Below are 51,201 nucleotides of genomic sequence, written 5' to 3' on the forward strand. Positions count from 1 at the left end.
GGAGGGGGAGGGGGGCAGGGGCACTGCACGTTCTCGAAAGAGAACAGGTGAGATCTGCCCTTGAAGAGATGACAACCTGCTCAGATACCTATCTGGGAGCACGCGGCAGTGTTATTATTTTTTGATTGCCCGGTGCAGACGTGCATGGCAGATAACAGCCCTCTGCCCCACAGTGACCTCCGGGGGGGGGGAGTGGATCTGAGAGCAGAAGCTCTGCAGAGATCCTCGGAGGGGGGGGGGAGTGGATCTGAGAGCAGAAGCTCTGCAGAGATCCTCGGAGGGCTGCTTAGAGCGATATCCCCCTATGGGGGTCAGCCCTATGAGGTATGGACAGATATATTGGCTTTAAGAACCAGATTTTTGTGTGGGGGAGGGGCTTCACTAGAGGGGTTTGTGGCTCTTTTAACCTGGAGGCTTGTACAGTTCTGTTTGCTTGTGCAAGGGCACATAGAAAACACGCAGAGTTCAAATCTCCGGTGCTGTCACTGACTCTCGTTGTGTGACCTCTGGGGAATCAGTCTGTCTCCCCGTGCTATAGTTCTAATCCCCGGCTCTGTCACTGACCCTCAGTGTATGACTTCTGGGGAGTCACTCTCTCTCCCTGTGCTGTGGTTCTAATCCCCGGGTCTGACCCTCAGTGTATGACCTCTAGGGAGTCACTCTCCCTGTACTGTAGTTCTAATCCCCGGCTCTGACACTGACCCTCAGTGTATGACCTCTGGGGAGTCACTCTCCCTGTACTGTAGTTCTAATCCCCGGCTCTGACACTGACCCTCAGTGTATGACCTCTGGGGAGTCACTCTCCCTGTGCTGTGGTTCTAATCCCCGGCTCTGACACTGACCCTCAGTGTATGACCTCTGGGGAGTCACTCTCCCTGTGCTGTAGTTCTAATCCCCGGCTCTGACACTGACCCTCAGTGTATGACCTCTGGGGAGTCACTCTTTCTCTCCCTGTGCTGTAGTTCTAATCCCGGGATTTGTCAGTCTGTAAGGCTGGGTAAATCATCCATCTGTAATCACGTCCTAATAATACTAAGAAGGTAATAGTTCTCCCTCCCCTTGGGAGCAGGAGGTAACTGCAGGCCCTGATTCAAAAGAGTTGAATTGCATCCGATTGTGGATGCCAGGGGGCCATCCAGCTCTTGTCCTTTATTGGGGGGGGGGGGGGGGGGGGGAGTTGGAGGAGGGGTTAAATTAGGGCAAATGCAAGTTTTAAAAATACAATGAAGAGATGGGCGGAGTCTCGTTGCCTCCTCATCCAGTGGGCGGGGCCTGCGCGGAGAGGCAGCAGGTGGGCGTGGCCTGCGGGGTAGCTGAGGATATAAAAATGATGTTGGCCGACGCAGGCGAGGAGCACCGCTCACCTCTGCAGCCTCCCTCCTCCATCCCTCCTTCTTCCCTTCCTCCCTCCCTCCCTTCATCTCTCCAGCCCTCGGGGCCAGGAGGCGATCCCGCCGCCCCCGTCGAGATGGCAGCCCTGAAGCAGAAGAGGACCTGCGGGCAACTGATGCAGGAATGGAAAGAGTTCATCTGGAACCCCCGCACCCACGAGTTCATGGGCAGGACTGGCAGCAGCTGGGGTAGGACACCCGGGGGCAACTGGGGGGGGGGGGGCAGAAGTTGGGGGCAAAAGGTGCCCGGGGCAGGCAGCTTGGGGCAACTGGGGACAAAGCGTGCCGGGAGAGGCAACGATCTCAGGGTAACTGGGGGCTAAGGGTACCAAGGGGAGCAGAAAGCGCGGGGGTAGTTGGGGGGGAGGGGAGGGCAACAAGCCGCTGCCTGCAAGTTGCGGGGGGTGGAGGGGAGCCCCACACGTTTAACCGCTGGGCGAACTCGTGGGTTCGAACTGTGCCGGAACTCCAGTCCCCGTGGCCGGGGGGGGGGGGGGGGGGGCAGGACACGGGGGAGCCGGGGCAGGGGCCCCATGGGGCTGGGCCAAGTCTCCCCTTGTTTGCTCCTTGCTAAATCTCTCACTGTGAGTGCTGGCTTAGATCGGAGGTGTTACATTATCGGGGTGCCCTGCTCAGTCTCTGTGGGGGCAGGGTTACATTATCGGGGTGCCCTGCTCAGTCTCTGTGGGGGCAGGGTTACATTATCGGGGTGCCCTGCTCAGTCTCTATGGGGGCTGGGTTACATTATCGGGGTGCCCTGCTCAGTCTCTGGGGGGGCTGGGTTACATTATCGGGGTGCCCTGCTCAGTCTCTATGGGGGCAGGGTTACATTATCGGGGTGCCCTGCTCAGTCTCTATGGGGGCAGGGTTACATTATCGGGGTGCCCTGCTCAGTCTCTATGGGGGCTGGGTTACATTATCGGGGTGCCCTGCTCAGTCTCTATGGGGGCAGGGTTACATTATCGGGGTGCCCTGCTCAGTCTCTGTGGGGGTTGGGTTACATTATCGGGGTGCCCTGCTCAGTCTCTATGGGGGCAGGGTTAGATTATCGGGGTGCCCTGCTCAGTCTCGGGGGGGGCTGGGTTAGATTATCGGGGTGCCCTGCTCAGTCTCTATGGGGGCAGGGTTACATTATCGGGGTGCCCTGCTCAGTCTCGGGGGGGGCTGGGTTAGATTATCGGGGTGCCCTGCTCAGTCTCTATGGGGGCAGGGTTACATTATCGGGGTGCCCTGCTCAGTCTCTGTGGGGGCAGGGTTACATTATCGGGGTGCCCTGCTCAGTCTCTGTGGGGGCAGGGTTACATTATCGGGGTGCCCTGCTCAGTCTCTGTGGGGGCTGGGTTACATTATCGGGGTGCCCTGCTCAGTCTCTGTGGGGGTTGGGTTACATTATCGGGGTGCCCTGCTCAGTCTCTGTGGGGGCTGGGTTACATTATCGGGGTGCCCTGCTCAGTCTCTGTGGGGGTTGGGTTACATTATCGGGGTGCCCTGCTCAGTCTCTATGGGGGCAGGGTTAGATTATCGGGGTGCCCTGCTCAGTCTCGGGGGGGGCTGGGTTAGATTATCGGGGTGCCCTGCTCAGTCTCTATGGGGGCAGGGTTACATTATCGGGGTGCCCTGCTCAGTCTCGGGGGGGGCTGGGTTAGATTATCGGGGTGCCCTGCTCAGTCTCTATGGGGGCAGGGTTACATTATCGGGGTGCCCTGCTCAGTCTCTGTGGGGGCAGGGTTAGATTATCGGGGTGCCCTGCTCAGTCTCTGTGGGGGCTGGGTTAGATTATCGGGGTGCCCTGCTCAGTCTCTGTGGGGGCAGGGTTAGATTATCGGGGTGCCCTGCTCAGTCTCTGTGGGAGCTGGGTTAGATTATCGGGGTGCCCTGCTCAGTCTCTGTGGGGGCAGGGTTAGATTATCGGGGTGCCCTGCTCAGTCTCTGTGGGAGCTGGGTTAGATTATCGGGGTGCCCTGCTCAGTCTCTGTGGGGATTGGGTTAGTTTATCGGGGTGCCTTGCTCAGTCTCTAGGTGCTGGGTTAGATTATCGGGGTGCCCTGCTCAGTCTCTGTGGGGGCTGGGTTAGATTATCGGGGTGCCTTGCTCAGTCTCTGTGGGAGCTCGGTTAGATTATCGGGGTGCCCTGCTCAGTCTCTGTGGGGGTTGGGTTAGTTTATCGGGGTGCCTTGCTCAGTCTCTAGGTGCTGGGTTAGATTTTCGGGGTGCCCTGCTCAGTCTCTGTGGGGGCTGGGTTACCCTTTCAAGTCTTCGTCTCCCGGAGGGACCACTGCAGGAATTGTAGGGGGCTGGAGCACAAGTGAGGCGGAATCATCTTTAGATGCCGAGCAAAATATTTTTTTTTGGAGAGTGGGGGGGGGGGGGTTGAGTGGGATGAAGGCGGCAGTCACCTGGGAGTGCTCCTGGGGCAGATTTGGGGGTATCTGGTTATTAACTGACTGGTGGGGTATCGGGCTGGGTTTTGAGGGTGCTCTGCTTCTACTCTGAGATAAATCGAGTGGGGCTGCTTTGCACGGGGCTCCTGTGGAATAGGATCAACCCCCCCCTCCCCCCGCTGCCTCAGCTTCCCCCGACCCCTTTACCTCCCACTCATCTCCTTCCCCACTCGACCTGTTCCTTGGCCTCCCTCTCTGTCCCTGTCCTCTCCCCTGTCTGCCCGGCTCTCTCCTTCTCCCCTTGTTACGCTGCTATTTTGCATTTTCTCTCTCTCTGGCACCTCAGGGATGGAGCTGGTCCCCTTCCCTCCTTGTCTCTGCTCCACTCTCTTGCTCCTCTTCTCTCCCTCTCTGCCCCCTCCTCTCCCTCCCCACCACTTCTGATTGACATTCTCTCCCTGTAACTCCAAGGGTGAGAGGTGGGGGTAAGGGGTGTTCCAGCTCCTTACAGGATATTTATAGGACACAATTCAGATGTGTGTGGGTTTTGTTTTTTTTTTTTGTTTTGTTTTTTTTTTTTGGGGGGGGGTTCTTTGCATAGCCTGGAAATGAGCAGGGAGGGAATACCTGATGTGTATTGGTGAGTTGGGGGCAGAGGGGAGGGAGGAGGTCTCACCCCCCTCCTCCTGTCCTGACTATTTATATCAGCAATTTCTCCCCCTTCTCTGCCCAGCAGGTTCAGGCCAAGGGATTTGACTGAATTAATTAATGGCTCTTTCCGCTTAGTGTAAAATCCCCCCACCACCCCAGAGCCTCTCTCTCCCTCCACTGCTGCACCAGGGAGATGGAGATGGGGAAGGGGGAGAGCACAGCTCTGTTTGCCAGGTCCCAGTTCTTTTTTTAAGTTTGTTTTTTTTTTTGGCTGAGGGTGAATGAAATCGCTGGCAGCTCTCCTTCTGTCACCCCCCCCCCCCCCCGACCCAGAGGACCAGGCAGAATGAGGCCTGCATGCAGAAACAGACACCCCCGTCCCCCGTCCCCACTCCCTCACCATGCAGGGCCAGTCCCTCCTTAATGCCCTGCCTAGGGGGATTAATAGAATTAGTGCAGGGGAGGGGGGGGGCGATTAAAAGAGTACAAGCCATCGGGGACCAGGTTCAGCTTGCTGCCTTAACCTCTCAGCCCACCCACAAGGGAGAATGCTTTCAAGTAGATAATATTTCTGGAGGATAAGACATTTAGAGTCAGGCAAATGAATCTGGCTTTTGTACTGGGAGGGGGGAGCTGACCCCCCCAGTGCCGGCTCTGCTGGTGGGAATGGGAGGCAGGATGCAGGATCCCGTCCCTCCGGTTCAGGCGTCTGTCAGGTCCGCATTCCATTCAGCAGAGAGAGAGAGAGAGAGGCAGCTCCCCCCTATCTCCCCCCGGCGGGCAGAGCTGAGGGAGCCGGTTTTACAGGGCTCCTGCCTCCAGCTCCGGTCTGCCTCGGTTGGTTTCAGCAGGTTTGAGGAGGGGATGGAGCTGAGTGCACCTGCTGTTGGGGTGGATCCCTTCTCAGAGACCTGAATGCCTCACCTGAACTGTTACCTCTCCGGTGTCTCTTCTCCTCTTACACTCCCCCCCCCCCCCCAGCTCCTCCTCCTCTCTCTCCTTTCACCTCTCCTGCTTTCTTCACCCCCCCCCCTCCCCGCTATCCCTCCCTGCCATCCCCACTCCTCCTCCTCCTGCCACTGACTTTGATGACATTAAGTGACCCTCCCGCTGCTGAAAAGCAGTCTCTGGCCAGGAGAATCAAGTTGTACCCTAGAAATAACACAGATAATATCTGCTTTCCCTGACACCCCCTCCTCTTATTTTCCTCTGTCTCTACATATTTCCTTCCCCACTCTATCTCCCTGTTTTCAGATGTCTGCAAGGGACCCACCTGCCAGTCCTCAGCTAAGAGACACAGACTGGGGCCCATTGAGAGCAGGGAGGGGACGATGCCTGATAATGCAAATAATTATTATTAATATTAAGCCTGGGTGCGGCTAATGATTCTATAAAACCCAGGATTTCAGCAGCCTGCACATGGGATCTGAGATGGGAACTCAGGTGTTTGTTTGTCAGAATTCTAAAGCTTTCTTCTGGAATGCATTTCAATCTGATCTCATCCAATCCAAATGGGTGCTTATGCTTTGCTTTTACCCAGGTTGTCCGAGGTCAAGGCAGATTGCAACATAACAAATACAATAAAACAGAATGCAATCATTCCAATCCAGCAAAAAACCAAAAAAATATGAAAGCACAAAAGTCAAAAACTCAAGTTTCCAAATCTGGATCTAAAATTGACCCCAGTCATTAAAAAATAATAATACATGAGTGTATTTTTTATATTAAAGATAAAACCCCTGCTCCCCTCACTGTCCCACATACACAAGTTACACTGTATCACTTTATATTAAGGATAAAACCCCCGCTCCCCTCACTGTCCCACATACACAAGTTACACCGTATCACTTTATATTAAGGATGAAACCCCTGCTCCCCTCACTGTCCCACTTACATGAGTTACACTGTATCACTTTATATTAAGGATAAAACGCCTGCTCTGTCCCACATACACTGTATCAAGTTTTATTAAAGGTAAAACTCCCTGCTCCCCTCTCTGTCCCCCATATAGGTTACACTGTATAATTTTATATTTAAGTTTTTATTTCTTTAAAATTTCTTAATTTCTTCCCCAATTCCAAAGATTTGCCCGAGGTGGTGATAAAACACCCACGCGTCCCTTGTTATTCATACATGAGTTTTGCCACATAACTCTATATTTAGAATTAATTGCCTGTTCCCCTCACCGTCCTTTATACACAAGTTATGTTTCATTCTGTTTTCACTGAGTATAATTTAAAACTGGGTTTTAAGATAACTATTTTCAGATCACCAGTGGTGATTAAATAATTGAAGGTTTTGCTGGTGAACAAAACGGGTGACCTTGGATCACCCTTCCAAAGAGGCGAGGATTGGAGGCGCGGTGGCATCTCTCATTGCTTTCTGCTCTTGCCTACTTAACTAAGCTGGACCCGTGCCACCTCCCTTGCCAGGCCAGATGGAAATCTTCTGCCACAGAGGAGAAAAGGTCCTTAGAGCCGCAGCAGCGGATCATCCGCTGATTCTGGGAAGCTAGGGTTGGTGGTCTCTCGCCCGTTGCCCGCTCCCATCTGCAGGGGCAGTGTCTGACCGCCTTCTCCCCCCCCCCCCCCCTGTCTCGTTGCAGCCCTGATTGTGTTTTTCTATGTGGTCTTCTATGGCTTCCTCACCGCTCTCTTTTCCCTCACCATGTGGGTGATGTTGCAGACGATCGATGAATACGTCCCAACCTACTCGGACAGGCTGGTCAATCCTGGTAAGTACCCACCTTCATTTTGTATTCCCTGCAGGGTGTGATACGTCCATAGGACATAGCAACTTGGCTACAGCTTGTGTATTTAGCTCATGCCTTTTCATTGTAGCTCAAAGTGGATTATATTCAGGTATCGAGTTGTCCCTGTCCTCAGTTTGTACCTGGAGCAATGGAGAGCAAGGTGACTTGTATAAGGTCACAAGAAGCAGAAGTGATATTTGAACTCTAGCTTGCCTTGATCTCAGCCCCACTGCTCCAACCACTAGGCTACTCCTGCTCTCCAGACTGAGGTGGCAATGAGTTGTTCTCTTTCACTGGGGACAGGATGAATAGTAGGGTTAAAAGGCAGCCGGGGAGACCAAGGAGAGACATTAGGAAGAGTTTTCTAACTCTGAGGGTGAAGGAGTTCCCTGGGGATGGGCGAAGGAGAGGAGGGGAAGTGCATTCATTGAAGGATTTTAAAGGCAGGTCTGCCACACATCACTGCAGGCAGGGGATGGATTAAATGACTTCCTGAGGTTCCTTGAAGCCCCATCTTTCTATGACTAGATGACCTCCTGAGGATTGCTCCAGCCCCATCTTTATCTGATTTTAGATGACCTCCTGAAGCTCCATCCAGCCCCATCTTTATATGATTTTAGATGATCTCCTGAAGCTCCATCCAGCCCCATCTTTATATGATTTTAGATGACCTCCTGAAGCTCCATCCAGCCCCATCTTTCTTTGATTCTAAATGACCTCCTGAAGTCCCTCCCAACTTTCTATGATTTTATGTTTTCTTCTTTTATGGGGGAAATTTCATTCTTTGTGCTAGGATGCCCCATGATCCAAGACATTGCCTAGGCTGGGAATTGACAGGTTGTGGCATCCGTCATGATACTCAAGCTGTAACCCCATTCCCCGGCAGGTTTAATGATTCGTCCAAAGTCAGACAACCTGGACATTGTGTTTAACTCTAGCAGTGCAGACAATACCACCTGGAAGAGCTACGTGGACAAACTCAATGATTTTCTGCTAGGTAAGTCTTAACCAAGATCAACCTCCTTCTCCAGAAAAGCTCTCTACCTAGGTCTATACCATGAAGAGGAGGTCATCATCTCACAAGTCAGGAGAGCTCCTGGTCCTTGTGAGCTGAAATCCTGTCTCTAGCAATGATTCTCAGAGAATCACTCTGGGTAGGCGCTAATTTCTGAAAGTAAAATGTGCGGCTTGGCTGCACATTTTACTTTCTGTATCGCGCAGGAATACCTAATAGGGCCATCAACATGCATTTGCATGTTGCGGGCACTATTAGGTTCGGGGGGGGGGGGGGGTGGACGTGCGTTTTGGACGCGCTATTACCCCTTACTAAATAAGGGGTAAAGCTAGCGCGTCCAAAACGCGCATCCAATCGCGGGTTAACAGTGCGCTCCGCTGTTCCTAATTCACATTACTATGTCTATCTTAACAATAAAATATAGATAATACTCTAAGAAATGGACACTTTTTGTCCTGAACCAAGAAAAGAATCAGATCAGCATACAGACATCATCCTTCTGAAGCTCCAATTGAAATGATTAATTTTGTGAACTCCCTTACCCATTTCTTCTTGTTCTCAGCCTACAATGACATAAACCAGACCTCAAAAAATGAGAACTGCACCCCAGGCATTTATTTTGAAGAGAAAGACGCTGGAGACGTACGTAACCATCCCAAGAGGGCGTGCCAGTTCAAGCGCAGCGTCCTGGGGAGCTGCTCGGGCCTGGAGGATGCCACCTATGGGTATGCAACGGGGAAGCCCTGTGTCCTCATCAAGATGAACCGGGTGAGTGCCCGTGGGCGGGGGTGGGGGAGGCTTGAGAAAGAACATTGAGTCCTTTGCAAATTGGTCAATGGGGGGCACCAGATGGGTTGGGAGCAGTCCCAACTCAAGAACCTTCTTCAAACTGCTCAGTATTTGTCTAATTATTGATGTCTGGTGTGCTGGGGGTGAAGACTAGAGCCTCCTTAGAACTTCAGCTAGAACTTTTATCTCACAAGGAAACTAATAATAATACTTCTTGACTCTCCAGAGGAGATTGGAGCAAATCTTTGGATCTGCACCTATCAATTAGAAACTCGAGAAGTGTAACTAGCCAGTAATACCAGTAACCATGTGAAAATGGTTGGCTTGACTAGCGGGAGCTGGCTCTGAGGAATGCACTGTTCTTTAGCCTTCAGCAGCTGACAGAAGGTAACCCTTGTTCTTCCAGGTTGTTTCCTTCAAGCCTAAGCCAATATCTGATAATTTCATAACCATCAGCTGTGCAGGGAAGGTGAGTCTGCAGGTCCTGGTCACTTGGTGCCTTCTTCTTCTCTCTCCATCTTGTCTCTCATCTGTCACTGTTGCTTCTTGCTTTTCACATCACATGCTCTTCCAAGGTTTTCTTTTATTTTCTGTTCTTCAGAAACACAAGCCTGGGAAGAATGATTTGGTAAGAAAAGGCATCGCACCTTTGATCCTCGAGGGCCACTAACCACTCAGGTTTTCAGAATATCCCTGATGAATATGCATGAGAGAGATTTACATACAGTCGGGACAGTGTATATGCAAAACTCTAATGCTTATTCATAAAAGAATTCTTGAAGACCCAATTGGTTAATGGCCCTTGAGGATCAGAGTTGCCCACCCCTGGCTTAGAGGGTGCCATCAATCTGTAACAAACTTCCACTGAGTGTAAAAGGAGCCATCAGTCCTAGAAGAGTTTCAGTGTAGCGAGAGCCATCAGTTATATTCATTTCATAGGGTGTAGAGCAAGCCATCGATCTTAGATAAATTTAGACAGAGTGAAGAGAGTACCCTAGAAAACTCCCATTGTGCAGAGTATACATAAGGCTGAGACAGGCCTCTACAGACTCTAGGCATCATAGTGTCAAGAGCACCATCAAGCTTGGACAAGCTTCCTTAGCATGTAGAGCGCACCATCATGCCTAAACAAACTCCCCCAGAATATAGTGTTGTGAGCCCTAGATAAGCTTTCGCAGAGTGTATAAAGTGGCATCAAACCTACACAACCTCCTATGGAGTGCAGAGACCACCACCATCAGTCCTAGAAAAATTCCCAAAGAGTGTAGAGAGTGTCATGAGTCCTAGGAAGCTCCCATTGGGGTGAATTTTAAGAGTTGCTAGTGTTAAAAGGTCCGTATCTGGGCTGAGCGCAAGCTACTTGTATTTTAAAACGTCCCATATATGTGCACATATGCAAGTGTGTGAGCTACCAAATGCACGGGAAAAAGAGGCAGAGTTAGGGCATGTCAGGGGCATTCCAAGGCGGGCCCAACAGTTATCCACGTAAACTGCTAGTTTAAATCCGGCGGCTGCCGTGAGCAGTGGGCTGTTATCCGTGTATATTTACTGCTGCTCCTGAGGAGGGGTAAGTCTGCAGAAATCTCTTTCTAGGCCTAAAACGACAGGGTGAGGGGTCCGAGTATACTCGGGGGGGGGGGGGGGGGTGCAGGCTGAAGAACCAGAGTGGTCTAAATGACCTCAAAATAGACTGGGCAAACTGGTGGACTAATTGGTAAAACTGGGAATGTCCTTCCCACGAGCACGTTTAAAATCCACTTACCTGAGTGTGTTAAAGTCGACAAAGTCCTAAAGAAGATACACGAATAACTCTTGCTTGTGTAACCACTTAAAATTAAGAGCACACATACATGCAATGGGTGGATTTTAAATTTTGTGCCCACACTTTAAAATTCCTACTTATGTGCACATACACTTGTATATAGGCACCTGCGCACTTGTTTTAAAGTTACCGTCATAGTGTAAAGAGTGCTATCAAGCCTAGAAGAGCTTCCATAAAGTATAAAAAGTATCATTAACCCTAGATGGTGTGTAATGTGCCATCCGTCCTTGAAAACATGTCCAAAGAATGACATATACGAACCCTAACTCACCTTCCCTACCCCTAGATTGTCACAGTGTAAAGCAAACAGCTGGGAAAGAGGAACTCAACATGAAAAGCATAGGTCAAGGTTTTCCATGGAAAACAAATCTGTTTAGTAAGGAGACAGGGGACTTTTCTAGAAATTTTGATGAGGTGCGTCAATAGCTCTAGATGCATGAGAAGGAGAGGGTCCTTATTGATGTTGCTGAAAAGAGCAAAGAAAAATGAAAGCACTGTCATCTTTTCCACATCTGGTCATTGTTGGTGCGATCTTGCATTTTTTTCTAATGAATGAGCCAGGGAGATAGACTATCTGGTTCACACATGGTAGGCGATCACCGTATGCACCTGCAACTATTATGCCGCATCTCATCTTTCCCTTTACAGAAAAGTGAGGACTCCCAGCATCTTGGCCAGTTTCAGTACTTCCCAAACAATGGCTCCAACATAGGCACTATTGACCTGATGTACTTCCCTTACTATGGAAATAAGATCCAAGTAAGTATGGAAACCTCCCCCCGCCTTTCCCCCTTCAATCCTTTTTGTCTTCTCCTTTCTTTCATCCACTGCCTTCTGTCTTGTGGATGTCATTGTATGTATGAGTCTTGGTGCAAAGACTAGAACAGACTCAACTGAAGTGAAATACAGAATCCACCACTCTTTCTCCCTTTTATTAACTAGGAGGGTGAATATTTAACATGCTATAACATTCCCAAAAGCTGCTGGGACTAGTCAATTGATCTTGGATCAATGGCATTTGTAAAATCATCATTCCTCTCCTTCCCCCTTCTTTCTTATTTTGCTTCTCTCTCTTTCGTCACCATGTTGGTTTCTCTCATTCATGCAGGTAAACTACAGCCAGCCACTGGTGGCTGTGCAGTTCTTGAATCTGACATACAACATGGATATCTTTGTGGAGTGCAAGGTCAACGCCGCCAACATCAAAACCAACGATGACAGGGACAAGTTTGCCGGGCGGGTGGGTTTCAGGCTGAGGGTGAACAGCTAGACTCTTGTGCTGGGATGCCTTCCTCTGTTTTGGACTTGTCATCATGGGTCTTAAATAAGATCTCATGGGGGATTCAAGGGGAAGGGATGAAGAGAAAGAAGAGCAGGAAGTGGGAAAGACATTTCTTCCTCATCTTCCCTGAGAGGGAGGCAACCTCATGAATGGATGGGGAGAGACACTGTGAAGACAGGGGGTAAGGGTCATGAGGAACCAGAAATACATGCTTTTCAAGAGACAACTAGGTATCTTACTTTAACATTACTTCTTTTAATGTTCATGGTCCTGCCAGCAAGATATCACAAAGAACGGGAAGCTGTAACTCAAGCCATTGACATCTCACCATCTCTCCCTCCCAGTCTCTGGGTAACTTCACCTTTTCATGGGGTTTTAGTCTCTTCTAGTTGCCTAGCCTAGGAAGCCTTCAAAGAAAGCCTTTCATCTTTTTCATATGTCCTACTAAATGTGCATTTTGTAACTCTCTTTTAATTTCTCAATGGCATTTTTTTATTTTCTCTGCATTCCCATGTATGTCCCTCATTCTACATCCCAGTTTTGCCTGCTACTCAATAGAGAATTAGTAAAGGGAAGAAGAGAAAACTCTGAAAAGATGTTGCCATCAACCTCATCGCATTAGATGGCAGCCATTTTGAAAAAGTTCTTACTGCCTGTGAAAATGGCCGCCTTTCTGTGATGGTAGTGGTGATGGTGATAGGGATAGTGTCAATTCTGAGGGCAGTGAATGATGCAGTAGACCAGTGGTTTCCTTGGGCTGGAGCCAGCGTGTACATGTTAAAGAACTGTTGCTTCCTCACTCTGGAATTGGTCTGCACTCTAAGGTCACATAGATATATTAGAATTAATTATCATTATATCTTTCTACACTATATGCTAATTGCAGACTAAGAATACAGCAGTTCTGTAACACCACACACAGTAGCTCCATCTGGAAGAGCTTTTTACCATAGTTTGGTAATTTTATTAAAAATGAATAGATTTATCTTTCTGTATTACTACTTTTCTCTGACTCCCCGTGACGGTGTTACATGATCTCTGGCACAAATAGAGAGTCAAGACAAGGTATGCCAGGGGTCAAGGGTCATGCTGAGGGAGGTGGGGCATGAGACACCTTGAACTTGCTTGCTGTATTTATCCTTCCCACCTCCCCCAGGATATGTAAATAAATTCCTTATTCCAATGAGCTGTTTTGAAAGTCAGCAGCTGCATATTCCACAAGAAGTGAATGTTTTAAGAATAAATATTTTTAATGCCTGGGGATTTTTCCCTCCTTCCGCCTTTGTTGGCAAAGATCTTTTTAATGCCTGTTTCAAATTTTACTGTTAAACAGAAGAAGAAATAAATAAATAATACAGATGTGCTGTGTTTTAATGTGCGCTTCTGGCTGTGTGGTATTCCAGGGGAAGGAACTAGGACAGGGGATGAGGCGTCTGCCCATCATACATTCCCAGCCTCTGCATTCTGATGGGGTCTCCTCTGATATTTTCAGCCCAGGATGCTCTCGGCATTTTGCTGGAGTCTTCTCCGGTATTTCCAGCCCCTGCGCTCTCTGCATTTTCCTGGCGTCTCCTCTGGTATTTCCAGCCCCTGCGCTCTCCGCATTTTCCTGGCGTCTCCTCTGGTATTTTCAGCCCCTGCGCGCTCTGCATTTTGCTGGAGTCTCCTCTGCTATTTCCAGCCCCTGCGCTCTCTGCATTTTGCTGGAGTCTCCTCTGCTATTTCCAGCCCCTGTCTTTTCCTGGAGTCTCCTCTGGTATTTCCAGTCCCTGCGCTCTCTGCATTTTGCTGGAGTCTCCTCTGCTATTTCCAGCCCCTGTGTGCTCTGCCTTTTCCTGGAGTCTCCCCTGCTATTTCCAGCCCCTGCGCTCTCTGCATTTTGCTGGAGTCTCCTCTGCTATTTCCAGCCCCTGCGCTCTCTGCATTTTGCTGGAATCTCCTCTGTTATTTCCAGCCCCTGTGCTCTCTGCATTTTGCTGGAGTCTCCTCTGGTATTTCCAGCCCCTGTGCTCTCTGCATTTTGCTGGAGTCTCCTCTGTTATTTCCAGCCCCTGCGCGCTCTGCATTTTGCTGGAATCTCCTCTGTTATTTCCAGCCCCTGTGCTCTCTGCATTTTGCTGGAGTCTCCTCTGGTATTTCCAGCCCCTGCGCTCTCTGCATTTTCCTGGCGTCTCCTCTGGTATTTTCAGCCCCTGCGCGCTCTGCATTTTGCTGGAGTCTCCTCTGCTATTTCCAGCCCCTGTGTGCTCTGCCTTTTCCTGGAGTCTCCCCTGCTATTTCCAGCCCCTGCGCTCTCTGCATTTTGCTGGAATCTCCGCTGCTATTTCCAGCCCCTGCGCGCTCTGCATTTTGCTGGAATCTCCTCTGTTATTTCCAGCCCCTGTGCTCTCTGCATTTTGCTGGAGTCTCCTCTGGTATTTCCAGCCCCTGTGCTCTCTGCATTTTGCTGGAGTCTCCTCTGTTATTTCCAGCCCCTGCGCTCTCTGCATTTTGCTGGAGTCTCCTCTGGTATTTCCAGTCCCTGCGCTCTCTGCATTTTGCAGGAGTCTCCTCTGCTATTTCCAGCCCCTGTGTGCTCTGCCTTTTCCTGGAGTCTCCTCTGCTATTTCCAGCCCCTGTGCTCTCTGCATTTTGCTGGAGTCTCCTCTGCTATTTCCAGCCCCTGTGTGCTCTGCCTTTTCCTGGAGTCTCCCCTGCTATTTCCAGTCCCTGCACTCTCTGCATTTTGCTGGAATCTCCTCTGTTATTTCCAGCCCCTGTGCTCTCTGCATTTTGCTGGAGTCTCCTCTGGTATTTCCAGCCCCTGCGCTCTCTGCATTTTGCTGGAGTCTCCTCTGCTATTTCCAGCCCCTGTGTGCTCTGCCTTTTCCTGGAGTCTCCCCTGCTATTTCCAGTCCCTGCGCTCTCTGCATTTTGCTGGAATCTCCTCTGTTATTTCCAGCCCCTGTGCTCTCTGCATTTTGCTGGAGTCTCCTCTGGTATTTCCAGCCCCTGTGCTCTCTGCATTTTGCTGGAGTCTCCTCTGTTATTTCCAGCCCCTGCGCTCTCTGCATTTTGCTGGAGTCTCCTCTGCTATTTCCAGCCCCTGTGTGCTCTGCCTTTTCCTGGAGTCTCCCCTGCTATTTCCAGCCCCTGTGCTCTCTGCATTTTGCTGGAATCTCCGCTGCTATTTCCAGCCCCTGCGCGCTCTGCATTTTGCTGGAATCTCCTCTGGTATTTCCAGCCCCTGCGCTCTCTGCATTTTGCTGGCGTCTCCTCTGCTATTTCCAGCCCCTGCGCTCTCTGCAGTTTGCCAGAGGCTCTCCTGTATTTGAAGCGCTTGAATGTATGTAGGTCACCAGCAGAATCCTTAGCCAGCCGGGAGCCGAGGTGCCTTTTGGTTGGGGGGGGGGGGGGGGGGGCAGGCTTTGTGCGTTACCTAACACACAGTGTGCTCATTGTATCCCGTGTCACACTGAAGAAACAGTGCCTCTTCCTTCTTCCCCCAGCCCTTGTGTCCAGGTTTTTAAGAAGGTGGAAGAGCTGCTTTCTGCCCTGTCTTTCAAGGCCCTGGGAGGAAAGTAAAGAAGCTCGGGTTTTCTCTCCAGTACAGATGTGACGTCGACCCAGCAGACTGGGCTGGATTCCAGCAAATGCCAAAATCCCTGCGTGCAAAGGAGAGAAAGTGGGACAAAGTGACGGAGCCTGGATCCCAGCCCCTTCCACTGCAAGAGAGGGCGGGAAGCCTGGCGTGGAAACCCGGCCCCCCTCCCCCTCCCCCTGCTTTCACAGCTGCCACATCTGGGCCGCCTTGCGCAATGCCCTGATTGAGGGCGGGAAGGCGCATTGCCTCCCTTCCTGAGCTGGCATTGGACAGATCCGCCGCAGCGAAGGAGGTGTGGGGAGGGGGGAGGGGGGGATTGCTAGGCAGGAGAGTGGCCTGATCTGTGTAATGAATACACCGCAGCTGAATCACAGCTCTCCAGCCCTTCCTTCCTTGGGAAAGGTTGTGGGGGAGAAAGGGGGGAGGGCTATAGAAAATGCAGCGTGCACCGTCCCACTTGCTGGAAATAACAGGAATTCTCCGGGCATTCGTCCTTACTGTACCGCAGAGCGAGTGGTTAGTGGCACAAGGATACCAACTCATCCGATGATACCAGGCACGTGTTAGGCAGTCAGTCCTGGCATCCCCCATGGGCAGTGCTCCTGATGGCTTGAGGACCCCAGAGCCAGCCCCATGCTACAACAAGGACCGTAGTTCAGACAGGGAACAGCCGCCCCACCAGCTCCACATTACCACTGGTAACCAGTGATGCAAGCATCCACAGGACCCTTTCTCATAAAGCTGGCCCTACATTCCCCCCCCCCCCCCCCACCCCCCAGCTGATCCCGAGCAGCTCCCCAGGCCCACGGGCATTACCCCTGCCAACCAGTCTGCGGGGCCAGAATCCGCCCTTCAGCACCACGGACAGCTCCAGAAGGACTCCATGGGCAGCCCCGGAACCACCACCCTGCACGGCTCCATAATCTGGCTCTCCAGCACCGCAGACAGCTCCGGAACCAGCCCCCAGAGCAGTTTGCAGCAGGATAAGGCATTCATGACTTAGATAAGGAGTGACAGCCTACAACCAGTCAAGCTTCTATGGCTGGCAGCTGGGAGATGATCCTTGGCAGAGTGGACCAGACTGATGGTCTCATTAGTCTTTATCTGCTATCATCTGCTGTGGTATTACGTTATGTATTCTGGATTGCACTACGGTATCGGTTGCTCTGGAGCTATCCACAGTGCAGTGGGGCCCTCCATGTTTTGAAAAGCCATCTGCAATCCTATGCTTCCAACTGGGGCGGAGCACCAAATGATACTTCAGAATGACCAAAATCTACAAATTGACTCCTTGTTCTCATGCCAATGATGTGAAAATTTGTTTCCTGAATATTCAGGGTGGATATCCAAAAAGACAAATGAGAGTTAGCAGGTTTCTCAGAGACTGGGTTTGAAACCCACACTCCTCCGCCCTACAAAAAAAAATAAAATCTTTCTTTCACCCCAAACCCAACACAGTAATGTGTCGACATGAGAAAGCCAAGTCTCCGACTTTTCTAAAGCTTCCTTCCCTCCAACCCCTACACAAGCATTTTAAGCCCAGCTGACACCTGACGGAGCCTCTGGCCTGGGCACGCTGAATTGGACAAGTTTGATTCCTCTCGACCACTCACACCCACCACCCCACCTCCTTCCCTCCCTCCCTCCTCCCCACCACCACCCAGATGAAGGGACCTGCATGGTATTAAGAGTTCCCAGGTACCATAATCTTTGGCTGTTTCTCATGCCAGTCCAATGAAAGGCACCCCAGCCTGCCAAGGACCCAATTGTATGTAAGAGAACATGCAGTTTTGTTATATTCATCTATATTTATATAGAGATATTGATGTAGATATATATCAGATCTGTTTATTGCTATTTACATAACTAATGCAAATCAAAAGCACAGCTTGGCGATATTAGCTCTGAGCTCACTCAAGTACCAGCAGATTACAAAACAAGCGTTCCACCCAACCAGAACATTCCCCCGCAACCACTTCCCCATCCTCGTATTAATAACAGTAAATGTCTGACAGCCGACTGCATCCCCTCCTGAGAATATTGTCAATATGTACTCAGGCTCGTGATGGTAAAGATGCTATATAAGGCACCCAAGGGTCTGTTTTCTTCTTTCCTCTAAGAGAGCTTGTCTTCCCAACAAGCAGTTTCATAGTTATTTATTTAAAAGTTTTTTTATACCGCTCTTATCAGAGATACCGTACTCAGTGGAAAGGCTAAAGATGTTAGGACTGTTCAGCTTGGAGAAGAGACTGCTGACAGAGGATATGATAGAGGTGTTTAAGATCATGAGAGGTCTAGAAGATCTAGAACGGGTTAATGTGAATCGGTTATTTACTCTTTTGGATAATAGAAAGACTAGTGGGCACTCCATGAAGTTAGCAAGTAGCACATTTAAAACAAATTACAGAAAATTCTTTTTCACTCAGCGCACAATTAAACTCTGGAATTTGTTGCCAGAGGATGTGGTTAGTGCAGTTAGTGTATCTGGGTTTAAAAAAGGTTTGGATAAGTTCCTGCAGGAGAAGTCTATAAACTGCTATTAATCAAGTTGACTTAGGAAATAGCCACTGCTATTACTGACATTAGTAGCGTGGGATCTATTTAATGTTTGGGTACTTGGATTGGCCACTGTTGGAAACAGAATGCTGGGCTTGATGGACCCTCAGTCTGATCCAGTATGGCAACTGCTTATGTAGATAGATAGATAGATAGATATACAGGGCTGTTTTATCCATAGGGCAAATGGGGCACTTGCCCAGGTCCCAACGCTATGAGAGGCCCAGCATGATCCCCCCAAAAAATTAAAGAAAGAATACAATGGTTACAAAAAAAAAAAAAGAAGAGAAGCTAAAATAAAAAAGCTAACTAACATGCCAGAAGGATCATCTAAGTCCATGGCTTGTAAATTGTGTAAAAATTGTATATGGTGAGGAGTAGCTGGGGGCCCAGCCTGGTGACATTTACCCAGGGCCTGACAGAGGCTTAAAAAGATAGAGATATACTGTCTATGCAAGTAAAATCCCCTTACCTCCCCCAGGGGGAGGAGCCTGGAGCTCTGCACCAGGGTAGAGCCCCTGGGACAGGGAGGGACTACATTTCCCAGGTTACCAGAGTGAGGAAATACCCAGAGGGCCTTTGGGGAAGGGGTTGGCAGGACCTAATGAACCCACCTGAGAGGGAGGCAGGAAGAAGGTGGGCGGAGCCAGAATGGCCACATCCTGTCAGTGGGGAATTTAAAGCCCAGCTCGCGATGGCAGGGGAGGCCGTGGGTATGGAAAGCAAGGCCGAAGCCCTTCTACGGGACCAGGCGAGGAGCGTTAAGGGCAGAGCTTGCAGTGCTCCTCTGAATCCAGGGCAAGGCTGGCAGCATTATTTTGGTTTTTTTTGTCCCTGAATGTTTGTTGCTGGAGTTTTTCTTTCCGCTGCGTATGCAAGGGACAGGGCTGCAGGTGGCATGAAGGGGAGAATTTGTGCCTCAACCCCCTCCCCCCAAACCTTGAATGTGGGCCGGGACTCTTGTATTTAGCGGACAGTAACAAGAGGGAGCATCCCCCTTTCTTTATTCCTCTCTCTCTCCTCTTTTGGGAGATTGAGACTGTTTCTGTATTGTTGTTTTTTTCTTATCCTCCTCAGCACACCAAGCTTGCTCCCTAGCTGTGTCCCTGGACCAGTGGACGAGGAACCCGCCCTGAAAGCCAGGGCAATGCCGAAAGTCCCAGGAAGCCTGGCAGAGAACCGGTTCTCTCCTCCGAGCACCTACTGCAGCGGAGAATGGTCAGCCGACGCCTGGGCTGTGTTCGGCACTGCTACCGGACCCAACCAGGGAAGCCTGACAGGACAAGACACAGAGATGTAGCAAACGTATATACAGAGAGAGAGAGAGAGAAAAAAGAGCATCCAAACGAGGCTGGAAACGGAAACATTCAGAATTAACAGCAAAAGGCCTCCCCCAATTTTATTTTTAAGCAGGAAGATTGGAGATCGGTGTCTCAGAGGCCTCTAACTACTTTTATATTTGCTGTGCTATCCGCACCAAGTTCCTTAGGCCCTGTGGAGGTGGGAGGCACAGGGGCAGGGCTTGGCATGAGGACTCTGACAGGGGTGTCGTGTGTATGTCTGGCTCGCAGACTGGGGATGCACGCGTGGGTCCCAGGAGGGGGCACTTCTGGTTCCAGATGGCACAATGGGGGCCTTTCTCAAGACCCGGGATCCGGAATCCAAAATCAGATTTTACTTTTTTATCAACAATGCAATGGTGCGTGGGCCCACGGGAGCCAGACGGGTGCTGGTTTTTTTCAATTTTAGCTCTGTTTTAGAGAGCAGACCTCTGACTGTGAAAGGGAGAGGAGTGATCCAGCGGTCAGAGTAAGGGGGCAGAGAACCAGAAGGAGAGGGGATCAAACCTTGCCATCTCCCCACCGATGCACCTTGAGCAAGTCCAGTTCTTTCCCACTGCCGCACTGTCAGCTCTTCTGGGAAGGGACCTCTTGCGCCAGTGCACTCTGGCCTGGTTTAGGGAGCTGTAAGAAGGTGAAAACAAATAAAATGAGTCAAACAGTGGAAACATGAAGACGTAGTACATTCTCAAGGGAATTCCTGCCCCTGCTGCTAGAATCATGGAAAGCAATTTCAGTCTCCCGTGGGTAAATCCAGATAAAGAGATGGGAACTGCCCTGTGAAGGAAGGGGGGGGGGGGCGTGTGGATGGACGACATGGGACCCCCCCCCCCCAGCAGGTGACGGGTTAGATATTCCAGCCATCCTCTCTCCTTCCCTTTGCTGTCGGGGAGTACCTGCTCCCCACCTCTCTTTCTGCATAGGAGAACCTGCTGCAGAGTGAGGGGGACGGTAAATACCCTCCCCCCCCCCCAGCCCCTGGCAGAAAGCATCAGGGAGAGAGAACCCCATCAGGACAGGGAGAAGGAAGACGAAAGAAAGCAGGTGCCAGCAGCTCTAGGGAGAGGATGGTGCTCTGGTGCCCCTACACGTGTCAGCATGCACAGAAATGAGAAGCAGAGGCTGGGGGAGGGGTCTGGCCCTCCTAAGGACACACAACCCCTTCTTCTCCCTTCCCCCCCCCCCCCCCCCCATGCCCCACCTTCCACTTCCCAGGCTCTGGTACTGTAAAATATTAATCCCTTTGCTGCAGTGTTAATGTGGGGGCGGAGGGAGGCAGAGGAAACTGGGTCGAGATTACTAGAAGGTTCAGTGGCATCCAAGTGTGTTAATATCGCAGAAGGGCCTCGGGGGGAGTCACTGGGAGGAGAAGGGAACCCCAGGCCCAGGGATGCCTGTCCCCTCCAGCGCTGCCCACACTCCACCTGCGCGATCCAAGAGCATGCGTCTGATCATTCCTGCGGAAACGCACCGCAACAGCCCCTCGCCCAGAAATATCCTCTCTCCCCTCCCCCCCCCCCCCCCCCCCAAGGGGGAGCAGAGCCTGTGGTACGATCCTGATCTCTGCTCTTCATCTCACTGCTTCACCAGGAGGGATCATCTGTGCCTATCCCAAGCTTTCTTCACTTTTCTTACTGCTTTGGTCTCCCCCACCTCCCCTGGGAGGCTGATCCATGTATCCACCACGCCACGCGTATATAGACAGTGTGTGTGTGTGTGTGTGTGTGTGTGTGTGTGTGGCTGGGGGGGGGGGGGGGGAAGAGGCCAGAGCTCCCATCAAAGGAGACGGAGGCCTAGATTCCTGTGCCAGCCAAGGGTAAGGAAGGTCTGGGGAAGAAAGATGCAGAGAGCAAGAGAGAGACCCAAAGACACAGCACAGGATGCAGAGACCCCCACCCCAGCACCTTCTGCCAATAAACATGAGAAGCCCCCATGAGCAAAACAAAAATAAAACTGTGTAAACACTGAAAACATGACCTGAACTCCTGGCCTCATCACAGGGCTTCTGAGTTCCCCATCCCCAGGGCTGCCCAGCTCCCCCTCCCATAGAGCTTCTATGGTCCTCTCCAGCTCCATGCCTCCCCTCCCCGCATCTCTCTGCTCCCTGAAACCTCCCGGAGCATCTTTGCAATAAATCAGAGGACCCAGCCAGCACCACCCCAGGGACATGGGGTGGCAGGTGAACAGTCCACATTCCACCTCAGCTCTGGCACAGACCACAAAAAAGCTGTAAGATCAGGTGCTGGTGCCCGAGGCAGGACCCGGAGCTGCTGGAGTTCATGGCCATGACTATAAAGCCAAGTATTCAGCTTTGAGCCAATGACGTTCTTCCTAACGCCCCGGCATGGCGCTAGCATGACGCTCCCCTCTGAGCTGGTGCTGACGCAATACCCCAGCAGGCCCTTAGGGGGCACTCTTTCCTCCAAGTCCATGCTGACCCAATGCCCCAGCACAGCATCAAGGTAAATAACATTAATTATTACAGGCAGGTCCACAGCCTATCCCAGCATCCTCCGCTCCCTATTCAGGATTAGGTGTAACTCTGCTCATGCCCCAGTGCCTTTTCCTGTTCTCTGTTTGTTCCTTTCCATGGTGGGTGGTGGGATGGAGGGGGCTTGGGGTTAGCGCTACAGAGCCTCCTTGAATCACTCAAAAGCCTTTTCTCCTGTACTAATTCATCTTCTCCAGGAGACCCTGAAAAAGTGCCAGCCTCCTCATCTGGGAGCCAAGCTGCAAGCCAAAGGCATTAGGGCATGTAACGCGGTCCTCTGCTGCCCACAAGTGGCCAAGTGGAGAACTGCAGCTGCAGTGCGCCTCATTCCTGCCCTGCAGAGATGCCAGGCTGAGTCAGGCGAAAGGTCCGTCCAGCCCAGGCCAGTCAGGATTGCAAGTACCTGGCAGATCCTAAAAAGAGGAATATTCATTTCTTTTGTTCACTCCCCAGGTTAAACGGTGGCTTTCCCAAGTCTTCCTGGCTAATAATTGTTTATGGACTTTTCCTCCAGGAACGCATCCAAACCTCTTTTAAACCCCGGGTGCCTTCACAGCATCCTCCAGCAACAAATTCCACAGCCAGATTGTGCGTCGAGTGAAAAAATAAAAAAAACAACTATCTCCGATTTGTTTTCAATCTGCTTACCTGCTAGTTTCATGCAGTGCCCCCTAGTCTTAGTACAATTTGAAAGAGTAAATAACCGATGCCTAGTTATATAGTGACATAATAATGATGGCAGAAAAAGACCAGATGGGCCATCCAGTCTGCCCAGCAAGCTACTTCTGGTAGTATCTGCCACGCCATGCAGGTTACCTCCATATTTCTCTTAAGGGTAATAACTGCTGTTATCTCCAAGCCTTGTGATAAGGGTAGTAATATTTACATTCAAAACCAAGCAACTGTTAAACCCATAACAAAATTACAAGCTGAGCAGCCTTCTTGATGACTCAGACAAGGCTGCTTGAAGGTGCTCTGCTTTTGGACTGCACTTTTCCCCTAATGTCTGCGTATCAGTACCCCAGACCTTAAAGGACAGAGCTCAGCGTTCGCGTCATCTGACTCCAATTCCCCTTCCCACCCCTCAGCCATCGAATCGGAGAGCAATGCTGCAGTTGCATCTAAAGCATCAAGGCTTATTGGTTAAGGGTGGTCCTCTCCATGCCTTCTGTTAAGGACAGTAACTGCTGATCCATGTGGGTTACTCCCATGCACCCTTTCCTTCATTTCCAGTCTCTAGCTTTTCAGGATCCACAGTGTTTATCCCATGCCCCTTTGACCGTCCTCACCACCTCTTCCGGAAGGGCATTCCAGGCATCCACTACCCTCTCTGTGAAGAAATATTTCCTGATGTGGGTTCTGAGTTGTACCCTGGAGTTTCATTTCGTGACCACTAATTCTACTGTTTCCTTTCCAATGGAAAAGGTTTGAAGTTTGTGCTTCAGGTATCTGAAGGTCTGGATCCTATCTCCCCTGCACCTTCTCTCCCCCAGGCTGTACATATTCAGATCCTTCAGCCGCTCCTCATAAGTCTTCCGATATAGACCCCGCACCATTTTTGTCGCCCTTCTCTGGACTGCCTCCCATCCTGTCTCTATCTGTTTTGAGATAGGAGCTCCAGAACTGAACACAGTACTCCAGGTGAGGCCTCACCAAGGACCTGTACAAAGGCATCATCGCCTCCTTTTTCTTATTGTTTATTCCTCTCTCTATGCAGCCCCGCATTCTTCTGGCTTTAGCTATCGCCCTGTCACATTGCTTCGCCATCTTCAGATCACCAGACACCATCACCCCAAGGTCCCAGTCCGGGCACATTAGTCTTTCACCTCCCCATCACATACAGTTCTTTCGGATTACCGCACCCCAGATGCACGGCTCTGCACTTCTTGGCATTGAATCCCAGCTGCCAAATCTTTGACCACTGTTCAAGCTTTCTTAAATCACTTTTCGTTCTCTCTACTCCTTCAGGCGTGTCCACTCTGTTGCAGATCTTAGTATCATCTGCAAATAGACAAACTTTACCTTCTATCCCTTCCGCAATGTCACTCACAAAGATCTTGAACAGAACCGGTCCCAACACCGATCCCTGTGGCACTCCGCTTAACACCGCTCTTTCTTCAGAGTGGGTTCCATTTACCATCAATGCTGTCTCCTCTCAGTCATGCAGTTTGTAATCCATGCCACCACCTTGGCGCCCACTCCCAAGCTTCTCATTTTATTCATGAGCCTTCTATGCGGGACTGTCTTTACCTGTTCCACCCCATTCATGATTTCATAAACCTCTGTCATGTCTCCGCTCAGCCATCTCTTCTCCAAGCCGGGGATCCCTAAGCTGTTCAGCCTTTCTTCATAGGGGAATCTTTCCATCCCCTTTTATCAGCTTTGCTGCCCTCCTCTGGGCTTTTGCTAGCTTTGCTCTTTCAGGACAGAATAACACAACACACAGAGATAAACACACAGACAACCTAACACACATGGGCATGCACAGATAACACAGCACACGCCCCCATCCCCTGAGGCAGGATCTGAGAGTCGGGGGCACCTTACCAAGGAGGCAGATGAAGGGTAGGTGGGTTCCACAGCACTCGTCTGACCAGGTGAAGTTACGGGCGGGATCCCCGGAGACCATGCCACACCTCTGAAAGGGGGAATTGCTGGGTTTCCCTGCCCCCCAGTTACTGAAATTGAAGGCTCCCTTGCTGGACCAGTACCAGAATCCCCGGACGCTGCTCCAGTGAAGCCCGATCCAAGTGCCTGGAGCAGCGGCGGCACCAGCGAGGACCTCTGCGATGGCCTGCTGGGCTCCGGGGTCAGGGGCACTGGCCAGGTCGGTGTGATGTGTCCGGCAGTAGCTGCGGGCTTCGAACCAGGGCTTGCGGTCTGTGATCAGGCGCAGGGTGGAGGAAGGGCTCCCATCTGAAGGGAAAGGGGAGAGGAGAGGTGAGGTGAGCATGGGATGATTTTATCAGAGGTTCTGGGGGAGGGAGGTGAGGAGCTCTCTGAGTCAGAGAGTAGGGTGCAACTGGAGAAGTGCAGGGGTTTGGCAGGGTAAGGCATCCGGATACGAGGAGAGGAGGGCGAGGGAGGTGAGAATTCGGGGGCCAAGGGGAGGAGTGTGGGAGCAGTGAGATGTCAATGTGCGAGGGGTGTCATACAGAGACAATAAGGATACAAGAGGTGGGGTACAGGGGAAGTAAGGCATCAGAGTAAGAGGAGCAGGGGGTGGAGGGCATATGGAGATAGTAAGGGGGTCAGGGGTCCTGAACTCACCAGGGATGGTGGGGGATGTCCTGACTTCATGTGCTGTCTCAGCTGCTGTTGAAGCCCCGTTGGTGTTTCCCAGCGGATGAAAGCTGAATTCATTAACAATCCCCAGGGGGTGGGAAGTGGTCCTGTTAGTCTCCAGGGAAGGGAAACTGCTGCCACTGCCAGTGGCTTTGGCATGGCTGACTCCAGTGGGGGATGCAGTGGATGGAATCTGTAAATCCACTCCGTCTGCAGAGAAAGACGATAATGAAATGTTTATTCATTAGAGTCAGAGGTGCCCAGACTGCACCAACGTCCCCGCTCCAGAGACCCTTCCTACTCTGTGCTGCAGTGAAACTGATGAACGTTTGGGCTTTGGAGCCTGGGCCTGTAGGCGTCACGGCGCTGGGCCCTCAGCACTGGGCCACATGCAGTGAAATTGGTGTCAGCGGTGGGATTGGATCCTAGGTCTGCAGATGTTACGGCTCCGTGCTCTCACCGCTGGGTCACAAACGGTGAGATTGGTGGCGAAGGTGGGCTTGGAGCCTGAAATCTGCAGGGCTCTCCGCACTGGGTCACACAGTGAGATTGGTTTTAGCAGTGAGACTGGAGGCCTGGCTCTGCAGGTTTCACCGCTCTGTGCTCTCAGCGCTGGGTCACACTTATAGATTTGTGCAAAACAGAACAGCCCAGGTGACTGCTGGATGCAATAGCAGAGCTAGCATCACCCCTGTTTTGTACAACCCGCACGAATTGAATTTAAAGTGTTAACCCTGGCTTTCGGGACTCTAAAAGCAGGCGGTCCGGGCTACCTGAGACAGTGCCGACCTGGCATCCATTCATCAGTATGTGGCATTAGGACCCAGCCTGAAGCTCGTCTCAGTTTAAAGAAGATGAGGCCGATGGAAACAAGGGATGGGGCGTTTTTCGGGGCTATTCCTAAGTTTGGTCAGGAAACTAAATATTTGCAATTTAGGGAATCTGTAAAAACTCAGATGATTGAGCAGCGTCACTGTCCTCCTTTATAGCCGCACGGTAAGAATTTGAGAATGACCAGCGGTTAGAGCCGGCCTACATTACGGGTTGTCCGTTTTAATATGGGGGTCCAGCCTGGTATTACAGGGTTGGTTCTGGTCCGTATTTTAGCCTATAGGTAGGGAGATACTGACAATTGTTCCATATTCAAGTCCACGCTTTGCACCTGGCCTGGTTTTTAACACAGAATATGGCTCCAGGTCATGACGTCTTCATGTGACCAGCTCTGGAGTTTGAGACAACTTGTGCTTTCTTTTTGTCTTTATCTGTTGCAGGTTGTTTTGACTTCTGCCATTTTGCTAACTGTATTTGGCTAATGACGGGAGAGTTTTGTATATATGTTTATTTTTGTGTGTGTTTTTTCCCAGTATTTTTAATTTTTGTTCAGTTTGTACTCTGGCTAGTGCAGAAGGTCAAGTTAGTTTTATTATGTTGAATTGTAATTTTTTTGATTATCAAATATTTGTGCAATTTACACTGAGCATAAAGATTGTTTTTACGGATGTCTGCAAAATATCCGAGTTGGGATCGGAACCTGTGTCTGCAAGAGTCAAGGCTCTTTGCTCTCAGCACTGCATCATACAGTGAGAATGGTGTCAGCAGTGGGATTGGAGCCTGGGTCTGCAGGTGTTACAGCGCTGGGCTCTCAGCACTGGGTCATACAGTGAGAAAGGTAGCAGCAGTGGGATTGGAGCCTGGGTCTGCAGGTGTTACAGTGCTGGGCTCTCAGCACTGGGTCATACAGTGAGAAAGGTGTTAGCAGTGGGATTGGAGCCTGGGTCTGCAGGTGTTACAGCGCTGGGCTCTCAGCACTGGGTCATACAGTGAGAAAGGTAGCAGCAGTGGGATTGGAGCCTGGGTCTGCAGGTGTTACAGTGCTGGGCTCTCAGCACTGGGTCATACAGTGAGAATGGTGTCAGCAGTGGGATTGGAGCCTGGGTCTGCAGGTGTTACAGTGCTGGGCTCTCAGCACTGGGTCATACAGTGAGAAAGGTGTTAGCAGTGGGATTGGAGCCTGGGTCTGCAGGTGTTACAGCGCTGGGCTCTCAGCACTGGGTCATACAGTGAGAAAGGTAGCAGCAGTGGGATTGGAGCCTGGGTCTGCAGGTGTTACAGTGCTGGGCTCTCAGCACTGGGTCATACAGTGAGAATGGTGTCAGCAGTGGGATTGGAGCCTGGGTCTGCAGGTGTTACAGTGCTGGGCTCTCAGCACTGGGTCATACAGTGAGAAAGGTGTTAGCAGTGGGATTGGAGCCTGGGTCTGCAGGTGTTACAGCGCTGGGCTCTCAGCACTGGGTCATACAGTGAGAAAGGTGGCAGCAGTGGGATTGGAGCCTGGGTCTGCAGGTGTTACAGTGCTGGGCTCTCAGCACTGGGTCATACAGTGAGAATGGTGTCAGCAGTGGGATTGGAGCCTGGGTCTGCAGGTGTTACAGCACTGGGCCCTCAGCACTGGGTCACAGTTAAATCAGCGGCGGCGACAGGATTGGCACTTGGGTCTGCAGGCGTCACCTCAAGAGCCGGAGATGGAGGCAGACTGTGGCCTTGCCTTTGGTATAACTTTCCTACATGATGCTCGTCCCTCTTCCCTCTCCTGTTTTTCCCTGGTCTCTCTTCTTTCCTTTCCTCAGTTCCTTAAGTGCCAGCTCCGCTGCCTAATAGCTCAAAAAAAAAAAAAAGGGGGAAAAATGAACATTTGCGGAATGAGAAATATCTACTCGTGCTGCTGCTCCTCACACGTTCTTAAAGGAAGAATTGTAAAACGCGCTCGGGCTCCCTCTCTCACCCCAGTGAACGTATCTGCAGGAGGCGGGTGGGGTGCCGGCAGGGGCCTTACCTAGGTAGCAGATGAAGAAGTGGGGCTGGTTGCACGCCTGGTCGTACCACTCGCCTTGCCGCAGCCTGGCGCAGGCCCAGTCCGCAGACGGCTGGTTGGGCTGCTGATTCCCCCAGGCGCTGAAGGAGGCCGTGCTGCCGTCGCTCCACCGCCAGGCGGGGGACGCGCCCGCTGCTCTCCTGTAGTACCCGATCCAGGCCTCGCAGCCCTGGGCGGCGGCGGCCACCCGGGCCTCTTCCTCGGCGTGACGAACGGTCGCCAGGTCCCTGTAGTGCTGGCGGCAGTATTCCTGCGCCTGGGGCCAGGTTCTGTCGAGCTTCACGAGGTTGTATTCAGGCTCGGCCCCCGTGGAGCACACCCAGAGAGCTACCGCAAAGGAAGGGGTGGAGGGAAGGAGAGAGAAATGCGGCTACGGATAAGTTCTCTGGCCAGTCGCTCCATCCTGCTATCCAAATACCTTTACCCAATCCCCCCCCCCCTCCAACATCATCCCCTCCAATCTCCATCACCAGGTGTCTCCATCACCTTTGTACTAAGATCGGTCTCCAATCACCCAGCGTATCCTCTTGCTACCTCTCCTATCCCTCCATCATTCCCCCCCCCCCCCCCCATCGGACCCTACCACATCTCTCTCCAATCCCAATCCCTGCGTTCTCTCGCCTTGGTAAGTCTGCCAGCCTATAATATACAGAGCGCCGGTCGCACGCAGGGCTCACCGCCTGCTCTGGCTTCAGACCCTGCCCCCTGCATGCATTCTGCCCAGGGGCACTGACCTGGAGGGCAAATCTCACTGGGGGGAGGGGGGGGGGCACAACGCGAGGGGCTTACCCAATATCAACGCACAATTACTGGGGTTACACCTGGGGGGCTTATCCCCCTGCACAAGGAGTCACACCACCTCACTAACCCCAGGGCAATCGACCAATGGCTTTACTCCACTGCCCGCAGGCGATTCTGGCTCTGATTTTCTCAGAGGAATCACTAGAATGGGAAGCAGGGCAACGGGCAAAGCCAGGTTTGAGCTGGGGTGGGGGGTGGTGAATCTGGGGTAACTTCCCCTCCCCTCTGCGGCCTTCAGGCAGAACTCAATGTAAGACTCACACAGGCACAGTGAGATCAGCAGCTGCCATCCCGCGTCCATCCTTCAGTCATCGCCTACTAGAGGGGGGAAAAAACCTATAATGAGCAGGCATCCAGAAACAGAGCACCCCACCCACCCTATCCACACCCACTCCTGGGAGAGTACAGCCCCCCCCCCCACACCCAACAGTCACAGACACAGACTCTGCCTTACCACCACCACCCCCCCCCTCACCCAACCTCTCTACACCCACTCCTGGGAGAGTACAGCCCCCCACCCACCACTCACAGACACAGAGTCTGCCTTACCACCTCCCATGCCCCCAACCAACCTCTCTACACCCACTCCTGGGAAGCTAGGCCCCCTCAGCACCCCAACGCGCACACCCTCCCAGGAGCAGATGCCTCCACCCCCATACACACCTCCCCCCCCTCCATACTACCAAAGCTTTTTTTATTTTCTGGCGGCAGGTGCCAGTTCCTCATATCAGTACTTTTTACCTTGTTGCATGCTGCGATGCCCATGCTGTTTTCAATCTGGTAAAAAGCCCATTCATACCACCAAAAAAAATAAAATAAGGCAGACCCCTCCCAGTTGCTTTTCTTCCCATCTCTCTCAGAGGGAAAACCTCTCACCTACAAACAACTGCAAGATCCCAACAGGCCCCCTCCTCCTCCTCTAGGATTTGCCCACAGGTGCACTAACCAACAGTCCCTCCCACCCTCAGCATCAGGGGCCCACACCCTCCTCTCCACACCCCGCATGCATGGATACCGCCAGGAGGTGAACCCAAAGCACAACCAATAATTCATGCACCCAGCCCAGGGACACCCCCCGTCACATGCAGTCAGTGCCTTAGCCGCAAGCACGGGTTGTGATCCATCAGCGGACGCAAGGATTAGCGAAGCCAGCCCTAAACTGATGCTCTCCCAAGAGACTTGTTAGATCGAGGTCTCAAGAGCCTCACCTGAAGGAAGTCTTCAAACTTCTCTCTCCGCAGCTTGGAGCACCTCCTCAACTCCCCCCCACCATCAGTGCGGTCCCTGGCAGGGTCTTTGCTTAGGAATTATACTGGAGGTCGGGGGGGGGGGGGGGGTGCGAGGGGAGATTTGACTAACAAATGGGACCAGCTCGCTTTGTATTCAAATCACAAAGCCGCTGCCTATTCCTCTCTGCCAGCAGCCAAATGAAGGATGCAAATAAGAGGCAAGGAATTAACCAAGGCAGTGCTGGGAAGACAGGCAAACACTTGGCCCAGCAACGTAAAGCAACCCTCCCTCACCATCTCTCAACCTCCTCCTCTTCCCTTACCCTTAAGGAACCTCACCTCCCCGTAACCCATTCTACCACTATTACCCTCACCCCACAAACACCCAACACCCCACCCTACCATTCTCACCCACATCCCATCCCACAAATACCCAACACCCCACTCTACCATTCTCACCCACATCCAACCCCTCAACCATTCTCTCCCACATCCAACCCCACTCAACCAATGTCACCCACATCTCCCATCCATCCCCTCAACCATTCTCACCCACATCCCACATCCAACCCCACACCCCACTCAACCAATTCTCGCCTACATCCAACCCCACACCCCACTCAACCAATTCTCACCTACATCCAACCCAACACCCCACTCAACCAATTCTCACCCACATCCCACATCCAACCCACACCCCACTCAACCAATTCTCACCTACATCCAACCCCACACCCCACTCAACCAATTCTCACCCACATCCCACATCCAACCCCACACCCCACTCAACCAATTCTCACCCACATCCCACATCCAACCCCACACCCCACTCAACCAATTCTCACCCACATCCAACCCCACTCAACCAATTCTCACCCACATCCAACCCCACTCAACCAATTCTCACCCACATCCCACATCCAACCCCACACCCCACTCAACCACATCCTACCACCGCCGCCGATTAGCAAAAACCCAGGCAGACTCAACAAAACAGTTTTTGTATTTCATCTTTATTTTAAAAAAAAAAACAAAATTCTTGGAAAATTGAGTAGGTATAAAAATACAGAGGTGATAAACAAAAGTTTAAAAGACTTGGCAGTGCGGATCAGCTTCAGGTCCTCTGGCCGAGTCGCTGTAACCTGAAAATCTAAAAGGAGATCAAGAAAAGAGGAAAACACCGAGCTGGGGGGGGGGGGGGGGGAGGGAAGGGTTAATCTGAATCCTGAGTCTCGTCTTTTTGCAGCAGCCTCTTCCCCTTCTTTGGTGCAACCGTGTCCCGCTCCCTGCGGCTCTTCACCAACCTGAAACAAGAACACGGGGTGGGGGGTGGACCGCATTACACGTGAGAGCGGGGGCAAGGGAGAGTTTAGTTTAATCGTTTGATTATCCGCTCTTCGACGGGCATCGAAGCAGATCACAACATTCAAAAAGAAAAAAAAAAAAAGTAAAATACCTGGAATAAAAATGTTAAAACCCAGCAAACAATATAAAACACAACAAAAAGCATCGCACACAAATGTTCGTTGTGTGGGCATTAGAGAGAGACAAAAGAAAAAAAAAAACACTGTGGCAAGATTCAGTTCTGTGCCGCCGCTCCTCCATAAGCAGAGGTGTGACCCCCCCCCCAAGACTGCACGGAAACGTGCCGTGCATCAGCAGCCCCAAAGCAGACCCCCCTGCGTCCTGATCCGAGTCCCGCCCTGCCGAGCCCAGGACGAGCTCCCTCCCTCCTCTCACTTTGTAGCATGCACCGGACCCTCTGGGCCGAACCCCGATTCAAGTGTGGCAAGGTGGCCCCCCCTGGGCATCCTGGGACAGGAAATTCCAAGCGTCCCCCACACCCCAAAAAAAAAAAAAAGGTCACAAGGTACCCAGTCTGGACCCCTCTCTACCACTGCCCTCCCAAAGAAGATATCAGAGTAGAGCAAGTCTTCCGATACTCTTTATATAAAAGGTGCCCATCGCGAGGCTTCAACTCACACTGCGCTTATCCAAAAACCGAAAAGGATTCTGGGAGTATTGTTTCAGGGGGCCTTCTCGCCCCCTCCCCCTGAATCTATGCTGCTTCCCCCCTCCCCCGCAAGCCAAGGAGTCTGTTAATGCCACAGGGACACCCCCCCCCCCCCCCAAGGAGCAGGGCACCTACTGTTTCTGTTGTTTGATCTTCTCCAGTTCTTGCTGGGACACGTAGTCCTGGCACTCAAACGCATCGTTGATCTTTTTCAGGAACTCGTATCGATCCCGACCACGCACCTGGGAATTTAAACACAGCCCTGTGAAAAAAACAAACAAACCCCAAACCCCCAAAAAACACCACCACCACGCACACAAAAACGCAGCACGGGCTGCGCACCAGGCCTCCAGCCCATGACGGGATCCCCTCCTTGCAGACTGAACTGGAGCCTTCGGCAGCCGAGGAGCCTTCAGGCCCAGGGCAGAAAGTTACCTGCAGGGTGAAGATCTCGTCGTCAGAGGAGGTGACTTGTTTCTTGCGGCTCTCAGTGCACGCCACAGCCTGGGACACTTCCCGAATCGCTGTCAAGAAGGAAACAAAAAAAGTGCCAGTGAAGAAAAACCGAGGGGGGGGGAAATGGGTGGAAGAGGGCGAGGCTCCGGGGGGGGGGGAGGGGGGCCCATACTCACCCCGTTTACTGCTGCCAGATTTCCCCATGGTTTTCTTCTGGCAGTTCTCCTCTTCCGACTTGCGATCGCGGCCGGGGCAGGCGCAGATCCTCACCTCAAAACTCCGCCGACCCAGCAGCTGACCCCTGCAGGAGGGAAAGGGGACAGGCTAAAAGGATCTAGGCCCTACCGGTCATTTTCAGTTCTGGAGGTGGCGCTAGGAGAGGGGGGTACTTGAGGCAGACCCCAGGAATTACATCCAGCCGGGGGGAAGGGGGCGGGGCAAAGGTCTGAGCTCCATCCTCCAGCCCCACCCGGCTTGTTATGAGCCATTGCAAGCGGTGTCACCCCCTTCCTGGACGGGGGCGGGGATCGTACTCACTCTTTGCTCTCCAGGGTGACGATGGTGAGGATGGGACGGCGGTTCATCCCCCCCATGCAGGAACTGTTGCACATGTAGTTGTACAGCACCGTGGTGCAGTCCGACCCCACCTGGAAGCAGAAACACCTGGCTAGATGCCCCCTCGAAAAGAGCTGTGCGGACGCCCGCAAGAGGGGGGGGGGGGGGGGGGGGGGAGGGGAGGGATGCCATGCTAAGCCCAGGCACATAACCTTCTCAGTTTAAAAAAAAGGAGGGTTAACTCTGGCTTTCAGCTCGCCAGAGAGAAATGAAGCTGAAAGGTCAGAGTTTAAAAAAAAAAAAAGCGTCTAGCCTGAGAAACCTGTCAGGATAATTTTACAGCCAAGTCCCTGAAGGAGTTGCAGGATGTCCCGAGCTCTGAACGGTGCGCTTTGCTCTGTTCCAACAACGCCGTGCCTACTTCATGTGACGCACTTGGGGAAAAAACCCGGAGAAGAACGGCAGCGCGATTATTCAGTTCTTCTGCCATTACTCACGCGGCGCAGAGCCACACGCCAACCCCGGCAGCCAGCACGGCCGAGGACCGAGCGCCTATGTCCGCTGCCTCCCACCCCCCAGCCCGGCCAGCCAGGGCACTGGGAATGAAGTTTCTAATTCTCTGAAGGGAGCGGAGAACCTGCCAAGGATCTCCTGGGGCTGCTGAGAGATCCTGGGGGGGGGGGGGGGGAGCTTTGGGTCTGGGCGGACCCCGCACACGGGCGTGCAAGCAGCGGGCAGGGTGATCGGGCGCCCCTGTCTGCGCCCCAGCCGGAGCACAGAGCCTGCGCGCAGGAGTCCATCATCCCCCCCCCCCCACAAAAACACGCGGAAGAGACGCCCCGAGCCGGCAGCGCGGAAGTTAAGGGCGCCTTACCTGCGGAGCCTCGAAGGGCACATAGACGCTGTGCCGGCGCGTGCTGATGTTCTCCGAGTACTTGGCCAGCTGGTTCCCTTCTACCCGGATCAGGTGACTCGGCGGGGCAGCGTCTGTGAAGGACGGAAATCAGGTGAGGAAAACCTGGATGGGAATGAGACGAGGGGGAGAGAGAAAGAAGGGTGGGGGGGGGGGGCAGGAGGAAGGAAAAGAAGTGAGGTGGGGGGGGGGACGACATGGGGAGAAATGAGAGAGAGGGCATGGTGGGGGGGGGGAGGGGGAAGACAAGAGATAAGGAAGCAGGAGGGGAGGGAGTGTGGCGGGAGGGAGAAACGAAAGAGGGACACAGAAAGAGAGGGGTGAACGGGGAGGAGAGGGATATGGAGGGGAGAGAAAGACAGAGGGGGGGATGTGAAGAGAAAGAACAGGGGGACGCGGGAGGTGCATGATGCTCGGTGGGGGGGGGGGGGGGGGAAGAGACAGAGAGAGAGGGCAGATGGGCCGGGAGGCAGGCGAGTCATTGCTGGGGGGGGGGGGGGTAACTCATACCATCCATGGGATCGGTGCTGCGCTCGTGGTGCGGGCAGCGCTTCACCACCTCGGCCACGTGCTCAGACTTCTTGTAGACGGCGGTGGCGCGAATGAGGGCGCCGGCAGGGGGCATGTCCTGGACTTTGATCTGGATCGGGCAGGTCTTGGACAGCTGGCAGAACAGCTTGTTCAGCTCTGGGGAATACTAGGAACCAGGAGAGAGAGAGAGCGGGATAGCGTGAGTGAGGCAGGCAGAGAGAGAGAGAGAGAGATCTGGGGAGGAAAGCGAAATAAGAAAGGGTGAGAGAAAAACACGGGAAGAAAGGGAGAAGGCAAGAGAGAGAAAAAAAAAACGAGGAGCAAACTAAAGAGAAGGGAATGGGGAGTGTGGGGGTGAGGGAAGAGAACAGCAAACAGATCTCGTAAGGAAGAGAAAAAAAGAATCCGACCTCCAGCCTCCCGAAGCCCTGGTCCCACTTCTGCAGCCGCCCAGGACCTGCCCGAGAGGACGGGAGTGGGGCTCCCCCCTCCACCAGCATCCATGAACCGCAAGGAGAGAGCTGACTCTTCCCCTGACCTGCCACGGTGGCCACACTGACCTCCTCCTCCTCCTCCATGCCCGGGGCAGGATCTGCTTCGGGCTCTGTCCGCTCTAAGATTTCAACGGCCTATGGGGCTGCTAAACCCCTCCCCAGACTCCGGTGGGAAGGGAAGGAGGGAGGGCTGGACTGCAGCCCAGCCTACGGGTCAAGAGATTTGCCTAGACTTGTTCCAGGTATGGGGGGTGAGGCAAGTCCAGACGCACGTGAGGGACGAGAGGGCCAGACCCCGCCCCCCCCCCCAGCCCAATCTATGGAAAGCAGAATTTCTTGCCAGCTGGATGCAATCACAATATCTGTTTCTTAAGCCTGGACTGCAAGCAGCAATGTTCACATGACGGAAGGATCAGGTTAAATCTTGTCAGCCTTTCCAGGGACATTCTTAACGGCCAAGCTGAGAAAAAGAGAGATGGTGAAGGACAGACAGAGAGAGGGAGGGAGCGACAGAGACAGAGCGAGGAGGAGATGGGGGGTGCGGGAGAGACTGAAAGAGAAAGGGAGAAAGGTGAATCTGTACTGTGCTATTTTACTATTATTTCTCTCTCTTTTTCTCTTTATTTTAACTACTTTATATATTTATTTGGCAACCCTGGCACAAAACATCAGGGTCAAGGAAGTGCCGTGAATCTGAACGAGAGACAGACAACACGAAAAGATGACCATCACCGGCACCCGGGAACTGCCCTGGCTGCACTTCCATTTTAGCAAGCCAGGAAAGTCCTAATCTAACAAGAGATGGCAGAAGGGGGGCAAAGAAAGGAAAAAAAAAAAGATGAAACAAGTCTTAGGGGGAGAGAGGTGGAGCCAGAGGCACTGGCGGCAGGGAGGAAGAGAACGATAAATCCGGAGGATCCCGAATCTTTTCTGACCATCTTCTTCTCTCTCTTCCCCCCACCACATCCCTCTCTCATCTTTTTTTCTCCAGAGAGAGGCACGCACACACACACACAGACACACACACACATACACACACACACAGATTCAGACTCAACACACACACATACAGACACACACACACACAGACTCAGACTCAACACACACACACACAGACACACACACACACACTCAGACAACACACACACACAGACACACACACACACACAGATTCAGACTCAACACACACACATACAGACACACACACACAGACTCAGACAACACACACATACAGACACACACACACATACAGACACACACACACACACAGACCCACACACACATACACACACACAGACTCACACACAGACTCACACACACACACAGACTCACACACACACACACACACAATCAGACTCACACACACACAATCAGACTCACACACACACACACACACACAATCAGACTCACACACACACAATCAGACTCACACACACACATATCACTGTGAGAAAATGTAATGTTTCTCTCCTGCGAGATGTGTACATGTATATTTATTTATTTGTTACCTGAAAGCTATTTTAAGCACTCTTTTCCTCTAGCACTATGGAGTCAGGCTCGCTAACAGAAGCCGGGGGAGGAGAAGAGGCGATTTGCGAATCTGTAAGTTCCCCGCACCAATCCCTCACTACATCAACCCCCTCCCTGTCTCCCACGGAGCTCTTACCGTGCAGGTCACCGACTTGGCTGTACCCGACTGCTGGAAGGCCAGGCGGAAGTTGTGCTCACCGGGGTAATCCTCCGTGGACAGGACGGTGGAAGAGGTAGTGACAGAATTAGCCTCCAGGGAGAAGGCCTCGGGCAGCAAGCAGCCCCCCAGCTCATGGTCCGGCACCTCGGGGTATAGGGCAGTGTCAGTCAAAAACTGCTCTGTCTCCATCTGCTGGAGGGGAGGCAAAACCCAGAAGTTTGGACTGATCCGGGTAATTACAGGGAAAAGGGAGATTTAATTCACTATAACTAACCCCCCAAAAATATTAAGATCTTATTCTGTTGAATGCGGAAGACCAGGGGTGGGGGGAGGGGACGGTGCCCGGGTCAGAAGGGCCGGAAAAGAAAGTCCCTCCCCCGGTTTGCCACCTCCAACCCAGCCTCGTGCAAAACCCTTCAGACCTCTCAGAAAAGGCCAGCAGAGGAACCACTTCTGAGCGGACTGGATGCAAGCAGGGAGGGGCGCTAAAATCGTACCCTCGTGGGAGCCCCCTCCCCCAGGATACTCACCCATAATTCATTATTGCCATTCTCCAGGGAAGCGGGAAGGTTGGGCAGCCTGGAGGGAGGGGAAGAGAAGGGGGAAAGAGTTAATATCGTATGTTTACTTGAAAAACATAATATTCCACGACTACCAACCACTGGTCAGAGCGGTTTCACACATTACACAAGAACACAACCAAAGCCAAATGCAAAAGATAGTAAAAATAAAAACAAACAAAAAAAAGTGATAAATGAAATTAAAAACAGCGGAAAAACCATCTCAGAGAGAGGTGGTGTGGCTTCGTTCCAAGGCAGTGCCCCCTAACCGATCCCCCGAGGGCTCAGCCACACACATCACAGAGAATCCTATCGGGGGGGGGGAGTATGTAGGGTATCAGGGATTCAGAGCGGGGGGAGGGAGGGGGAAATACTGTGGCTGCTCCACACTCACAGATTCCAGAGGGTGGAGAAACTTTCCTGGCTCAGGGGCTCTTCCAAGCCGTTCTCCGAGACAGACATCATGGCGAGAGCAGGAGGGTGACCCTCTGGGCAGCAACAAGCCAACGAGAGCTCTGGGGTGCTGAAGAGAAAAAAAAAAAAGGGGGGGGGGGAGAGACTGTGTTATTAAGCTGAGGAAGAGAGAGACACAGCCCCTACATCCCTCTGTTCTTCCCCTCCTGCTTCCTCCATCCCTCCCATTCTCCACTTCCTGTGTTCCCCCCTTCCCCCTACAGAAATATCTACCTCTCTATTCTTCTCCCACCCAGGGAGATATCTACTCTTCCCCTGTCGTTCTCCCCCTCACCATATCGCTCCAAAATTCTCCTCCCTACTACCACCATTCTCCCTTGGCATCTGTCTGTCCCAGCATTCCCCCCACCTCACCCATGTTCCCTGGCATTCACTCCAGCATTCTCCTCCCGAGTTTCCACCTCATCTAACTTTTGTCTGACTGCAAGGAAGGAGCTGCAGCTTTGATTCTCTCAAATTCGGAAAACCAAATAGGAAAATCAGAACTAGAAGTCCCTCCATGCAATGAGCTAAAACCAGAACTGGATCTGCCTCTTTTGGTTGTAACCTTCGCCTTGAACCCTGCCATAATACATTCAAAAAGAAACTAAAGACTTGGTTTTTCACACAAGCTTTCCCGGAGAACTAAGAGCAGGAAGAGCTAATACTTTATCAGTTTAGCCTATGACCAGACCCACCTGTCGTCCATAAGTTCTTGATGAGCTCATCATTGAATCTTAATCAACCTCGATTGTTTACTGTATTCTCCTCTAATCTCCTCTAATCTCCTCTAATCTCTATGTTATCTGTTAAAATGTAAAATGTATTTATAATGTTATTTGTTATAATGTAAGCCGCCCACCTGGCGACAGTTTTATTTCACTGTACACCGGTGTGATATGTATTTTATACAGGAACGTCGGTTTATAAAAACTAAAAATAAATAAATAATGATTACGATATTTATTTATTTATTTGTATTTAGTTTCAATTTTCTAAACCGTGCCTCCCACAGAAGCTACAGAGCTGGAGAAGCAGGCAACCCCGCCCCGATTCCAGGAGGCTCCTCCTAGGGGCGGAGCTCCAACCTTCCAAGCACGCCCCAAAATTTTAGACTCGGAAACGTTCTAGGAACGTAGAAGCCCCGCCCCCCAGGAACTCGTCTCCGATCCCACGAGAATTCCGCCCCCTCGCGCCTGCGCCTTATGCAATAACCAAAAAAAGTGAAAGGTGGTAGCGGTTCTCACCATTGACTAGCGGAGGGAGAGGGGGGGGCTAAGACGACGAAACTCTATGTTACCAAGGAAACGGTGCTCGTCACCTCTTAAAAATAGAGTGGTTTCGCCCACCCTCTAAGAAACTACCAAAACAGACAATATCGGTAGGCGTGACAGAGGAGGAGCGGTAAAAACAATGACTCAAAACAAGCATGAAAAGTCCCTTTCAGGAACATAAACAGTGCTCTCCACTTCCTTTCTCATCCCGCCTGGGGTTTAAAAAAAAACAAAACAAAACATCAAGGGTAAGAACACGCAACTGACAACAACAACAACGTCTCCCCTCCCCCTCTCTCCTGGGTGCGATGGAACAGTCCGGCGAACTCGGCCTGCAGAAACTTTTTCTTTAAAGGGGCCGCTCAGGAGAGGGTGGGAGAGGGTACATAGCCACTCTGGAACAAGTGGGTTCTTAATGCCAAAAATGCTCCCACTATCCCCCTGACCGGCATGGAGAGCCGGAGAAAGCCGGAGTCCTCATATGCTGAGAGATCCCGTCTACCCCGCACTTCCTGCACTATAGTTCAACAGGTTTCTTGGCTTGCATGGGACGGGGGAAAGCTCCTGTGCCGCGCTTCAGCTGGGAGAGATGAGAATTGTATGCAGATCCGGGGAAAGAGCTAAGGAAAATCTGCAAGGAATCCATGCCCGACCAAGCTCCCAGGATTTAGCTAACCTCTAACCTTCCATGATCCGAAGCCGGCGATCCCCCAAAGTTCCATGATCCGAACCCCGGGATCCCCCTGTCACTCCATATTCCGAACTCCGGAATTTCCCGACACTCCATGATCCGAACCCAGGAATCCACATATCCCCCCACTCAATGATCCGGGATCCCCCTGACGCTCCATCATCCGAACCCGGCAATCCCCTAGAGCCCTCGGAGAGGTGAGGAAGGTTGCCAGATTCCTTTAGACTGAACTGGCCGCGATCTCGTGTACCTCTTTTCCACTCCGTCCCGGGCTTCTCGATATCTGCTCGACCTCGGCTTCCCAACACGCGCTGGGGAATCCCCGGCTTCCCCGGCATGCGCCGCGCGGGCGTCGAGTCAGGTGACCCGACGCCTTCCCGGCGAGGCCATGTTTAGTAATGGCAGTACCCTTTTTCTCTCTCTCGTTCCCCCTGGTTTCTCATTTTATCTTGCCCCTCTTATGCACTTATAGGAGGTGAGCCACTGTAGATACGGGCCTGGGATAGCTGGAGAGTAAAGATATGGAAACTGCCCTCTAACATTGCTGGGAATGTTGCCGAGCTGGGTTTGTTTTGCCCTTAGTAAATATGGCGTCCTACTGCACTGCCATGGCCTCCGACTATCAGGATTGGCACCTTACTCAAGGCACTCCGAACAGGCTGAGTTAGTCCTGCTTGTGCCCAGTTGCATGCATGGAGATGTAGTCCTTACTTTTGGAGCTTATGGTCTAGTCAAGATGGACAGACTGGATACACACAAAACAACAATTTTTTAATTATCATCAAATAGCAGACCATGCAAGTAGTTGGGCAACACTAGGACTGGATTAGCCTATTTGGAATGACTTAGGTAAACTGGTAGCCCTTATGGGGTCTCCAGGAATTAGGGAGTCGATTTCCAGAATTCTGCAGTGAGTAATGTAGAGAGAACACATACTGGGGTTTCTAAAAATAATACCCAAGTGCGAAGCAGATCCCATTTTAGCAGCTTCTCTTTAATTTTATATATTCTTGGATACCATAGTCCAATCCTGGATGCAAAGCCCACGTTTAAAAGAAGAAATATGATAGGAGCAAGACTATGAATTGATTAAATGTATCAGTCATTTTATGATGATAATACTGTTTTGTTTTTGTCATTTTTTTAAAGAACTGAATGAAATTAACATATATATGCACTATTAACATAAACCGCAAAGCAAACCATTCACCGTTTCAAAAATGAGTACCAGAAATTACTAAGGATTTTTCAAGAGAGAGAGCCTTCTCCGTCGCTGGCCCCACCCTCTGGAACTCCCTACCCACCCTCCTACGCCAAGAGACATCCCTGCAAACGTTCAAGAAAGGAGTCAAAACATGGCTATTCCGACAAGCATATCCCGACACAAACCATACTTAATTCCTCCCCAGCCCCCTCAACTCGAACATTCTCCCTTTCCTTTTTCCTCCCCCGCTTCCCCCCCCCCCCCCCCCCCACCACCACCTAAGGATCCCCAGAAGAGACAACATCCCCCCTCTACTTACTTTATCTCTTTTTGATAATGTGCGGTTTTAATGTGTTTTTTGTAAGAAATAGTATTTTGTTCTAAGGTTATAAGAAATAGTAATTTGCTCTAAGGTTACATTGTAATGGTTTTCTACTTTTATTTTCTATGTACATTGTTTTTATTGTTTTATTGTATCACCCACCTGAGTTTTTTGTAAACCGGCATGATGTGCTGCACGAATGTCGGTAAATAAAAGTTAATAAATAAATAAATAAATGTAACAGCTGAACTCTGCATGTTCAGGGAGAATATGGCACATGCACTAGTGCTTATTGTCTCCTGTGAGCAAGCTGCTCTCTCTGTGATCAAGTTTGGGTCAGCCCAGTCTTTGGCACCCTCATGTCGTGAGCTGAAACCACCAGCAACAAATTTGGTCTCAGTGGGTGAGCCTCGACTGACCTGAAGAATGTGTTTAAATCGTCCCCAAAATTACCTTCCTTAGCAGAAACAAGCAATGCAATCATAATCAAATCTCACTTCCTCCCACTCCCCCTAAAAAAGAAAAAGAGGTGACTAGCTGCATTTTAACACAAAGAGAGTCCAGCATGTTCCAAAGCAACATTCAGAGATGCCTTCTTATTCTGTCTTCAAAGGAGAGTTTCCAAGGCCCATTTATGTTGTTTGTATGTATGTATGTATAATTAGACATAGATTATATATACACATATACATAAACCCATTGTTTAATTAAGCAAATATAAAGTATTGCATCCTGATTTGCATTCTGTACAGAATCTGCACCTGACGTTCATTCACAATATTGTGACCTCTACAAGAATGACTCCAGGTTTTCACCTGCACCCTTCTAAAATCTGAGCCCCACCACCTCCACTAAGTTTCCTTCCTAGGGCCTTCCAAATGGTGGGATGTAAACAAGAGAAGCGCGTTGGCAAGAAGGGCTCATTTTCACGCGACCATAATAACTAGAAAAGTTTTTCCCACTTATAAAGTTCCCGTTTCCTCGGTACTGAAATCTTTCCACGCTCGTCGTGGGATCTATTTAGACGTATCACATGTATGAACTAGGCAGTGCGTGTCTGCAAAATCGCTTGGGAGCCGATCTGCCTGCAGTGTGTGAGTGTGTGTGTGTGTGTGTGTGCACGTCTGTGAACATTTGTATCACCTTGTGCGTTGGCACCAGTATCTTTGTATGTTTCATACTTATATGACCCACGAGGCGCACTAATAAAGTCTGGTAATGTTTATCTGAAGAGGCCATGTGCAAGCCGGACCAGTTCTTAGCCTTCTTTGAGTCATTTTTTTTCTTTGAAATTATTTTTCTAGAAAGATTTATTTAAAGCACACGTATTTTAGAGCAGAAAACGATATGAGTATCATGTTACAAGGAAGAGAGTTCCTTTAGCTGTCTCAGGTTGAGAGGCAGACACGCATATGTGTGTATGTTAAAATTGTTACCAATCTGCTCCTTGTCGTCGTCCCCCCTACAAACACCGACCCTTTTATTCCCTTCCTCACCCCTTATCCCCTCAGAATCCGTGAAGGACATATACCAGAACTCGCCATTTTTTTTTTAATTCAGTTTTATCTCAAACTCCAAGACAAGTAGACAAAAATCTACAGTCAGAATAACCACTGATGAGGCACCTTGTTTTGTCCAAGGGGGATCTTCACCCCCGACCTCCTGTTTCCCCACCTGGAAAAATCACTATTCCCTCAAAATAAAGTACCCCCGATTCAATCCCCTTAAAAATCCGCCTGCCACTGACCTGCAGTGCCCCTCCTCTGAAAAGACTGTCTCCAAACAGGGAGGAAAAAGGTCTCCAAAGGGATGTGTGTCTGCGTCCTCGGGGTATAGATCCATGGCGGTCCAAAGAGAGAAAAGGCCCCCAGCGCAACTGTCGTTTTTATCAGGGGCCCGGAAACGATCCGTGGGGACCCCCATCACATCCGGACGGCCTATCAGAAAGCAGGAAAGTGAAAAGAAAGCTCCTTCGATTGGCTGGGCTCCTTCAACTCTCATTCTTCCTCCTGTGAGCTGCAGGTTTCCAAACGGGAAAAAAAAAAAATCGCGCCCAAAATAACCGAAAATCTTTTTAACTTCAACTTACTTTGAAAAATCGAGGCCTTTAAATAGACTGGAGATTAACAATTTTTGCAAAGATAAAGAGGAGGAGAGAAGTCTGGCAGCCATTTTAGTGACTATCCTGGTTTCAGGAACTGAAACAAAAGTTGGACTGTTTTCGGTCAGGACGGATGTTTTGATGGAGTTTAAAAATAGTAAAAAAATAACCTTTTAAAAATATCCTTCTGTAACGACCATCGGGACTTTCGAGATCAGATTTGTGCCAAGCCAGTCCCTCATTCATTTCAGTCCATTGACTCACACAGGTCCTTCTTGGGTGTGACATACGGAGAGGCAGACATCCCAAGAGTTAATGTTGCGCCGAACTTTTTTGCACCCTTTCCTTCTCTGCAAAATGTATCTGGCAATAAAAAAAAAGAACTTACGTTGTCGGGGAGGGTGGGGTGCTGGGAGCAGAAACGATTTCAACCGTTTTGAATTTAGAGAAGGCAAAGCAGCTGAGTCACTCGGAAATCTCCCTTTGTGGCGTCACAGGCAGCTCAGAGAGCCCAGCCCCGAAAACTAAAAATACATCCCATCGCTGTTATCAAAAAAATATTTTGATTGTGGCTGGCTGACAGGGCAAAAAAAAAGTCAGCACCGGTATAGAAAGAGATAGCGAGAAAAAAAAATGGCGCTGGCTGGCAGGGTAAACGGTTTTATAGCCACGGCGAGGGCGAGGGGCTCCTGCCTGCCACGAGTGTGGGAGAGAGGGATGGCAAGAGCCACCAAAGCGGAATGCCGGCGCCGATACAGGGGCGATGATGAAGCCCATGGCTTTGGCTGAGGCCCATTGGCTGCAGAGTCGCCTTGCGTTGCTGCGGTCTCATCCCTGGCCGAGGGCTTAAAATGTGAACCAAAGAATGCACAGGTTCTAATGCCTGGATGCCAGGTTAATGATCACTCAAAGAATGATCTGAGTCCATTTATATGGCATACGCTTATGCTGAGATGTATAGTTTTCTATACGAACCAGCACCATTACAGCAGAAACAGTATACTGAGACCTCTCAGGCATGATATACAAAGAAATTAAGCTCCCATATTCTTCTGTGGCTAAAAAACATAACATGAGTCCAGAGAGTGATTATTTGCCACCCCCATGCAGAAGTAATGTAGGAAAGAGCCCTGAAGGGTGCGATAATGCCCATGTCAGAGGTAAAACCTCCTTATGCTTTTGGAACAAGAATTAATTCACCTGGGCCCTGATGAGGTTATGACATCACAAAAGCAGCCTCCTGGGGTTATTACATCAGCAAAACAAGCTGACCCCAACCAATCAAGAGGCAGCGTTCGGACATAAGCCTCCGAGTCCTCACTGGCGAAGACCAATGGCCAGGCAGGGAGAGAGAGCCAAAGGGGATGAAAGTATTTTCGAGATTCTGGGTTCATGGCAGTCTGAAGGGGGTTGCTGGAGGGAGCAGCCAGGATTAGTGAAGCCAGCAAAAACCACAGACCCAGACGACTGCTGCAGCCGTTTCCGCCAGCCTCGGAAAGCCCCTGGTTTCAAGACAAAAGGCATACTGTGGAAGCTGAATGACCAAATCAAAGAGAGCCCTGAGCCCACATCCTTCCAGCGAGCACAGGAATGAGGAGAGCGAAGGGGAGGGGACAGGCGCCCTCTCTGGGATTTCAAGGGATTTATAACTGGAAACCCCAACTCAGGAAGAACTCAGAGGAGACACCAGCAAGATGCAGAGAGCACAGGAGCTGAAAAGAGAATGAATGTTATGATCCGGTGGTGGATGTGTGCTGTGTTTCTCACCCTTTTGAGGCAGGTTGCTTTGAGTCCACTGGTTTGGGGATCAGGGGCTGCAGTTATCTTTTTAGTTAGTAACATCTCCTCCTCTCACCACAAGAGGGCAACATTGGCCAACATATCAAACATCCCTGTAGCCAATGCAAAACATTTTGTAGCCTGACTTCAGTGCTGGGAAAAATCATGAAAACTGTTATAAAGAATAAAATCACAAAACATTTAGATATACATAGTTTGATGGGACCCAGCCTGCGTGGATTTACCCAAGGGAAGTCTCGCCTCACAAATCTCCTACATTTTTTTGAAGGGGTGAATAAACATGCAATAAAGGTGAACCGGTAGAGGTGGTGATTTGGATTTTCAGAAGGCGTTCGACAAAGTCCCTCATGAGAGGCTTCTAAGAAAACTGAAAAGTCATGGGATAGGAGGCGATGTCCTTTCGTGGATTACAAACTGGTTAAAAGACAGGAAACAGAGTAGGATTAAATGGTTAATTTTCTCAGTAGAAAAGGGTAAACAGTGGAGTGCCTCAGGGATCTGTACTTGGACCGGTGCTTTTCAATACATTTATAAATGATCTAGAAAAGGATACAACCAGTGAAGTAATCAAATTTGTGGATGACACAAAATTATGCAGAGTAGTTAAATCTCAAGCAGATTGTGATAAATTGCAGGAAGAGCTTGAGAGACTGGAAGATTGGGCTTCCAAATGGCAGATGAAATTTAATGTGGATAAGTGCAAGGTGATGCACATAGGGAAAAATAACCCTTGCTGTAGTTACACGATGTTAGGTTCCACATTAGGAACTACTGCCCACGAAAAAGATCTAGGCATCATAGTGGATAATACTTTAAAATCATCGGCTCAGTGAGCTGCGGCAGTCAAAAAAGCAAACAGAATGTTAGGAATTATTAGGAAGGGAATGGTGAATAAAATGGAGGATGTCATAATGCCCCTGTATCACTCCATGGTGAAACCGCATCTTGAATACTGTGTGCAATTCTGGTTGCCGCATTTCAAAAAGATATAGTTACGCTGGAAGTGCAGAGAAGGGCGACCAAAATGATAAAAGGCATGGAACAGCTGCCCTATGAGGAAAGGCTAAATAAGTTAGGGCTGTTGAGCTTGGAGAAGAGATGACTGAGGGGGGATATGATAGAGGTCTACAAAATCATGAAAGGAATAGACTTAGTTTTTGGATACTTGCCAGGTTCTTATGGCCTGGATTGGCCACTGTTGGAAACAGGATGCTGGGCTGGATGGACCCTTGGTCTGATCCAGTATGGCATCTTCATATGTTCTTATGACTTGAACAGATCATTGGTACCCACGTGTGATACGCGAGGTCCGCCACCTTCACACCAGGCAGGCAAATTACCAAGCGATCCTTACATCCATCAGAGACCCAGCTATCAACTTTCCTAATAATTGAATCACCAATTATAACGGCCATCCTAACCCTTCCCCCCATGGGCACGTGCTCCTGGAGACCTAGTCTCTGTGCAAGAGGATACTATATCATCTTGAGGGCAGGTCCTAGCTAAAGGATTGTTAGGACCTGAGAGGCCCCCCCCCCCAGCAGGATTGTCATTATTGGAAGCCCGAGGCTGAAATGGAAGGCAGGAAATCCTCAAGTGTGCATGCAACCGAGAAGCTCATGCTATCTGCTGCTATCTGCTGCATGCACACTCCAGGAGGAACAGAGCAGGAGCAGGAACGGATGCATGGGGAGGGGGAGAGGGACTGAGGGATTAAGTGGGAGAGTGGAAATTTGCAGATTGAAGGGAGAGCAGGGACTCAGGTTGGGTGTGGGGGGATTGAGGGAGAGAGCAGAAGGGAGGGAGAGAGAGTGGCCCCAGGTGGAAGAGAAGCCTGGCTATGGGAGAGCAGGTATTTGGATTGGGGATGGGGACAAGAGTGAGCATTGGGGGATTGAGTGAGAGAGGACTGGGTGATGAGATGGGTGAGGATGCCTGTGGAGGAAAGAGCAAAGACTCTGGGATTGAGTTGGTGGGGGGAGCACAAGGGTAAAGTTTTGCCTAGGGCACCTAATACCCTTGCACTGGCCCTGGTGATAGAGCTTATCCCACTACAACCCGAAGACATCAGGAGGCCCATGGGGCTCATCCCACCTTGGCCTGAAGATAACAGGAGGCCATGTGTGCATGTGTGTGAATGACTGAGAGCAAATGTGTGTCTAAGAGCCTGTGTATTTGTGCATGTGTGTGTTTGTGTGAGAACGTGTGTGTGTGCGTGTGTCACCTTCATAATTATCAGTTTCCCAGACTGTCAAAGTCAGGGTCCTTATCGGTTGCCATTTGAGTACAATTCTCCATTACCTCTTGCCATTGAAGCAGAGAGCAATGTTGGAGTTGAAACAACAGCTTAAAGGCTTATTGGTTAAGGGTAGTAACCGCCATATCAGCAAGTTACTCCCATGCTTATTTATTTTCCCAGACTGTGCAATTCAATGTCCTTGTTGGTTGTTGTCTGAATCTAATTCCCCTTTTCCTCTGCTGTAAAAGCAGAGAGCAATGATGGAGTTTCATCAACAGTAGGAAGGTTTATTGGTTAAGGGTCATAACTGCCACACCAGCAAGTTACCCCCATGCACTCTTTTCTTCATTCTAGCCTTAAGAGATCCAATGTTTATCCCCTGCCCCTTTGAAATCTTTTACTGTTTTTGTCTTCACACCTCCTCTGGAAGGGCATTCCAGGCATCCACCACCCTTTACGTTGATTCTGAGTCGTCCTCCCTGGAGTTTCATTTTGTGACCCCTAGTTTTACTGATTTCTTTCCAACGGAAAAGGTTTGTCATTGATTGTACATCATTAGGGAGGAGGAATAGCCTAGTGGTTAGAGCAGTGGGCTATGAACCAGGAGACCAGCGTTTGAGTCCCACTGTTGCTCCTTGTGACCTTGGGCAAGTCACTTTACCTTCCATTGTCTCAGGTACAAAACTTAGATTGTAAACCCTCTGGGGGTAGGGAAATACCTACAGTACTGTTGTGTTAGTGCCTCTTCTTGCCCCTTGCTCCACCCTCTCTACCTGGGATATGGCTCCTTTCTGCTCTGACGGACAGTGCAGCTGCAGCTTCTCTCCACCTCCTTAGTCCCGGTTCTCCTGGGCTGGCCTGATGCCTCGGATCCGCCATGTTCCCAATGACATAAGGGGGTGTGTGTGCATGCTCCAGACTTGTACCAGCAAGGGTGCAAACCTTGGGGGCGTCCCCCCTGTAGTGATGTCATCTATCTGCACTTTAAAAGGTCTTTGTTTGTTAACCTCTAACGAGTTAGCAAGGAACTCCAACGGACTTGCTTCGGCAGTCCACAATACTTGCAACAACGATCCGAGTCAGCCGGGGAGCCCATCCCCACTGCTTGGCCTTTTCAAACTTACCAGGAGTACCCGCTCCACGGGGTCTCTGCTCTCTCTTCTTGATTTCAGATTGCCAGAACACTCAGAAGACTCCTCAATTCCTGGAGACGATCGCGGACGTGAGCACAGTGAGTTCTATTGTATAGGAATCGGTACTCGCTCCACGAGGGCCTACATTCCTATTGCTCAGAAGACTCCCTTCCATCCAAGACATTATCACAGGTACGGAGATCAAGAGTTACATTGGCAAGATTACAGATAGGAACCGGTACTCGCTCCACGAGGGTCTACATTCCTACCTATTGCTCAGAAGACTCCCTTCCATCCAAGACATTATCACAGGTACGGAGATCAAGAGTTACATTGACAAGATTACAGATAGGAACCGGTACTCGCTCCATGAGGGCCTACATTCCTATTGCTCAGAAGACTCCCTTCCGTCCAAGACGTTATCGCAGGTACAGAGATCAAGAATTACATTGGCAAGATTACAGATAGGAACCGGTACTCGCTCCACGAGGGCCCATGTTCCTAGAATCTTATACAGACTCTCTTCTACTATAGAAGCCATTTCTCATACAGCAATTGTGAGTTCTTATTACAGACTGTTTGTGGGAACCAGTGCTCGCCTACAGCTCCTGTTCCTGAATGTACTGAAGTCTCTCTGTGGCATAGAGACCATTGCAGGATCTACGATTGTGAATGTACCATCTTGCATCCAGTATACCCTGTCTACTCACTACTTCTAGTCTCTCTCTACAGCTCAGCGACCCAGAGATTATATTCCAGTATCAGAAGGACTTCAGCCTTGCCGAACACAGAGACTCACTACTGCCACCTCTGGTGGTCCAGCTTCCAGTCTAATAAAGAACTATTTGTGTTTATTTCATATTCTAGCCTAGCTGGTGGTTCCTCTCAGGATCTCCTCCTGGGGGTGCTGTCATCTGCCATTGGCCCAGGGATTCACCATATCCTCCCAGTGGTTTGTCCTTTCACTATTGTCACCCTATGGGAGCCAACCACTACAGACCACTGACTCCGCTCACAGAAGTATTATATATACAGCTACTCCTCTTTCTCTGAGACTTGCCGGCAGCTTGTATAGTAGCAGGGGGCATGATAGATTACTATCTCAATAAGAAGTACTATTTACCTATTGCCAACTCCTCTTCCTTGGAGAGTTGGTCCATAACAGATTGCTACTCCTTAGCAGATTGATACAGCTTGCTACTTCCGTTCCTTACAGGAACACCTAACAGCAGTTCGCTAACAGAATATCAGATAGCTAACTCCTCCACTCTGGAGGAGCAGGTCATGTCATATCGCTACTCCTTCCCCTTTCAGGAGCACAGCAGAACAGCCTGCCAACTCCACCCTCCTGGCAGAGTGAGTGACAACAGATAGCTAGCTCCTCCCCTTTGGAGAAAATGGGTGTAGCCGATTGCTAGCCCCCTAGCAAGGTCTGTAACAAGTACCTGAATGTAAACCAATGTGATATCTCAGATTGAATGTCAGTATATAAAAAATAATAAATAAATCATTAAAACCTTTCAGGTATCTGAAGGTCCGTATCATATCTCCTCTCCTCCAGGGTATACAGATTTAGGACCAACACCTCTTCATAAGTCATTTGATGGAGACCCACCACCATTTTGGTCACCCTTCTCTGGACCACTTCCATCCTGTCTCTGTCCCTTTGGAGATACGGTCTCCAGCACTGAACATAGTAATCCAGGTGAGGCCTCACCAAGGACCTGTACAAGGGCTTTATCACCTCCTTTTTCTTACTGGTTATTCCTCTCTCTATGCAGCCCAGCATTCTTCTGGCTTTAGCTATCGCCTTGTCACATTGCTTCACTGTCTTCAGATCGCTAGACACTGTCACCCCAAGGTCTCTTTCTTGTTCCGTGCACATCAGCCCTTCACCCCCCATCACCTACAGCTCTTTCGGATTACCGCACCCCAGCTGCACGACTCTGCACTTCTTGGCATTGAATCCCAGCTGCCAAATCTTCGACCACTCTTCCAGCTTCCTTAAATCCTGTCTCATTCTCTCCACTCCTTCTGGCATATCCACTCTATTGCAGATCTTAGTATCATCTGCAAATGGACAGACTTTACCTTCTAACCCTTCTGCAATGTTGCTCATAAAGATATTAAACAGAACCGGTCCCAGCATCGATCCCTGTGGCTCTCCACTTATCCCCGTTCTCTCTTCAGAGTGGGTTCCATTTACCATCACTCGCTGTCTCCTCTCAGTCATGCAGTTTGTAATCCACACCACCACCTTGGTGCCCACTCCCAAGCTTCTCATTTTATTCATGAGTCTTCTATGTGGGACTGTATCAAAATCTTTACTGAAATCCAAGTAAATCACATTGAGCGCTCTTCCCTGATCCAATTCTCCAGTCACCCAATCAAAAAAATAAATCAGATTCATCTGACAGGACCTTGCCCTGGTGAATCCATGCTGCCTCGGATTGAGCAACCCACTGGATTGTAGGGAGTTCACTATCTTATTGTATTTTACACCCCTTTGTTAATTGTAAACCGGCATGATG

General features: G+C 50.7%; 3 protein-coding genes across 8 annotated transcripts; 1 reads left to right on the forward strand and 2 right to left on the reverse strand.

Annotated features, from left to right (window-relative positions):
- The first annotated feature begins 1,333 nt into the window (after positions 1–1,333).
- Positions 1,334–13,442, forward strand: ATP1B2 (ATPase Na+/K+ transporting subunit beta 2). Of its 2 annotated transcripts, none has more exons than XM_029581168.1 (7): positions 1,334–1,580; positions 7,029–7,157; positions 8,062–8,172; positions 8,753–8,958; positions 9,386–9,448; positions 11,450–11,560; positions 11,910–13,442. In XM_029581168.1, exons 1-7 carry the CDS (start codon positions 1,469–1,471, stop codon positions 12,069–12,071), a joined length of 894 nt encoding a protein of 297 aa, XP_029437028.1. In that variant the 5' UTR covers positions 1,334–1,468; the 3' UTR covers positions 12,072–13,442. The 2 variants fall into 2 exon arrangements, with proteins under 2 accessions (XP_029437028.1, XP_029437029.1); XM_029581169.1 differs by having other exon boundaries at positions 1,442–1,580; positions 7,109–7,157.
- A 4,823-nt stretch (positions 13,443–18,265) lies between these two features.
- On the reverse strand, positions 18,266–29,407 carry LOC115078309 (macrophage mannose receptor 1-like). Its single transcript, XM_029581183.1, has 5 exons — positions 29,273–29,407; positions 28,172–28,537; positions 25,324–25,548; positions 24,601–24,969; positions 18,266–20,186 (listed from the first exon to the last, which is right to left on the reverse strand). The coding sequence occupies exons 1-5, from the start codon at positions 29,310–29,312 to the stop codon at positions 20,179–20,181; spliced, it is 1,008 nt and encodes a 335-aa protein (XP_029437043.1). The 5' UTR covers positions 29,313–29,407; the 3' UTR covers positions 18,266–20,178.
- Positions 29,408–31,233: 1,826 nt separating this feature from the next.
- TP53 (tumor protein p53) lies at positions 31,234–43,964 on the reverse strand. Of its 5 annotated transcripts, none has more exons than XM_029580948.1 (11): positions 43,145–43,964; positions 37,848–37,976; positions 37,424–37,472; positions 36,870–37,085; positions 34,689–34,875; positions 34,140–34,252; positions 33,248–33,357; positions 32,887–33,011; positions 32,690–32,778; positions 32,390–32,496; positions 31,234–31,544 (listed from the first exon to the last, which is right to left on the reverse strand). In XM_029580948.1, exons 1-11 carry the CDS (start codon positions 43,396–43,398, stop codon positions 31,454–31,456), a joined length of 1,470 nt encoding a protein of 489 aa, XP_029436808.1. In that variant the 5' UTR covers positions 43,399–43,964; the 3' UTR covers positions 31,234–31,453. The 5 variants fall into 5 exon arrangements, with proteins under 5 accessions (XP_029436808.1, XP_029436809.1, XP_029436812.1 ...); XM_029580949.1 differs by having other exon boundaries at positions 36,870–37,082; positions 43,145–43,963; XM_029580952.1 differs by lacking the exon at positions 43,145–43,964 and adding an exon at positions 40,122–40,267.
- Positions 43,965–51,201: the final 7,237 nt, after the last annotated feature.

Source organism: Rhinatrema bivittatum, chromosome 16 (assembly GCF_901001135.1).
Source record: "Rhinatrema bivittatum chromosome 16, aRhiBiv1.1, whole genome shotgun sequence".
NCBI classification, from domain to species: domain Eukaryota; kingdom Metazoa; phylum Chordata; class Amphibia; order Gymnophiona; family Rhinatrematidae; genus Rhinatrema; species Rhinatrema bivittatum.

Coding starts and splice junctions, on each gene's coding strand:
- ATP1B2 (XM_029581168.1), top strand. CDS start 1,469: ATGGCAGCCCTGAAGCAGAAGAGGACCTGCGGGCAACTGATGCAGGAA. Junction 1,581..7,028: donor CAGGACTGGCAGCAGCTGGG/GTAGGACACCCG, acceptor GTCTCGTTGCAG/CCCTGATTGTGTTTTTCTAT. Junction 11,561..11,909: donor ACTATGGAAATAAGATCCAA/GTAAGTATGGAA, acceptor TCATTCATGCAG/GTAAACTACAGCCAGCCACT.
- LOC115078309 (XM_029581183.1), bottom strand. CDS start 29,312: ATGGACGCGGGATGGCAGCTGCTGATCTCACTGTGCCTGT. Junction 28,538..29,272: donor GCTGATCTCACTGTGCCTGT/GTGAGTCTTACA, acceptor CCTTTGCGGTAG/CTCTCTGGGTGTGCTCCACG. Junction 24,970..25,323: donor GACATCCCCCACCATCCCTG/GTGAGTTCAGGA, acceptor CTTTCCCTTCAG/ATGGGAGCCCTTCCTCCACC.
- TP53 (XM_029580948.1), bottom strand. CDS start 43,398: ATGAGAGTTGAAGGAGCCCAGCCAATCGAAGGAGCTTTCTTTTCACTT. Junction 33,358..34,139: donor TGCCCTTCGAGGCTCCGCAG/GTAAGGCGCCCT, acceptor TTCTGCTTCCAG/GTGGGGTCGGACTGCACCAC. Junction 33,012..33,247: donor GTCACCCTGGAGAGCAAAGA/GTGAGTACGATC, acceptor TCCCTCCTGCAG/GGGTCAGCTGCTGGGTCGGC.